Source organism: Nelumbo lutea, chromosome 5 (assembly GCF_056320005.1).
Source record: "Nelumbo lutea isolate HS-2025 chromosome 5, American lotus-T2T, whole genome shotgun sequence".
Classification (NCBI taxonomy): Eukaryota; Viridiplantae; Streptophyta; class Magnoliopsida; order Proteales; family Nelumbonaceae; genus Nelumbo; species Nelumbo lutea.
Window position 1 is genome coordinate 79,809,478 of NC_142688.1, and position 60,948 is coordinate 79,870,425.

At 39.4% G+C, this 60,948-nt stretch overlaps 2 protein-coding genes and 1 long non-coding RNA gene across 3 annotated transcripts; all 3 read right to left on the bottom strand.

Annotated features, from left to right (window-relative positions):
* Positions 1-11,987: 11,987 nt before the first annotated feature.
* On the bottom strand, positions 11,988-12,864 carry LOC148853048 (uncharacterized). Its single transcript, XR_016099279.1, has 2 exons — positions 12,777-12,864; positions 11,988-12,649 (listed from the first exon to the last, which is right to left on the bottom strand). It is a non-coding gene; the product is annotated as an uncharacterized LOC148853048 (long non-coding RNA).
* A 17,486-nt stretch (positions 12,865-30,350) lies between these two features.
* LOC148853049 (leucine-rich repeat receptor protein kinase HPCA1-like) lies at positions 30,351-40,444 on the bottom strand. The gene is made up of 19 exons (XM_088943332.1): positions 40,133-40,444; positions 36,828-36,951; positions 36,649-36,720; positions 36,470-36,544; positions 36,272-36,343; positions 36,006-36,167; positions 35,835-35,909; positions 35,686-35,757; positions 35,495-35,566; positions 35,339-35,407; positions 35,088-35,162; positions 34,931-35,002; positions 34,662-34,793; positions 34,089-34,555; positions 33,843-33,995; positions 33,573-33,712; positions 33,271-33,490; positions 32,950-33,185; positions 30,351-30,928 (listed from the first exon to the last, which is right to left on the bottom strand). The coding sequence occupies exons 1-19, from the start codon at positions 40,308-40,310 to the stop codon at positions 30,440-30,442; spliced, it is 2,955 nt and encodes a 984-aa protein (XP_088799458.1). The 5' UTR covers positions 40,311-40,444; the 3' UTR covers positions 30,351-30,439.
* An 8,649-nt stretch (positions 40,445-49,093) lies between these two features.
* On the bottom strand, positions 49,094-52,055 carry LOC148853050 (putative pectinesterase 63). The gene is made up of 4 exons (XM_088944698.1): positions 51,422-52,055; positions 51,042-51,248; positions 49,940-50,175; positions 49,094-49,314 (listed from the first exon to the last, which is right to left on the bottom strand). Exons 1-4 carry the CDS (start codon positions 51,929-51,931, stop codon positions 49,155-49,157), a joined length of 1,113 nt encoding a protein of 370 aa, XP_088800824.1. The 5' UTR covers positions 51,932-52,055; the 3' UTR covers positions 49,094-49,154.
* Between the last annotated feature and the right edge of the window lie 8,893 nt (positions 52,056-60,948).

The window sequence follows — 60,948 nt, forward strand, 5'->3', positions numbered from 1 at the left end:
ACAAAGTTATAAAGTCTACTTGCATGGCCGCCTTGATGGTCATTGATGTTGCGCAATCCGGTCGGTCCTAGCTGTCAACGACCTTGCCTCTGACTGGAGCAACAGGTGCCTGAAATGGGGAAAAAGGTGAGGAGTCTCCGGTGAGGAACCCGGTGAGAGTGCTCCGAAGCTCAAGTTAGTATTTCCTCAAAGGCAAGATCAAAACCAGATAGCGCAAAGTTATCACGTACCTCCATTCTCGGGGGGAAGAGGGCCTTTTGTAACCACTTCGCGCACTCACTCCCAAGCTCCTGTCAGGTCGGGTATCATTACCTCTGCACTTCTACCAGTTCGGGTGTTGTCACCTTTGCACTTTTGCCAGTTCGGGTGTCGTCACCTCTGTTGGGGCAGGCAACCACCACTGCTCTCTTTGTCGAAGTCATCTCTGTAACTATAGGTGGTGGTGGCAGGTGGTCGTTGAAGTGCGGCTGTCAAGCATCAGATCCCAAGTCAGTCTGGTGCGCCGCCTCAAGATACAGACTCTGGTGTCAGGTACGGTGGTTCTGTTCGGTGGCCAGGAGATGAAGTGTCGGAGTGTGGCCCGAACTTCCCTGGGGTGGGACAGTTCGGGTTGTGGCCCTTTGTGCTCCTCGCAAGGTTTGCGGCCAAGGGGAGAGTTCGGGCTTCTTTTGGGGAGCTCGGGTCATAGGTCCCTCTTGGGGGAGCTCGGGGTTCCTCTTCTTGGAGCTCGCACCTTGAGCACTGCCGTGCCGAGCTGTCGTTCCGCCATCCACCCTTGGCTGCTTCCACATGTCGGGTGGTCAAGAGGTCGGGTCAAATTTACCTCCATCAATTGCCCCCCACTCCTCGTGCTAAGGGCCTTTGTGCTAGTGCGGGGAGTTCGCGAGGTGACGGGTGGATTTGACCCATTCTTCAAACTGTCTGACTGACAGCGTGAAGTGTGCGGACGTCAGGAGTTTTCTAGATTCCTCGAGCGCCAAAAAGTCAGAAAAACGCGCCAATCCACCTTTCAATGGAGGCGCGACGGCAGGTGTTTCAAATTCAAAAAATCCCGCCATTGCAGCCTTCAATGCTGGGAGACGTGGGAGACGTGGCGGCGGGCGTTATTTTAAATTCAAAAAATGCATCACTGTCGCTTTTAATGTTGGGAGACATGCGTCGGCGCCGCTTCAGTTTCCAAAGACGTGCAGCCTAGTCATGTCTCGGTCTTAGGAAGCGTGCGGTCAGCCTGGTCGCGAGCCATTGGATTTGTCTTGATCAGAGTCGTTGGTTTTCAATCACTGTGGGTATAAATAGTGGGGGACCCCCAGTCATTTTCTTCCACCATTCTCCTGCGTTTGCTTCTTGAGATCGCGTCCAGATTTTTAGCTTGCGTCAACCTTCCATAGTCCGTTTAGATTTTTCCGGGTGAGTCAGTATTTTTCTTTTTGGTTTTCCTTTCCTCGACATGTCTAGCTCAGACACCTCAGACAGCTTCTCGAGGGGGTCATATGTAGGTTCCTCGAACCGAACTGCAGCCCCCGATAGCCTTAGTGAGTTCGAGGCGGAACCTGAAGTGGAACTCGAGGAAGAGCTCGAGGAAGAGTTCGAACCCATAGGCCGAGTTGCTTCGGGTAGCTTGGCGTCCTCCTCCCGTCGAGGTCAGACGTTAGACAAGTTCGGGCCTTCAACCATGACGCTCGAGGGGCTATACTCCCTTATCGCCCAATTCAACCTGCCCGGGGAGTATACTTATTATATACCCTCGAGTGATTTCCCTTGGGAACACGGTTCGGATGAGATCGTGGTATTTCGGGAGTAGCTCGTCGCTGAGCTGCGCCTACCTTTCCACCCCCTTATCGTCGAGGTCATGAACCACTTCGGTGTTATCGTCAGTCAGCTTCACCCGAACTCTATCCGTAACTTGGTTGGGACCATCTCCCTTTTTTCCGCACACATTCAGCCCTTAGACCTAGAGATCTTCTCCTCTATCCTTATGCTTAAGAAGCAAGTGGGTCCCCTTCCCAGCGTAGGCGGGCATACTACCTGTCTCCTCGCCTGGGGTTCAAGTTTTTACACGACCTTCCCAACAAGGTCCCGACGTGGAAACGGGACTACTTCGTGGTACGAAGTGTATCGGGGTGGCCGTTTCAAACCGGGTGGGGGTTGGCTGCCCCTGACCCCGGTGTTACGCTAGATAAGGAGACGGTGAAGGGCCTCTGGGAGTGGGCCCGGCTCGGGCTAAAATGCCACCACTATTTGAGGTAGGCCAAGCTCATCCAGGCCGGCCTGAGTTCAGGTAGGTTCCTCGTTCAGAGGCTTGCCTTTGTTTTTTCATTCTTTTGTTTTTTTTTTTATGTCGAGCTCTCTTTTGCTTTTTGCAGGTGTGATTGACTCAGAAAAGACTCGCGGAGCCTGAGGTGCCGAGCTCTCTGCCCAGGGAGCCCGAGGTGGCCCCTCCAATGCAAGAAGCGGCAGGGGCCCCTTACGCCGAGGCTGCTTATACGGGGGCACCTTACACCGAGGCCGCTTATACCCGGGTTAGGCCTTCAGGCTCGGGAGGCCGAGGTGAGTTCAAGAGCGTGCTGTCGGCAAACCACACTCTTCAAAAAAGTAGGGAGGCCTGTTACCCTGAGGAGGTCACGGCGTGGGCTGAGCTTCCTTTGAACCATGTGGCCGGGCATGATGCTTCTTACGCTATGGTGGTAAGTTAGTGACTTCTTGTCGGGCTCCTTGTCGTTACCCTTTTTGTTGCTACTCTTTTAATATTGTCGCTATTTTCCTTTTTGGCAGGTGAACTCCTCCATCCATGCTCTAACGGTCCAAGCGGAAAGGAGTTTGAGGCGGGCACGAGCTGCCGAAGAGGCTTCCCATGCTACTGAAGCGGCTTCTCGCGCTGCACAGGCCAGGCTGGCGAGGTCTCAAAGAGACACCGAGGCCATGGGAGTGGTGGTGAAGCAAATGGCGGACCTGAGGCTGGACTTGCAGCGTCAGGTTGAATACCTTCAGGAGGACATTCAGGAGATGACCGAGATCTTTTCTCAGGGCATCGAGGATGCCAAGAAGAAGGCCGTCGATGATTATATTGCCTCGCCGCACTTTGATGACCTGATGGTGAACTCGTACCGGAGGGGCTTTAAACTGAGCCGATGGATGATCTGGAATACATACCCCGAGCTCGATATTAGCTCCATAACCACTTCGCACATTACTCAGGAGATGGCCAACACGGCTGACGGTGAACCGGATTCTAAGGACGAGGCAGGACCTTCGGGTATCGTTGAAGTGCCTTCCGATGGTGAAGAGGTACCTCCGGACCTGTGAGCTCGCTTCTGTGTTTTTTTTTTTTTTTTTTGAATGTAAACAAAGTATTTTGCAATGAAATGTTCTTCTTTTGGTTAAGTTTTGTTCTGTCACTCTTTCTTCCGAACTGACCATATTGCCAAACTGACTATATGCCCAATCCGTTTTTTGCCCGGGTTACTGTACTCGTGCGGCCTGTTTTGGTGTTAACACTTGGCCTCTGATGATGAGATGCCGAGGTCCTTATCAGCTCACTGTTAGCACTTTGCCTGTCAGCTTTTGGTTAGCATTTTTTGCCTTTGCTTGCCCATGCCGAGGTCCTTGTTAGCTCGGCATTCTAGCCCTTAGGCTCTAGTAGCGACTCTTAGTCCACTTCGCTTGGTGATCTATAGGTAGTATCGTCTCAAGTTAGCGACATTCCACGCTCGGGGTACTTGTTTGCCCTCTAAAGTTTTGAGCTCGTATGCTCCCCCGAGCGCTCTCTTTACTCGGTAGGGCCCTTCCCAGTTCGGTCCAAGTTTGCCAACGCCGGGCTCGGGTGCCATGATCTTACGGAGAACCAGGTCGCCAACCCAGAAGTTCCGCTTTTTTACTCTGGCATTGTAGTACCAAGTTACTCTTTGCTGGTAAGCTGCAGTCTGGATGTACGCGAAATCTCTTACCTCATCGAGTAGATCGAGGTTGGTACGTAATTCTTCTCCATTCATCTGCTCATCGTATGCTTCTAGTCGCAGTGTGGGTACTTTGATCTCTGCTGCTATTACTTCTTCGGTGCCGTAGGTGAGGTTAAAGGGGGTCTCTCCCGTGGTGGTTTTTTCCGTAGTTCAATGAGCCCATAGAACACTTGGTAACTCATCCACCCACAACCCTTTAGCTCGATCTAGTCGCGCTTTCAGTCCGTGGAGGATAGCTCTGTTCATAACTTCTGCTTAACCGTTTTCCTGCGGGTGTGCAACCGGTGTGAAGTTCTGTCGAATCCCCATATCTTGGCACCATTCCTGAAATTTGATGTCTTCGAACTGCTTGCCATTATTGGAGATCAGTACACAACGTAACCCGAAGCGACATACTATGCTCTTCCAAAAGAAATTCTGGACATTTCGAGCTGTGATTGTTACGAGAGGTTCGTCTTCTACCCACTTCGTGAAGTAATCCACCACCACTACTAGGAATTTCCTCCCACCTATTGCTGGCGGGAATGGTCCTAGTAGGTCGATGCCCCATTGTGCAAAGGGCCACGGACTAGTGAGGTACTTGAGGTCGGCGGCAGGCTGATGGTGGATGTTGGTGTGCCTCTAGCACTTGTCGCATTTTCTAACGAGCTCAGTGGCCTCGGCCTTCATTGTTGGCCAGTAGTACCCTTGTCGAAGTGCCTTCTGGGCGAGAGCCCTGCCCCCCAAGTGTCCACCGCACAAACCCTCATGGATGTCACGTACTATGAGCTCGGCCTCGGTTGGTTGCAAGCAATGCAGATAGGGGAGCGTGTAGGATTGTTGGTACAGCCGTCCGTCTATTATGACATACTTGGCTGCCTGGCGCTGCACACTTCTAGCTGCGTTGCAATCTACAGGGAGGGTTCCATGTAGCAAGAAACTCGCGTGTGCGTCAATCCAGCTCGGCTCTGCCTCAAGGATGGGAGCGACCTCCTCTGCCCCCTTGAGAATACTAGGCCAAGGTAAGTCCTCTATATACACGGTTCTCATGGTTTTGTCACTAGTGCTAGCTAACCAGGACAGGGCATCAGCCTCAGTGTTCTCTGGCCTCGGGATCTGTCTGATGAAGTGTGATTGGAAGTTGAGGAGAGCCTCCTTTACCTTTGGTAAGTAGGCGATCATGGTTAACTCGCGAGCTTCATATTCGTCGGTGACCTGGTTGACCACGAGCTGGGAATCACTACAGACGACTATGTTGGCATCCACGTGAAGCCATCCATGTGAAGGATCCAGGGCTCCTCATCCCAGTTCGCACTTGGCCTAACCAAAAGAGATACCGATCTGGGTACGACCTCACGGTGCTCGGACTCGATTTTCCTGGAAGCATCGAGCTCACCCAAACTGGGAGCCTCATGCTCGGCCAGGCCAGGGGTCTCGGAGCGGAACGTGCATTCTGCAACAAAGTTTGCCAAGGCTTGGGCTTTGATGGCAGTTTGGGGCTTGTACTGAAGGTCGTATTCACTGAGTTCGATGGCCCACTTTGTCAATCATCCAGAGACCTCGGGTCTAAGTAATACTTGCCTTAGGGGTTTGTCGGTGAGGACGATGATGGTATGGGCTTGGAAATACAGGCAGAGTTTGCAGGCCGCGATGACCAGTGCATAGGCTAGCTTTTCTTTCTCTAGATATCTCGTTTCTGCTCCCTGCAATATCTTACTAACATAGTAGATGGGTCGTTGGACCCGATCTGCTTCCTTTATCAGTACCGAACTGACCACTTCGTCACTTGCCGAAAGGTACAGTTCTAAAACATCGCCCTCTTCGAGCAGGGTCAACACCGGGATACTGGCGAGGTATTTCTTGAGCTCATAAAATGCGAGCTGGCAGTTCGTGTTCCACTCGAACCCTTTGCCTTTTGTTGCCTTGAAGAAGGGCAGGCAGTGGTCTACTGATTTAGACATGAAACAACTCAGAGTGGCTATCCTGCCGTTTAGCCTCTGAACCTCTTTTACTTTTTGTGGTGGTATCATAAGATGGCCTTTATTTTGTCCGGGTTGGCCTCAATACGGCATTGGTTGAGGATGTACCCTAGGAACTTACCCAAGGTGACACCGAAGACACACTTATTTGGGTTTAGTTTCATGTTAAATTGTCGAAGAATTTGGAAGACAGAATGCAAATCTTGTACTAATTCATGCGAAAATTTTGTCTTGACGACCATGTCGTCTACATAACATTCTATCTTTGTGCCAATTAAGGGTTGAAACAGCTTATTCACAAGTCTTTGGAAGGTCGCCCCAGCATTTTTCAGTCCGAAGGGCATGGCCTTGTAACAGTACAGGCCAAACTCAGTTATGAAGGTTGTTTTTTCCTTGTCGGTTGGGTCCATCCTGATTTGGTTGTAGCCCGAGTAGGCGTTTAGGAAGCTTAGCAACTTGTGTCCCGAGGTCGCATCTACTAGGCAGTCAATCCTGGGGAGGGGGAAGCAATCTTTCGGGCAAGCTCGGTTCAGGTCGGTGTAGTCGACGCACATGCGCCATTTTCCGTTTGCCTTTTTTACCAGAACTGGGTTGGCGACCCAGCTCGGGTAATGAGCTTCCCTAATGAAGTCTGCTTCGAGGAACTTCTCGACCTCCTCATCGACCGCCCTCCAGCGTTCTGGGGCTAGGTTGCATTTCTTCTGTCTAATGGGTCTGACTGCAGGGTCAGTATTGAGCTTGTGAGTTATGAGCACAGGGTCTATGTCAAGCATTTCTGCCACAGACCAAGCAAAAATATCTTAATTTTGAAGTAAGAAACTTACTAGTTCGGATTGTAGAGGTTCTTGGATGGAAACACCAATCTGTAGCGTCCGAGCTAGGTCTGTCATCAAAGTCGGGACCGTGACCGTTTCTTCTATGGGCGCAGCTCTCTCTTCGCCTTGCTCCGTAGGGCGTTCCAGTTTGAGTTCGCCGGCCACCTTGGTTTTTCCCTTCAAGGCGGCCACATAGAATTTGCAGGACTCGAGTTGGTCGCCCCGCACTACTCCCATACCGAAGTCCATGGGGAACTTCATCGCCAAATAGTAGGTGGAGACCACCGCACGTAAGACATGGGTGATTGGCCACCCTACTATGGTGCATCTGGGACTGGAAGGCATCGACATGGTCGTTGGGGTCAAAGGACACGTCATACTTGTCAAGTGGGGGGAATTTGAAGTCTCTAGGCATGGGGACTGCAAGGAGTTCTGATGACAGGGGGGAAGGGACTGAGAGGACTGGGGTAGCTTTTACCTCGTTTGGACTCGCTTCTTCTTTGCCTCGGAGCTCAGGTAGGACGCGGGTTGCAGTTCGGTGACTTCACCGGCGGCGCCTCTGCTACTTGGGAGGCCCGACACTGGCATTGCTTGCCTCGGTGTTCCCAAGCTCGATGGGCCTGGACTGCTGGGGGTAGTCCGCGGCTAAGGCACTGAACCGGTTCTTGGTGTATAGGAGCCCATCCTGAGGGTGCTGAGGTGATGTTGTTTTGACATATCGGGTTCCTGATCCGTCGGTGCGTGGCGAGGCGGGGGCCGCAACTCGCTCTCTCCTACTAGAGGATGAGACCTGGCTCCTAGAGGGGCTTCGAGGCTGGGAGGCCCGAGCTTGGGGAGCCCGAGCTTGGGAAGCCTCCTGGTGGGGGTGCCCACCTTGAGGGGAGGGCTTGGCTCGCCTAACGGTGAGGTGCCGAGGTGGGAGCTGCAGCTGACTTTGAAGCAGTTGGGGGAATTGCTGCTGGTAGTGGTACTGGGAGACATGGTGCAGCATCTACTGCTGGTGGATTTGTTGTTGTTGAAGCTGCTGCATCTGGGCTTGGATGGCCCACATGCCATGCATCAGGTCATCGAATTGGTTCTGGCTAGTTGCCGGGAGAACAATGGTAGGTTCAGCAAAGGTGGTTCCAACAGAGGGAGGAAGGGGGACGTTCACGGAGGGAAGATTCATGGGCACCATTGTTCGCGGCGCACTCAGGCTGGGGATCCCATCCACCGAAAGGGGGATGGTGAACTGTCTGATGCATACCACTGGGACTTGAAGTTGTTCCCTGGTGGCATTCATCTCCGTGCTACATCCGGCATTGCTGGAAGAAGCCATAGGTGTTGGGGTTTCTTGGTCAGAAGGTGCTACGAAAGTTTTAGAGGGAGGCTTTTAGAAGCATTTCCCACAGACGACGCCAAATGATGTTGTGCAATCCGGTCGGTCCTAGCTATCAACGACCATGCCTCTGACTGGAGCAACAGGTGCATCAAATGGGGAAGAAGGTGAGGAGTCTCCAGGGAGGAACGTGGTGAGAGTGCTCCGAAGCTCAAGTTAGTATTTCCTCAAAGGCAAGATCAAAACCAGATAGCGCAAAGTTATCACGTACCTCCATTCTCGGGGGGAAGAGGGCCTTTTATAACCACTTCGCACACTCACTCCCAAGCTCCTATCAGGTCGGGTATCATTACCTCTGCACTTCTCCCAGTTCGGGTATCGTCACCTCTGTTGGGGCAGGCAACCGCCACTGCTCTCTTTGTCGGAGCCGTCTCTGTAACTGGAGGTGGCGGTGGCAGGTGGTTGTTGAAGTGCGGCCGTCAAGCATCAGATCCCAAGTTAGTCTGGTGCGTCGCCTCAGGATATGGACTCTGGTGTCAGGTACAGTGGTTCAGTTCGGTGGCCAGGAGACGAAGTGCCGGAGTGGTGCGCGAGGTAAAGTCTTGAGTTTGGATAGAAGTGTGGCTCGAACTGCCCTGGGGTGGGCCAGTTCAGGTTGTGGCCCTTTGTGCTCCTCGCAAGGTTTGGGGCCAAGGGGAGAGTTCGGGCTTCTTTTGGGGAGCTCGGGTCACAAGTCCCTCTTGGGGGAGTTCGGGGTTCCTCTTCTTGGAGCTCGCGCCTTGAGCACTATCAAATTTACCTCCATCAGTCATGCTCCTGACTGACCCACAAGGTTGGTCTCTCATCTCCTTGGAGCTTACGCCTTGAGCACTATCAAATTTACCTCCATCAGTCATGCTCCTGACTGACCCACAAGGTTGGTCTCTCATCTCCTTGACGATTTTGGGAAGATACCTTGAGCTATCTCTTTGGGAACTTCTTCCACCTTGAGCATGTCTATTGGCTGAACTTTCCAATCCGGGTGATAGACAGGTTCCTCACTACCCTCAAAACCTCATCCACCTTGCGTCGCCCTTGGTGGCCCTGACCTTAACCAAGGAGGCAAAGACCTCAGCCACCTCTCCACATAAAAATCTAGCAACCGACCTCACCTTCAAGCCCAATGCTGTCCTCTTCTTCCAGACCTGAGCTTCTTGGAGCCTTCATATATAATCCTCCTCGACATTCTTTAGTTGTTCCTCTGCAAACACCATCTCAGAGTCTACAAACAAAAAGTAAACATAATCACACTCTAGTAATCAAAAGACAAACATTGAGAGTCAACAACTTAGTGACTCCATTACCCAGTCGAATTGGGTACAACTCAGTGCAGATTAACAAGGCATTGGATGTACACTAATAGACATAAACCTTGAGCTTGTCCAACCACACTTTGCCTTCTTTCTCCTCATCAGAAAGGAGCTTTGGACCAAGCACCTTCACTTTGGTTTTTGGGACAACGAGTTTGGACTCAAAGGGCTACCCCATCTTGACACTTCACAAAAAAAGAACTTCCCTTTCCATTCATGAATCGAGGAGGGTCTCCGAACAACACCTTCGAGTTCGAACGAGCAGAAAAGTAATAGTATCCCCTTTGTGCTTCTTCAAAAAGAGGAGGGTGTGGAAAATGTTGAAGGTCATCGGCTGGCCATGGATGACACAAAAGCAAAGGAGTCTGACCACATATAAGAAGGAGTTGGGAACTAATTGGATGAGTAGCATACAATGGTCCCTTAACATGTCTAGTAACCCCTAGTATAAGGGGAACCTAAGTCCAACTTCGAGGCTACCCTCATAACACAAATTAAGCTCGCCTGGCCGAGGTGAATCGGCCCTCTCTTCCTTTCTAAGGCACTTGAGCTCGAGTTCCAGAGAAATTGAGTATAACTTTATAATCCCACCCATGTCCCTCTCATGCAAGGTATAAGAAATATTGTCAAGACTAGTGGGGGCCCAAGTTGGAACCTCCTCAACCTCTTTGGCCTCCTCAATAGGGTTTACCTCAACCTTGGTTAAAGGAGCAAAGTCCTCATCCACCTCCTCTCAAACATCTCCCTTAGATTTGACTCCAAGGATTTCCACCTCGACCTCAACCTCATCATCCTTGACTTCATCCTCATCCACCTCAACCTTGGCATCGTTGGTGTTAGTCTCGGAGACCACCACCTTAACTTTCTCGTCTTGAGGCAATCCACTCTCACTACTCCGCTCGCTACCCGAGTAGGAACAACTCGACTCCGAAGACCACAATGAAGAGGAAGACGAGGACATGGCAACTTACTACTGAATTCTACACCAAAGACAAGCACCCCATACGAGGATGAAGGCTCTAACCAAACTCCAACAGGCGTTCTCATTCAAATGAAAAAGGTATATTGTTATGGTCACACCATCCGGCAGCGCACTGCGGCGCAGTTATAGGCAGCAGGCCGCACAGCAGCAGGCACTGCCTGGCAGTGCCACACAGCAGCACGCACCGCCGATAGCGCGCAGCATGCACCGCACAGCAGTAGCACTAGGCAGCAGCTCGCACCGCACAGTAGCAGCATGCACCTCACGGCAGCAGCACTGCGAGAAGCGCGCACCGCCCGACAGCAACAATAGGGCGGGGCCCACATGACAGCTCATCAGGTTGGGCCCACACTTACCTTACCACATCAGCTCTGCCTGCCAACTTGCCGCCAGCTTACCTTATCCCTATCTTATCCCTTATCCCTTATCCCTATCTTATCTTATCCTTATCTTATCTTAAGAGTGTGTTACCATTAGGAGTAGGTAATTAGGAGTTTGAGTTCAAGTTGGAGTTTGGGTTTAATTAGGAATTTCCTTCTGTAATCTCCTATTTAAGGAGCTACGAATTGAAATAAAGGCATTCAGTTTTCCAGTCAAGAAAAGAGTGAGGAGAGATCGGGTGGTCTCTTGGACAGATCACCCCAAGGGAGAGTTCGGGTGGTCTTCTGGACAAATCACCCATTCAGTTTCCGCAATAGGGTCTGCACGCAAGGGAAGGCGTAAGGAAAAGCAGGACTTTTTCACCATGGACCGACCGTGACAAGATCCTACGCGCAGGACCATAACATATATCGATAGTTTAGAATTTTAATTTTTCAAGTTTCTCCCAGGTAGATTCCAATCATTAGAATTTAATGTTTGAACCAAGCCCGATTTGAGTCTAAAATGTTCAACTTGATCCATGAAGAGAAGTGAATAGCTCCACAACCAAAAAATTAAGTAGATCATCTGCCTAATGGCTGCCAAACACATTGCTCCCTGACTTCGGAACTAGGGGTAGGTGATGGGGGCATAAACCACCCTTGTTGAACCTCTAAGTGGACCCTAATGTTAACGACACTTGACTGAGTTGCTCAGCATGGACGACGTAGGGAATGGCTATGCGTGCACTATCATTTGCCACGGAGGGTGACAGTGATGCACAACACAAATCTTGAGCAAAGGGGGACACATGACGAACACTGGGCTCTATCCAACTAAGTACGAAAATAACCTCTGGGAACCTTGGTTAAAGACGATCTTGGAACACACCACGTGAGGAGCACAACGACACTCCCCTGTACGTATTTATGGGTACACCATCCAAGGTACTTCTCTCTCCACTTTCTGGCATTTTAACTTTCTCTCTTTAGTCCTTTAAACTTTCTAGCTCAATTCAGCTATGACCAGCTCGGCTTAACCGACGTCTTTATCCTCGTATTGAATTGAGCATCAGAGTGTTACTTCACGGGAAACCATCTGAAGACCTCTGGCCTTCTCTTCTTTCAAATCAATATTAGATCAGCTTCAACTTGTCCAGCTTATCAAGACGTTTATCTGTTGTTCATCCACCTCAACCTAGACAATATCACTTTATATATAGTTTATAGATAGATAAGAAACTTGAGTATAAATAAATTAAGCATAACCTTTCATAACAGTCTATTTAATTTCCATGCATTAAAGCATATAATTAAGACATATTTCAGACTTGGGCCTTCATTAATTCCACAAAAATACCACACATATACTTGTTCTTGAACCATGTCTATCTTGCATATATGGTTCAAAAGAAAGCATATATGACCTTTAAAATTGCTCCATTAGGTTCTTGAACCATGTCTATCTTGCATTATTATTTTACACTACACAAGACAGATAGATAGAGAGATAGAAAATATTGATCAACAAGCTTGTGCGACACACATGCAGCCTTCTCCGCATTTGAAGAAAGCATTGGCACTATCAGCTGGTCCCTCAGTCCTGGTGACGACAATAGTCCATCCTTCTCCACACTTGCACAATACCTCACCTACGCCGGGACACGTGGCTAACTTGACTGGACAACTAGCACCCGCCGTGCAGGTGCAGCCTTCACCGCATTTGAAAAAGGCCTTGCCACTATCAGGGCCTTCAGTTCTGGTGATGACACAACTCCATCCTTGTCCACACTTGCAGAACGCCTCGCCAGCGCTGGGGCACTCCATTTCATCAGCTGTAGACTTGTTTGGGTTGTCAATACTGCAAAGCGTATACTCAACTTTCATGGTTTTGCTTCCCGATACAGACCTACTAGCAAAACAGAAGGCTATACTTTATTAGATTTCTTATGATAATCACTGTGGTCTCATGTGTATATGTACATCTTCCAACCGATAATTAGAGTTTATGTACTGGGGCAATTAATTCATCAACTTACCTGCAGCAATCGCCTTTGCCGGAATCAGTAACCTTCCCAGTCTCGGCCATTCTTTCTGATCGATCTGCTCAGCAAGACAGCTGGTCTTGTAGTACCCTTGGTTTATAATCAAGCTAGCTTGATATGATCTAATTAAATAATGGAGAAATACTCACCGACCTTAGTTTGGATTTTTAGAGCATAACGTGTCATCAGTTTTCACCTTCAACATTGAATCTTATCGCTACATATATAATGCTAAGTGCTGCCAAAAAAGCACCTCGATAACATGTGGTGGTGGTGGTGGTGGTGTCTCATCAGTTTATGGCACCTTTTGTAAATACATCATCTATTGCGTAAGCATCTATATAATGATTGATCCCATTATCTAACTTTAACTATTATGGTGGCTTGTTTGTTTTGGTGGTGTCTCATCACATTTATTTATTGTCAACTTGGTGATCGAAATTCAAAGATCAAAATATCGATTGGGGTATCATACCATATTTTGGCTTACTTTTATTTTTTTTAAACTGGTTCAGAGGGCTTATTAAGGCTTGTCTATCCTTTCGATTAGGTCAGACCCTGAAATACCGCTATGGAGGCATATCAAGATGTCATCCATATGATAAATCAACCGATACAGTCAGATATATATCAAAATTTTGAACCTTACACCAATCACTGATGAGCACTGGGCAAATATTTAGAGGATTTAAGAGGAAAAAGTGCTTTATTTGAATACAATTTGGACGGGCATAGATGGTTAAATGAATATTAAGGTATGCATGAGTAAATAAAAATCAAGTACTTTAATTAATTATATGAATGGAACGTTTATATTGATAATAAGAAACTTTAACTCGCATAAAAATGATCAACATAATGAAAGCACAAAGTATATTCTAAAATGAAAATGCAATGAAAATAATTTAAAAAAAAATCAAACAAAAACAAAAGAAATAAGCACCAACAACAACAAGGATTTATGAGGTTTGATTTATTTTAGGATAAAATATAAAAACCTCCCCTAAATTTTCATTTTAACAAAAACCTCCCCTAAACTTTTGAAAAGCCCAAACACAGACCTCCCTTCCCTCATTGACCCATATAAAAACGTTTGACTTATACATTTATTTTTTCAAAATACTCATTTTACCCTTTTTATATATGATATTCATATAAACTTTTACCAAAATAACCCTAAAAGAAACTTCAATATGAATCACCCACTTGACGCCCTGTCTTATATTTCAATCTCCCATGCATGGAGTTTAGAAGAGAGAGGAAACATTCAGCCACCATAGACTTTTCCTCCTTCAAAACTTCCTTTACACAATCCAACTCATGTAAACCCACCCTCAATACTTCCTTTACACGAACCAACTCATATGAAGAAATAAAAGGTTACACTGTAAGGCCTGAGGCCTGGATCAATCGCATGGTTGAAAGATATGATAATTGAGTTTTTCATAGAGGGACCCGAGATGGGTATCAAACTTGTTTCTGAGGTCACGGCCATGGCCAATTGAACTATGCAACATCTCCTCTAAAATCATAGCTAAGTCAGAGGTCCTTTCAAAACCTTGTCGTGAGATCTACAACCGTCGTATCACCCAAGTACACTTTCATCAAAGCAAGGAAGATTTATGTAGGTTTTGATTTGTTGATTGGAGTTATTGAGCAGCTTTGGCTTTATTTTCTATTCCTCTCGTATCATCAAATCCCCAGATTTTGTCGTCATCCGTTTTCCTAAGAATCGTAGAATTTTGGGAAACATGCCTATGGAGTTGGAGAATGCATCCACCATTATTGTTTCTACAACTTCAGAAAAAGCTAGCGCATCTTCGTCTGGTAACCAAGCACCTACATTGTCGACAACAACAACAAAAAAGCGCAATCTTCCTAGAACCGCGAGTAGGATTAAAGATAAACATCTAATTAATATAAAAATTGCATCATTTTTCCATGTTTCTTTCCTTCATTCTATTTTTTATTTGGGTTGTAGATCCATAAGCGATTGCGGAACTTTGTTTTCTAGGTTTCTTTTCTAGGCTTTGATTGTGGTGTTGACGTTGTTCTTATTGTTTGTTTATTCGTTCATTCTTGAAGGCAAGATAGATTTATGACTTATAGGGCTTTCTGCCATGTGTTTCGAAAGAGTTCCAATACATGGAACATGTATAATTGGGTGGTTTTGTATTTTTCGGTCTGTATCAGCCCGCTTCAGGTACGTAATACAACCCAAAGCGGACTGATACGCATTATGTATCAACTGGATTTAATTTCCCTCTCCTTTTTAAATTTAAATTTAGTTCATCTCTTCTCTCTCATTAATATCAATTTTAATTAAACCTTTAAGTTTGGGACGTCACTAAATGCTAATATTATTTAATTAAATGCTCATTTGAGTTACCTTTAATTATGACATTTAATATGTCATTAAATATTATTTAAGTTAAATAACATGTTAATTAAAAATCACAAACTAAAGATAACAAGTTTCGAACCCAAGCCATTTGCATATAGCAATGATTAATTAACCATTATACCAACCTTAATTCCTTATTAAAACAACATGTTTTTTCTTATACTTAAAATAATCTTTCTTGCCTTGGTGGATGTTTCCCAACAAATGCTAAAATTTGATTATTAATATTTATATAATAATAAGATGAATACAAATTATATTTATTTATTAAAAAATAAGGTATATATTAACTTGTATAGATAATAAATACTATCTAAATCTATATATAATAAATATTAGTATATATATACATTTTAGTTCTTCTATTATTTTTCGACGGTTACTAATGACATCCCGATACTTTATACAAATCATTAAAGAATGGTTTTTATGTTTAAATAAATTATATATAATCACATAAAACTCATTTTTATTGTTGTTCATATTTTTAAGGTTTTTTTTTGGATTTTCTAGTGTATCAATGCATATCTTGATTTTTTGTCCGTATCTATGTGTTTTCAAAGCGTATCTCGATACGTCTCTTAAAATTACCTTTTCGATACACCTTGTGTTTCCGATACTTTGAACATTGATTATTAGGGTTCAAGTCTCTTAATTTACATTTTCTTTAAATACATGCATAATAAAGTAGTGTACAAACAAGAGTCATTATTTAACACAAGTTAAGAGGGGGACTAATGGTAATTAAGCAATTATATGAAAATAAAAGATCATAGGTTTGAATCTTGTTGAGCACATTCTAAACTTTCTATTAGTTAAGGACTTGGGTGGTTTCATGAAACCGGGACCGGTTCACTAGTTTTCCAGTTAAATCAGTTGGTAACCCAGTTTTCACTAATTTTTTAACCAAAGTGGTTACTAGGGAATGACTGAACCAGCCAAAGTCCCGGGTCAGGTTCAATTGGTCCGACCGACCAGTCCGATCTAATTTTTCTAAACACTGCTTAATCCTTTTATTTTTCTTTCACAGAAAACCCACAAAAAGTAAAATCTAACTAACAGCAAGTAAAAGCTAAGGGCAAGTCTATGAGACTAGGAGAGAAGACTAGAGACAACATATTTAATATGGACTAACACTCGATTGGCTGATTGCAATTGGAGTAGAGATAGAGTCTGGGCCTACTTATTTAAGATTGACATTTTAAAGCTGCAGCATTGATTTGGGTTTAGTTTAATTAAAAATAATTAAATTGATGTGAAGTAAAACAAAAAAAATGAGGTGGGTTTACCCTCCTTGTTGGTTGACTTCAAAATCAACCCAACTACGTTAGTTAGGCTTACAAAATTAAATGTAACTAAACTGAACCCACCCATAAACAATCCAATCAGTCAATCTTGGACTTTTGTGTACAAAATAATTCTTTTTAATATTTTTGGGATTAAAGTGATGTGAAGCAAAAAAAAAAAAAAAAAAAAGATGAGGTGAGGTTTACCCTTCTTGTTGGTTTGTATTGGTTGACCTCAAAATCAACCCAATTACTTCAGTCAGGTTTACAAAATTAAATGCAACCGTGAATCAATCAATTTAGGATTTTTGTGTACAAAAGAATTCTTTTTGCTACTATTGGGATTAAAAAATTAAAAAAAAATATGATGTGGGATTTGCCCTCCTTGGTTGGTGTTGGTTAACCTCAAAGTCAACTCAAGTCAACCCGACTACTTCAATTAAGTTTACAAAATTAATTGCGACTAAATCGAACCGACCAATGAGCAATCCAATCAATCAGTTTAGGACTTTCATGTATAAAGGAACCCTATTTGCTATTGTTGGGATTAAATTCACATGAAGCGAAACAAAAAACAAAGAGATGGGTTTACCCTCTTTATTGGTTGACCTTGAAATCAACCAAACTACTTCAATTAAGTCTACGAAATTAAATGTAATCGAACCAACCTAGCTTGTTAACAATCCAATCAAACATCTTGGGATTAAAATGGGGAAGTAGATCCCAATATTGAAATTTTGAACAAGATTTATGTTCACTCGGGAAATTCATATGAGTGTTGATAGTAACCTGAGGTACCAGACTTTGAAATGGGTGTTTTATTAGGGAAAATTATAGTTAGAGTCAACTGTACATTTAAAATTAGGTTGTAAGTTGGTTTAGAAAACTTCAAAATTCTAACAATTGGTTCTACATTTCAAACTGTAAAATACCCCTCGTTGTCATCAAAGGCTTATGTAGTTGTTGCCAACATGGGACTTTTAATTCATGCTGGGCACAACAAAATGTCTAAACCAAAACTACTATTAGAGCTAGGTGATTTGAAAATAAACAAAAGGGTTTATTTTTTTTTGTTTCTCTCCTAGCCCCTCCTCTCTTGATCTTCTTTCCACTCTATCATTATCACGGTTATCTCTCTTTGCTCATTGACTATGTGCTTTGAAAATAAAAAAAGGGTTTTCAGTTTCTATATTTCCCTTATCTCTCATCTCAATCATTCTCTTGTAGTCAATCTCTCTATCAATTTCTCTTCTTTTGTCTCTCCGTCAATATCTTGTTCTCCTTCAATCTTTATCATTCTCTCTCTTGGTCGTTCTCTCCTTCTCCCTCAATCTTTATTGTTCTCTCTCAATCTCTCCCCCACTCCCTCTTTCATTCATTTTCTATTTTTCTTACACACTTATACGGTATTAATCAAACCATATAAAAGAAAATACGACCAACTTGGTATGGCTCTAAAATCATTACACCAAGTTGGTTAAGAGTTTCTTGTAATTTTTTGTCAAATTTGTATAATGATTTGTGAATTTTATCAAGTTGGTATTTATGTTTATTTATACAATCTAATTAATACCATCTAAGTTATTAAGTTAGTTAAGGGACCAGACACTTGTACAATTAAATTATAAATTTTTATCAAGTTGGTGTAAATTTCATAGTCAAGAGCTTCTTGTGAATTTTTATCAAATTGCCATGATGATTTTAGAACCATATTAAGTTGGTCTTATGTTTTTCATATGGTATAAGTGTGTAAGAAAATAAAAAAAAAAAGGAATGAGAGAGGGAGTGGGAGAGAGACTAAGAGAGAACAATAGAGATAGAGGAAGGAGAGATCAATTGAAAAAGAGAATGCAAGATTGAAAGATCGGTCAAGAAAGAGAATGGGAGACATTGAGGCAAAATGATAGGTTAACAGAGAGAGAGAAATGAACAGAGAGAACGTAAATATAGAAATCAAAAACCATTTTTTGTTTATTTTCAAATCGCACAACCATTGAATAGAGAGAGACAACGACTATGAGAATGAAAGAGTGGAAGGGTGATTGAGTGACACAAGGAGAGGGAGACAAATTGAAAACCCTTTTTGTTTATTTTCAAATCACCCAACATTAATGGAAATTTCAGTATAGTCTTTTTGTTGTGTCCAATATGGATCAAGAGTCCCATGTTGGCAACAACAGCATAAGCCTCCGATGACATGGTGGGAGTTTTTATAATTTGAAATGTAGAGTCGGTTGTTAGAGTTTTATTGGTTTTTAAACCAACCTACAGTCTAATTTTAAATGTACAATCACTCTGACTATAATTTTCTCTTTTTTTTTTTTGACAAACTAGTGGAATGGCCCGTGTGATGCACGGGGTATTTGATATTGATGGTGATATTCGACTATGCTTTTATATATTGGATATAGATTTGTAATTTATGTTATTTTCTTCAATTTTTATGATTTTTTATTTTTTATAAATTTTTTATGTATTTCTTTGTTTTTTATAATTTATTTTATTTTCTTCATTTTATGTGTTTTTTCATAATTATTTTGCAATAACATATATATAATGGGAAAAATAGAAAGTTGAGGGTAAAGTTGGAAAGTAAAATTAGAGCGCTTTGACCGAACCAATTGCACCATTCTCATTTTTCAATATGATATATAAGTTTCTATGATTTTCTACATTTTTTGTAAATTTTCAATGTATTTTTTGTTTTTTGTAATTTATATTGTTTTCTTCATTTTATGTTTTTCACAGTTATTTTGTAGTGACAATATATAATGGAAAAAATAGAAAGTTGAGGTTAAAGTTGGAAAGTAAAATCAGGGTTTTTTACCAAACCAATTGCAACATTCTTATTTTTTGGTATATAAGATATACATGGTATAGAAATTTTTATGATTTTCCATATTTTTTTGTAAATTTTTTGTGTATTTTACATTCTCATTTTTTAGCATGGTAAATTTTTATGATTTTCTATTTGTTTTGTAAATGCTTGTGTATTTCTTTGTTTTCTTTTTTGTAATTTATATTGTTTTCTTTATTTTGAGGAGAAAGGTGCATAGGATAAAGAGACACCATTTCTATTTCGTACTTCCTATTGTGAAGTAGGGGGAATGGATAAGATATACATTATACAAATAGGGGTTTAAAGGAGAGAACTGGGGTTTTAGAATTTATTTCTTCGCTTCATATGTGAATAATAATATTTGGCATTTTGCCTCATGTCGTTCTGCTCGTCAATGGTGGGGCTGTTATTTGCATATCTAACGGCTAATGTTTGGATATAGGTTGATCTTGATTTGTTTATATTCGGATTTGAATTGAACATCTGTCCGATTTTTGTAAAAGAGTCTAGATATCCTGCCAACAAAACACATTCCAAACCCCTATGACCTTACCAAGTACCAAACCCCTATGGTATTACGTTGGTATATAATGAACCTGAAAGCATTTCTCGATCCAATACAACTTATTATGTTAACAGAGACAACCGAAATAGAGGGGAAATGGGAAAAAATACTTGAAAAAATAGGGAGAAAACCAAAAAAGGCTTCATTTAACCATCTAATTGATTGTTCGATGATGAAAATAGAGAGGTCGAAAAAAATCATTCCTCCCTTCAAGTTGAATTCATGGGTTTTGGGCAAACCATCTGATACTTGACAAATGTTGGCTCTAACTAATGAAGAGGTTTGATAGGTAGGCCTAACAGGAGTAGGCCTGTCAATGGTACCTGAAAATCTGAGGCCCAACTCGACATCCAATCTGATTATCTTGGATTCAGATTACATATTTATATAATCAGATAAATTCGGATGTTACAATCAACATCCAATTAATAATCAAATCGGATTTGGATTTGACCCAATATGATTTGATTAAAATTTGAATATGATTATATTATAATATTTATTAATTTTAATATATAATTTGTATATAATTATATTAAAATTTATAAAAATATTTTTTAAATATTATATTATATATGAATTCATATAGAATAAATTTAGTATGTTATATTTTATATTAATTAATTATATATAAAAGTTGAAAAATAAATATTTTTTTAAATTTTACTTGTATTTTAGAGAATTTAAAGTGGAGTCGGATTAAATCCGAATCCGATATAAGTTTGTTGAGATTCAAATTCGAATCCGAGTCTTTAATATTTGGATCGGATGTGGATTTTGCTACATCCAATCAGAATCCGATCCGATTGCAACCCTATTGGGGAGAAGATCAAATAAGGCCTAAGGGAAGAGAGAGGAGTAGGTTCCATAGTGGTTTAATTATTATTTTATTTGTTACAAGCATGATCTGTTAACTAAATAAAATTGGAAAAATAAAAAACTATTATTATTTTATTTGTTTTATCCATTTATAAGTGTTAACCGTTAATTAAATAAAATTAGAAAACTAAAAAGGTAAAAATGGAAAGTGAAAATCAGGTTTTTTCACGAAACATTGTCACCATCCTCATTTTTATAAATGGTATATAGACAACATTCTCATTTTTTAGTATGGTATAGAAATTTTTTTGATTTTCTATACTTTTGTAATTTTTTTGTGTATTTCTTTGTTTTTTCTATAATTTATATCGTTTTCTTCATTTTGATGAAAACGATGCATTGGATAAGAGTGATGCCCTCCTTTCTACTGTAAAATAAGGGGAGTGGATAAGATATACACTATGCAGAGAAGGTTTTAAAGGAGAGAATTGGGGTTTTAGGATTTATGTCTTCGCTTCATGTGTGAATGATGACATTTGGCCTTTTGCCTCTTGTCGTTCTACTCATCAATGGTGGGGTCGTTATTTGCATATCTAATGATTAGCACTAGAATATAGGTTAATCCTAATCCGTTTATATTGAGATTCAAATCAAACATCCATTCGATTTATATAGAAGAATCTAGACCTCCTGCCAACAAAATGCATTCCAAACCCCTATGGCCCTACCAAGTACAATCCCTATGATATTACATTGGTAGGGTGTCAAATTACCAGATTGGTCCGATGATAATTGAAAAAAAAACACCTAAAATGAATTAATATAGTATATTTTTGGCACGATATTGTAGTTACAGTACTAATGTGTGGCTTGGAGCACCAGAAAAGGATGCCTTTTTTTTGTTTGGAATCGTTGCTACCGGGTAGGATGTTTCCTGGAGCAACATCAACTTTTTCCATTTGGTACCAATGCTCTAGGAAACGTTTTCTGCACTTCTACCCATTATCCACTGCCACATCACTGCCCTGTTGGCAGCAACAAGCTGCAACTCCAGGAAACGCCATATTTGGTGTTGCTCCAAGCCATGCCTTCCTGATTTCCAAGGGGTGGCTTGGATCACTGTTTTCTATGGAAAAATTAGGCTTTTTGACAAAACATTGTCACCATCCTCATTTTGATAAATGATGAGATACAGAGATTATCCAATTATAAGTGTTAACTATTAATTAAATAAAATTAAAAAATAAAAAACATAATAAAGTGTAAAATGGAAAGCAAAAATCAATATTTAAAATAAAAAACATGATAAAGGGTATATATATATAATTCAGGCATTTTAAGAGGGGGTAAGATTGGAAATATGAAATCAGGGAAGGGGTAGAATTGGAAATATAAAATCAGCATTTTAAGAGGGAATAGGATTGGAAATATGAAATTAGGGAGGGGTAGAATTGGAAATGTAAAATCAGTGTGTTGGACGATGGACGCTCATCCATTTCAGTTTTTATTAGAGGTGTAAATTGGGTCGTGCCACCCACGGCCCGACACGACCATGCAGGCCGTGCTGGGCTTGGGATTTTAGGTCCACGGGTTGGCACGACACGGCCCAGCCTAGACTGGCCCGTAGCACGACCCATATATATTTTATATATATAATAATATATAGTATATAATATATTAATAAAATAAATATTTTATTATTTTATTATACTAATTTATTTAATTATTGCATATATAAGCAATTTTATACACAAAATTCATATAAAATTAAAATTTTAAGTTTTATGTCATTTTTTTTTAAATAAACAGCTTTGACCCGATACACGGCCCGACCTGGCCCAAGGCTTTGCCCATGGGCTAGCCTAGCCTATGGCATGGCATGGCATGACACAAACCCACATAGGCCCGAGTCGTGAGCCGTGCCAGGCCAACCCCCAAATTTTTCACTAGGGAGGGCACCACGGCCCGTGATGGCTCATGGGCCCGCATAGAGTACGGGCCTCCCACAGGCTGTGCCGTGCCGACCCGACATGACCCAACATGACCCATAATAGGATTAATATTATCTAACTAAAATTAAGAAGTGTCTTTTGTGTTCTTTTCAAATTTTGGTGTTTAGATGATTTTACATGAACTATGTTAATCTTGAGTGATGTTCATGAATTTTTAATTTTTATTCTAAATATCAAGCTGAATTTATATAATAATTGATTGATATATGATTTCAGCAAAAACATAAATAATGATAAATTATTGGTTATGCGATCTCCAACCACCATTTACCAGTCCTTATGTGTCTTGTTTGTAATTTATGAGAATTTATGGACAGTTGCAATGAGTTAAATGAAAATAGTAGATAGCAACAAGGTCACCACCGGAGAGTGTATGTGGCCATTTATGATAAGATCAAATACTTGAGCGATCAAAAAAGAATATTAGAAAAGAAAAATTGTTAAGGGTAAAAATGGAAATTAAAATCAAGATACAACCATTTTAACAGTTTGCATTCTCATTTTTTATCATTGGAAAAAGTTTGATGAACAACCTCATAAATCATGATAGTTAAATTAAATACTGGAAAAACAAAAATTATAGAGAATAAAAAGAGAAAATAAAATCAATCTTTTTGACTAAAAATTGTTACCATCTCATTTTTTATAAATGGCACAGATATACTCATAACACTTTCGGTTGTGCACTGAAAAGATTTCACATCAGCCCCCCACAACAGAGCTCCCCACAACGTCCCACAACAGAGCTCATTCATGTATTGAGAACATCTCTCATATGTCCCATCATCTATTGTACTATCATCAAGAGATGTTCCATACAAAGCTGGGATGCGCGGGGAGGCTTCCTTGTGGGGGGTTGATGTGAACGCGCATTGGAAATATCTCTTATGAATAAAAACATAAGGTACCAATATATTCCCAATACACGGTTGCAATGGGCTTTGAGCACCATTTGTTAGCACTGAATCTGAGTTCTGATCATGGGTGGGTTTTGTGCATGTGTCGGGTGAATTGGGAAGTAGGCTCGACTAAAGAGAAGAAAAGCTGGAGAGAAACGATGATTTGCAGCCCAGTCAATCTTCTTGGGGTTTAAGGCTTCAGTCATGGTCTTGAGGTATTCGAATAATGTTTTGACAGGGGGTTTTCTTTCTTGCGTGTTTCTAGAGAGGTTAACAAGATGGAGGTAGGTTCGACTAAAGAGAAGGCAAAGTTGATGGAGGGGAAGGAGGATTTTAATTTCTTTCTTCTACATTAATTCAGTAGGAAAGGAGCAATAGTGTAGAGTGGGTTTTCATGGACGCATGGAGACTTCCATAAACTTCACAAAGACCTTTGAAACTTGCTGCACATTTAATGTTTCAATTCATTATCTCTTTTAATCCATAATGCTTTTTGTCATTCTTATTGATTTTCATCGCCCCAAGTCGTGAGAAAGGGGGGGGGCTTGTGCGCAGCAGTGGAAGCTGGAGAAGAAACCGGTGTTGCAATGGGTTTCCCGGCGATGTATGGAGGAGCATAGCCAACTACGACACTCCTCAGAAAGGCCAAATCCAAGATTCACAAGGGAAAGAACTGAAGAGAGGGAAGAGAATGAAGAAGGTTGGGCGCAGTGCAATGAAGGAGATGAAGAAGCGGAGGACCATTCTGCTGATGGTACTAGCGTGGGTAGTGTAAACGACGAAGGTAGTTGTGCTGGTGGTGACTTGGATGGGTGGAGTATTGCTAGCTTATTTCAGGGTGTAGATTGCATTTGGGTCAACTCATTTCCAAGATTACAGAGTGTGCAAGGATTATCAGAAGGGGTAAACTGTGTGAACAGGAAGCTGAGCAGGAACACACCATCTAGGGGTGAACCAGGGGTAGAGGGGAAAGATCACCAGGTTAACCAAAGGACAGAAGTACTTCCCAACCAACTAAGGGAGACAGATGTTTACCAACCTCTGGAACAAGAGAGGGAGGCCGGGAGCAATCCTTTTCTAGATTGTCCACCAATCCCAGGTAACCAAGTGAATTTGGTTTGTGCTACTAATGTGTCTCCTATGTCTTTGGTTCCAGATTCCGTTTTTGTTCCATGTCCTATAGCCCATGAATATGTAGCCGCGGTAGAAGGTGGGCTCTCTGAGGAGGGGGAGAGGGGGATGAAGGAAAGTGGGAATGTGAGGGAAGGAATGTGTAGGAGCGAAAAAGTGTGGAAAATCATTGAAAAAGTGTTTAAGGAAGTGGAAAGAAATTTGATTTGGAGGAGGGAAGGGGAGGAAGGAAGAAGGGAGGGGCTAGTGGAGAGGAGGGAAAGGAACAGGGAAGGAGGGAGGTAATAGGAGAGGGAGGTTGGATGGAGAGGAAAGAACAGAGGTGGGACTAGGGGAGAGGAAGAACGGGCAGATGGGCAGAGTCAGAGGGGTTTCTATAGGAAGGGTATGGGTGGAGGACTCGGTGAGAGAAGATATGTTAGCTGAATTTGTAGAGAAGTTGGGCTATAAGTTGGAAGATTTGAATGTGTTGAAAGAAATATTACAGAAGAGGAAGAAGGAGATCAAAATAAAGAAGAGGAGATTGAGTGAAGTAGAGAGATTGAAGAGAGATGTAGGAAACAAGAATCTCGGGGTAAAAGGAGATAGGAGGAAAGGGGGAAAGTAGTGGAAGGTGGCAAGGGGTTTAAAGAAGAAGTGGAATGAAGATCCTTAGTTGGAATGTAAGGGGAATTGGGAGTGCAAGGAAGAGAGCGACAATAAAAGAGGTAATAAAACGATTTGACCCAGACATTGTGTTGTTGCAATAGTCTAAGAGAATGGAGTTTAATAACAATTGGGCACGAAGTGTTTGGAAAGCCAGGGGGATTAGTTGGATGGCTGCCCCCTCTTGGGGTGCATCTGGGGGGATTGTAACAATGTGGAAGAGGGATGTGGTTGAAAGCTTGGAGGAGTTGATCAAAAAGTAATCGGTTTCTGTGAAGTTTAAGCAGCATGAGGGTAATTTTACGTGGGTTCTCACAAATGTTTATGGAAAGAATGACTACAGAAAGAGAAAGGAGTTGTGGGAGGAATTGACGGATGTTAGAGGGTTGTGGGATGGGCCCTGGTGCATGGGTGGGGACTTCAATGTGATTAGATTCTCGGAGGAATCCAATAAGGTTAACCAGAGGGTGACAAAAAGCATGAGGAAGTTTAACAGCATTATGGATAACTTTGAGCTTAAAGAGATCCCCCTAGCCCATAAGACATTTACTTGGTCAAATCTCCAATCTAGATCCATTTGCTCTAAACTAGATAGATTCTTGTTCTCTCTGGATTGGGAAGTTCATTGGGGAACCTTGGCTTCTAGAGCTCTTCCAAGGGTGACCTCCGATCATTGGCCCATAGTGTTATGTAATGAGGAAAGAAGGCGTGGAGGTCCTACCCCATTTAGATTTGAAAATATGTGGTTACTCCACCTAGGGTTTACTAACAAAGTGAGGGAGTGGTTGTATGAGTGTAACCCATTGGTGGAATGGGAGATGATGAAATTCCATAAGAAACCTTCAATTTTTGAAAGCAAAAATCAATGAGTGGAATTTGGTGGAGTTTGGGAGGATAGAAAAAAGAAAAGGAGATCTGCTGGATAAGATTGAAAGCCTTAACTCTAAAGAAGAAATGGGAGAACTTGGAGAGGAAGACATTGAACTCAGGAGACATTTAAGAAGACAGTTAGAAGACTGTCTGCACGAGGAAATTAGTTGGGGGAAAAAATCTCAGTGCAAGAGGGGGACAAAAACACTAGGTTTTTCCACTCTCTAGCAGAAGACAAGAGAATGAAGAACCTGATCTCCAAATTGGTAGTAGATGGAGTTGAGCTAGTGCATCAAGAGGAGATTGTTGGGGCTTGTGTGGAGCACTTCAAATCTATTCTAAGAAGGCCTGTGTGTAGAAGGGTGTGGGTAGAAGGATTGGATTGGCCAAATGTAGGGGTGGAGAATAGGAGAAGGTTGGAGAAAAGCTTTAGTTTAGAAGAGATCAAGGAGGCTGTATTTTCTATGGATAGAACAAAAGCCCCAAGACCGGATGGGTTTACAATGGATTTTTATCAGGACTGTTGGGATATTTTGAAAGATGATCTTTTGCAGGTGTTTGAGGAGTTTTTCAGGAGAGGAATTGTCAATCCGAGTGTGAGCTCTACATTTATAGCCTAAATGCCAAAAAAGAAATATGCTTCCCACCCGAAGGATTTTAGGCCAATTAGCTTGGTTAATAGCTTGTATAAGATCATTGCAAAAGTATTGTCTTTGAGGCTGAAGAATGTTTTGCCAGATATCATTGCACACTACCAAGGACCTTTTGTGAATGGAAGACAAATTACTGATCTGATTTTAATTGCTAATGAGAGTGTGGAGAACTTTAAAAGGGATAAGAAGAAGGGAGTAGTTTGTAAGTTGGACTTGGAAAAGGCTTATGACTTGGTGGACTAGGAATTTTTTAGGAACGTTTTGACTAAATTTGGGTTCGGTGCTAGATGGTGTAAGTGGATCATGGGTTGTGTCCGGAATTGTCATTACTCAGTGCTAGTGAATGGGACAGTGGTAGATTTCTTTCCAGCTAGTAGGGGTATAAGACAAAGAGACCCCCTTTCTCCTTTCTTGTTCATTCTAATTGCGGAGGTTTTGGGGAAATTGATTAACAGAGCAGATTCTAGGGGGCTCATTAGAGGCTAGAGAGTTTGGAGGGTGGAAACCCCCCTTACTCACTTGCAGTTTGCTGACGACACGATTCTGTTTTGTGAAGGCGGTAATGTGAGCTTTATTAGGAATTTGAAGTCGGTGATACAACTGTTTGAGCAAATATCCAATTTGAAGGTTAATCTTGGGAAAAGTTGTGTTGTGGGGGTGAATTTGGAGGAGGGAGAGATCAGGGAGAGTGCTGAAGTGTTGGGGTGTGAAGTCTCGGGATGGCCTTTGAACTACTTAGGGTTGCCTTTAGGTGATAATCGCATGAGAGAGAGATTTTGGAACCTGGTGGAAAGGTTTGAAAAAAGACTGGTGTCATGGAAAAAGAACTACCTCTCTCTTGGTGAGAGAATTACTCTTATTAAGGCCACGCTTGCTAATTTACCTATATTTTTTCTGTCGGTATTTAAAATTCCAGTGAATGTTGCTAATAGATTGGAGAAGTTAATGAGAGATTTCCTGTGGGAACCGGTAGAGGAAAAGAGGGATCATAGAGTGAGCTGGGAGATAGTTTGTAGGAGTAAGACGTGTGGTAGTTTGGGGCTTGGGAATATTAGGAGAAGGAATATGACTCTGTTGGGAAAGTGGTTGTGGAGATTCCCCTTGGAGAAGGAGAAGTTATGGGCTAGAATAGTGGTAAATATTCATGGGTTGGAGCATAATGGATGGGATGCTGGAATCAGAGCTATGACCACCAGCAGTTCTCCTTGGAAAGCCATTCATGACCTGCTACCAGTTTTCTCCCCTAATATCAGGTATGATTTGAATTTTGGTAACTCCATAAAATTTTGGGAACAAACCTGGGTGGGGAGTGCCTCTCGAAAGGATCAGTTTCCTTCTTTATTTGCTCTTTCTGATCTGAAAAATGAGCCAATCTCATCTTTTACCACCCCGTCCTCTTCCATTTCTATGATTGGGTGGAACTTGGCTCTAAGAAGGGATTTGAGGGACTAAGATTTTGACAATATTTTGAGTCTTATTGCAATTCTTGATAACGTTGTCTTAGACCCTACTAGGGCGGATTCTAGAATTTGGACACCTTCTCCCAATGGCATTTTATCTTGTGCTTCTTTCTTCAAAGTCTTAAGCTAGTCCACCAGTCCTACCTTCCCTCCTTTTCCTATTGATGAGGTTTGGTGTAGATCAATACCTCCTAAGGTTGGTAGTTTTTGTTGAGAAGCCTATCTGGAAAGAATCAACACTGGTGATTTACTCCAAAAGAAGAGACTCAATACTTGTTTGTCACCTTAGTGGTGTGTTCTTTGTAAAGTGGATGGAGAGATTGGTTTTCACCTACTAGTGTCTTTCCATTTTGCGATGTCAATTTGGGAATGGGCTTTGTCCCTATTTGGATGTAGTTGGAATCCCCCATCAGACTTGCAAGGCCTTTTTTCCCCTTCTCTTTTCAGGTGGCGGATAAAAAGGGGAAGGACAATGTGGAGAGGACTAAGGGCTGCAGTATGTTAGACACTTTGGGTAGAAAGAAACTCCATGATATTCTTAGAAGCTCAAAGAGGAGCAGCAGATCTTAGGGCTATCATTCATATTAGGGTGGTACAGTGGCTGAAATCTTTGGAGCTTTTCACAGATTACACTGTGGATGACATGTTGAGGAAGTGGGGTGAAATTGTAAGTTGCACACAAACTAAGTCAGTAATGAGTGTGGCTTGGACCCCTCCACCTAGTGGATTCGTGAAACTAAACTTTGATGGGTGTAGCAGGGGAAATCTGGGACAATCGGGGATTGGGGGTGTTTTTAGGGATGAAAATGGGGTCATTTCTGCCATGTTCTCAGGCCCAATTGGAGTGGGTGACTCCCTTAGAGCTGAAATCTTTGCAGTTATGGAAAGAGTCCAAAAAGCTAAGGAGTTGAACATCAGGAAACTCTTAATTGAAGGGGATTCAAAGGTGTTGATAGGGTGGCTGATTAAATATCACAATGGTTTATGGAAGTACAATAATGAGAAGAGGAAATTCAAGTGGTTGGTGCGGGAGATGGAAGTTAAGATACGTTGGGTTAAAAGATCGGCTAATTCCCTAGCTGATGGTTTAGCTAAATAAGGGGCAGAAAGAGATTCACTTTTTTGGGCCAAGGAGTAACTATAGTGTGTTTTCTTTCTTTTTTTCCTTTTCTTGAGATTCTTTGTTGCTCTTGGAAGTTAAGTGTGTTTGTCTTCCTATTATAAATCTTCTATTGATGAGTTAATGAAAGTGTTATTGATCAAAAAATAAATCTTATTGATTTTCATTTGCAGACGTGAAAAATGTGTTTTCCCCTCTTTATTGGTTGCCTTCCTTTTACCAATTCAAGCTTTACTGTTTCAGAGCTGCAAACATTGCTCTTCTCTATCAGTTGTTGACTCGTGTAATATGGGGGGTCTAGCTATCCCATCAACATAATGGTATATCCAAGTTACAACTCATATCAAGTCTCTCATTACCTTATTTATGCTTGGTAATTCATGTTGAACTCATGATGAAAAATAAAAAATGATAGTTCATGTGTTACTATTCTAGATTGGTAAAGAACCTAATTATTAACAATGGTTAAACTAAAACTGCCAGGTGGCTCATATTCAAATAAACAAAACAGCCAAAAAAAGGTTGTTGATATGTTTATTTCTACCTGGGCCTTCTCTATTAATGCCAATTGATGTTATTTATGCTCGATGCAATCAGTTTATTAGGATTTCCTTTTAAAGCCTCAAACCATATTGACCTTGAATTATGTATGTACAATTTGCATTGTATTGAACTAAACTACTAGTGTTGGTTGAGATTTTCTTGTTTTAAGTTGGTTATGTTGATTATTAGATATTTTTATCATTTGATTTTTGGAAAGTATATCTCACTTGGAAGAAGTGTTTACTTGCACCTTAATGATAAGAAGCCATTATCACTTCAGTTTTTTCTTAAACAACTTGTTCTGTGGAGATTTCTCTCAATAAATAAATAAATAGATAAATAATAAATAATAAATAATGAATTTAAATGATTTTTCATGCTCCACTCGCAATTGTAGAAAATTACCACAAACTACATGGGTTCAATTTTAGCGGGAAACATGAACCCACCACTATATTCAAAGGCATCACTTTTATTGAAATCATCTTCTGATAGAACATCTATATGATGTCGAGGAATGTGTGTCACAGATGAGGATGCATAGGTTGAATTTGTATTCTGCCCTTCATTTTGTAGTATGCTTTCTATCTCCTTGACCAAATAACTCATTGTTGGACGGTTTGTAGCTGATTCTTCCACACATCTCATGGCCAACTCTACAAATCTTACAAGGCCAAAAAGTTTTGCATCATTTTTAATGTTCAGATCAATAATCTCCTTCAATCCATTATTCTCTTTGTCATTCTCATCAATAATCATTCGCACTTCACGAACAATATACTTTCCTTTCTCTATGGGCTTCTTAGCTGTTACTAGTTCAAGCATTACTATGCCAAAGCTGTAAACATCACTCTTCTCAGTCAATTGTTGAGTCATGTAATACTCAGGGTCTAGGTATCCCTGCAACAAGAAGTCATAACCAGCTTAGCAGGTCAAGATGTGATCAGTATCCTAATAGCATAGTTATTCAGGTGCTAGGGCAAAGCCAAGTGACAGAGGAGCACCTAGTTGCATTGGTGATGATATTTTATGAAACTATTGTTTAATTTTATCTTGTTAAATACAAGAGGGAGAGATACATAGATAATGCATGTACAAATAAGAAAATGAAAAAGGAAAGTGTGTGTGTGTGTGTGTGTGTGTGTGTGTGTTGGTTTCAGATAAATATTGAAAAAGAAAACGAAGGGGTAGAGGAGTAATTAATTACAAAGAGAAAAACAATAAACGTGATGAAAGGAAATTAGAGGATATTCTTATGAAGAATTCCAAGATGGATGCTACTAGCTACTTGAAGTCCACATTATAGTGAGTATTTTACTAAGCTCATTATTTGGGGCTTTGATCAAATCCACACTTGCTAATCTGCCGGTCTACTTTTTGTCTGTCTTTAAGATTCCTACTAGGGAAGCTAAGAGGTTAGAGAAAATGATGAGGGACTTCTTGTGGGAGCCGGGGCAAGAGAAAAAGGATCATCTGGTTATATGGGAAATAGTTAATCAAAGTAAGGAGGAAGGAGGATTAGGAATAGGGAATATCACTTTCAAGAATGTAGCCCTTATAGGTAAGTGGTTATGGAGGTGGCCTTTAGAGAGGGAGAGGTTATGGCATGAAGTGGTGGCAAGTATCCATGGCTATTCCGGAAATGATTAGGATGCAGGGGTATCCAGATGGGCAACTCTTGCAATACCTTGGAAGGCAATTCATGGCATCCTCCCATAGTTCCTACCTTTGTAAGGTATGATGCTTGCTTTGGGACTCGTATTATTTTCTAGGAAGACACTTGGGTGGGAAATTTGCCCCTTAAGGATCTGTTCCCTTCTCTCTTCTCTATTTCCCTTTATAAAAAAAAAAAAAAAAAAAAAAAAAAAAAAAAAACCCTTTGTCGACAAATTAGGACCTTGGATTCCGCAAAGGGTTGAGGGATGAGGAATCCTTCTCAGTTTCTGAGCTCCTATTGTTACTTGATTCTGCTTGCCTGGACCGACTAAATCTTGATAGGAGGATTTGTCCTTTGACTCCGAAAGGGCTATTTACTTGTGCTTCTTTCTTTAATTCCCTCTGCTCCAGTTCTTCTCCTCGGGCTTTCCCTGTTAAGCAAGTGGGCTACTAGGGGCATGCTTGTAATTTCTGTTTCTTTTATTTTACATCATGTTAATACAAATAGAAAGCTGGGAGCCGCCAACTTCAGTTTTTTGGCTCTCAAATACTTTTTCTCTTCTCTTCTCTTCGTATCTCTCTTCTCTCTTCTCTCCTCTCTCTCTTCTCTCTCTTTTGGAAAGAAAAGACCCTTCATTCCCTCACCTATTTCTTCTTTTAAGCTAGCTATCTCTTTGTTGTTTGTTCTAACAGAAAGAGTTCTCTTTCTTTCCGATTTCTTACTCATTTCTTGTTGGAAAACAAACTGTCTGCTTGTTTCTTCATCTTACATCACCCAAAGTCATCCACCATAGAAAAGCCCATTGCCAGATCTTACGTAGGACCCCCTACTCTTTCTTACATCAGCCAAACTAGGCAATGTACTTTCTTGGAATTAAGTTCTTGAGTAAGCCTACTTAAACTAAAATATCATTCAGATTGAAAGGATCAATAATTTTACAGGATGTTTCTATAACTCAAGAATCTGGTGATGGCAATAGATATCCTAATCTAAAACTAAAGCCAGTTTAAATTTTCCTTTTCCTCCAAATGTTAATGGGTTTATTGAACCATAATCAAATAACATTTTTAATTTGATGCATCTTTTCCTTCTAAATATGTATCCTCGACAAATTGAAGTACTTATGAAGTCATACATTTGGCATTTGTTGATATTAGATATAATTGTGATTCTCTCAAGTAGAAATGTAGAATAATATAATGGCAATGCATTCTTGAAGAGAACTTCAAGATGGAAAAAGGCTGGTCTATGCAATAATACTTACCACTGTTCCTTTAACTTGGGTGGAAACATGCCCCTTAGAAATGTCTGATATCAGCTTGGATAGTCCAAAATCTGCAACCTTTGCAACTAAATTTTCATCCAATAGAATATTACTCGACTTAACATCTCTATGAATTATGGGGGGATTAGCATGTTCATGAAGATATGATAATCCTCTGGCTGAGTCTAGAGCAATTTGGAGTCTCCTCTTCCAATCTAGTTGAATTCCTGATCTCCCTGCAGTTGATGATTGCAGAATAATTTCTTACTATGTATTAAGATATACAAAATAGGAGAACATTTATGGAACTGCAAAACATACCAGACAAACTCTCCCAAAGCGTCCCATTAGGAATGAATTCATAGACCAGCATCTGCTCTCTTTGCTCTAAACAAAAGCCTACCAGGTTCACCAGATTTTTGTGATGAACCCGTGAAAGCAACTCAATTTCATTTCTAAATTCATGCCCACCCTGCATTGAACCTTGTGTTGCTCTTTTAATTGCTACCACTTGCCCACTAGAGATAATTCCTTTATAAACCTGGAAAGGGAACAAAGTTCACTATGTTGCCATGCATTGCTAGATATTAAGTGCTTTATGAGTTATAACAAATGGATAGTACCTTGCCATAGCCCCCAGATCCAATTTCATTGCTTTCTGAGAAATTGTTGGTGCACGCTCTGAGTTCATCATAAGAAAACAATCTAGCTCCTTTTAATTTTGGTGCACCACCATTATCACTACTCATTTGAAACAATGATGCTGCAAATGGTGGATAATAGTTCAGATAAGCAATTTATATTGGAAATTGCAACTTTTCAACATATTATCATATGCACTTGTAAATTTGGTATAGAAAACATAATATTCATAATTGCATGGAGCACATTACCAAATGGTTTAGTCAATTCAGTAGCTTTGTCTGCACGTTTCTTTTGTCGAATGGCATAGATTCCCACACCCATGAGTAAGAAGACCAAAGCAACACAAGAAATTGCTATTCCAGCAATGGCACCTGAGCTTAGTGAAGTTCCTTGACTTTCATCTGAAACAATTGTTTTGTTCATTTTTTATCAGATCCATCATTTCAAGGGGTATGACTCAAATTTTGTTTTTAAGCAAGAACAGAATAAGTTACCTGGGAAAAGGTAAACAAATGCATTAAATAAGTATGGCCCAAATATATCTGAAGGTTTATAAACTTGGTTGCTCAAATAAAACCCAATCCTTTGAACCTCTGTCCTGTTAAAGTACTTTCCATTTGACGGGAAGAGTTCCAATTGCATCTGTAGATAGTCATCCTTGTTGAAGAAGATGTTTTGGAGGGAAACTGAACCAGGCGCAAGGCTAAGGTTTACCCAAAGGCTCATTTCGAGTGAATGAAACATAGCGGTGTTGGACAATTCTCGGAAGGTAGGTGCTCTGAAAATTAAAATCCCTGTGTATGGATAGGCACAATCACAACTCTGAGGGTTCACACTTTGTTGTGGGGGACATGACTTGGAGCTACAGTTAGTCAGGTCAGTGGAATAAGCCTGTCCTGTTCCTTGAAGCTGGCAGTAGTGATCATTCGTGGTAATTGTACATACTGGATTTCCAACAAGTCTGCAACCCATGGTAATTGAAAATGAAAATTAGTAGTCAAAATAGATGAGAGTTCATATAGAGGACATTGTAAGGGAAAAGACTAGCAGTGCATGCATGATCTCACATTAGAGTGTTTGAGTATCCAGAGCGATTTACTGATTGAATATTGTTGTTTTGCAGATCAACGAACTGCAGTTGTTGGCCAATGTTGTTACCCATGTCTAGTGTGTTATTGAATGCATTATTTCTCAGTTTCCTGTCACAGAACTTGCAAAAGTTATAAACTGATGTTTGATAGGGTAATAAATTCTTTGTTTCTCTTGCAAGTTGCAACTATGTTTTAGTCATTTCATCTTGACAAGTTCTGACATTTCTCTAACCAAATATACTCACACTTGTTGTATTTGAGGGAGGCTAAAGAGATTTGATGGCACTGACCCCTCAAGTTGTCCATACTCCATAACTCTGCACCCACCATTAGCTTGAATCGTTAATTCAATGATGTTTCTCATATTCTGGAAAAGTTGAATTGGGTACATAAGAAACTTACAAAGTGGTTAAGGATCCAATGGTTGAGAACCACCTTGGAGCTTCTGCTTTGTCGAATGTGTTATTGCTCAAGTCCCTAGAGGAGAAAGCATGAATACAATTGTCAGTCTATGGTAGTAAGAGAATGAAAATACATTGACCCATGATGAATCTGCTCTCTTTCCTTTTTTTTTCTTTTCTTTTTCTTTTCCCTTTTGGTTTTATGTCTGGGTGTTTGCATTAGGAGTTTATAATCTCATTATGTTTTCTTACACATAATTGAGGGAACCCATTCCACTTAGGTCAGGTACTGATCCAGTCAGTTTATTGTATGCTAAATTCCTGCAAGAAATTAAAAGAGCATGAGTATAAAGTATACAAACCCTGAACAACCAGAAATGCTGACTGTGATCAGAAAAGATTTCTTACAATTCATTGAGGCTGGTAAGGTTGTTGAGGTTAGATGGAACTGGCCCGGTGAGAGAATTTCTATCAAGCCGGCTGTTGCAGAATGTGATTGTTTTACACATAAACCAACAAACCATGAAAATCAGGGATATGAGAAAATATAATCCATCACATTAACAAGCAAGCAATAGATATCATAGGCAATTACTCACAGAGCCTCAAGGGTCTTAACAAGACCCAATGTGGAAGGTATACTCCCATTTAATTGATTTCCATCAAATAGCCTATCAAGAAGCAAAATCTGTCATCATCGTGATCATCTTTGAAAGAGCAAGAAGATATGGCAGGGTGTTATGCTTACACATGTATTAGTACCATCTCAGAACTGAATAGCTTAGATGGAATGGCACCTGATAGTTTGTTTTTGTTGAAATGGCTGTAAGAGCATAAAAAAATTCAATAGCTGTCTGTGTGTTAAATAATTTGTTTTTTATCTATTTTTATTTTACCATTTCTATTGATTGGGACTCACAAATGTTTTGCTTTGAGAAGAAGATCCAAGCCTGGAAAATTGTTGTCAGAGACAGGCAAAGACCCTGTTAATTGATTATCTGCAAGGTCCAGCCAATAAAGTTGGGAAAGGCTACCCAAGGAAGGAGGTATACCACCAATGAAGTTGTTTGAATTAAGAGCCCTGAGGAGAGGGATGTTGAAGGAAGGAAATTAGATTTGTGTTATCATCAGTTTTTCATGGTTCCATCATGAAAAAATATATATTGAAAATTTTCTGAGCATTACAAGAAGGTGAGTTCTGCTAGGTTGCCTATTTCTGTTGGGATAGTACCAGTGAAGCCACAACCAGCTAGGATCCTGAAAGATTAAACAACAAAAAGAAAAAAATAAAGAAAAAGTAAGTAATAATTATAGAGTTAAATAAATTTTGTAATCCAGAGAGACTAAAAAAACGAATGGATGGTTGACTTGTAGGATCCTTACAAAATGTTAAGCTTTTGAAGATCTCCAATCCGTGGTGACAGGGGACCAGTGAGTTCCTTGTTGTATGAGAGATCCCTGTGACAACAGAGTTTATTCAAATCAAGTAAGTTATTCTACTTCTATCTTAAGCTTTAGTGAAGCCACTGTTGTTAGTACAGGGAAGGAGAGAAAGAACTCACAGGGTTGTCAATTCAGTGAATTGACCAATGTCACCGCTTAGTGTACCTTTTAAGCCCATGGTAGACAAACTCCTGAAAAGCACCATGAGAATTTGTTTAGTTTTTCCAATGGTAAAGAATAGAGTTTCTAGGAATGACAAAGAATGCTGGTTAATTTGAAGGAATGGAAGGAGACGCACAACGCAGTGATCCTGGAATTTCTGCAACTGACTCCTTCCCATGGTGTTCCACAAGGATCATCTGTCTTGCCCCAACTTGGTGGAATGTTCTGCCAGTGAGACATAAGAGATCGCAGTGCTACAACTGCTCCATCACCATTTTATCAGTTTGTCATTTCCTTTTCTTTGATGATGATGATGATGATGATGATGTACAGGTTCTTACGGGCTGTATTTGGCTTGACAGAGTTGAGGGAAAGTTATCAAGGAATTTTGTGAAATTCCTTGTGAGCTTTCAAGTGTCACTCAACTTTCTGTTTCTCTCGGTTGCTTGGTTCTTTGGAAAATAATTGAGAAAGGGAAAATTTTGGAGAAGTTATCAAGGAATTTCATAAATGCCTCAGGGAATTGGCCAATGTGAATGGCCAGGAATTTCAACAGATTTCTCTTAGGGGTGTTGGCCAATGTGAATGGTGTTATTTTCTAAAACCAAAACTACCACATCAGCCTATAGTCCAAGAGAAATTGAGCTTTGAAGTATTTGTTCTAATGGCTGTGTTTGGTTGCAGTGCAAATTTATTTGCACTATTACAAATGTATGGGAGTGTAAATGAAAAAAACGCAAATCATTTGTATTTCAATCAAACAAATTAAACTAAAATTTGAAGCAAAAAATAGGTCAAAATTTATATCCAAATCATTTGCACCGTCAGTAGCAGTGCAAATTTATTTGCATTGCAACCAAACACAGCCAAAACAATTTAGGGGATATTTGGCATCGATGCCAATTTCCTGAAAATCACTACCACGTTGGAACCACATCAGCGCTAAATTTCTGTTTCGTTGGTTGATTTTGGTGATTTTAGGTAAGGAAGCACCAGCATTGATGCCAAACAGCACCTTAAGTTTTATATTTTTATCAATATTACAATCCTAATATTACCCGATTTGGAGAGATTTCAAATTGCTGCTTTTGATTACTTTTAAGCCACTTACACGGTTCTCCGTTGACGCTTCTTATTCAAAACAACTTATCTAAAGCAAGCTTAAGCCCTCCTAAACTGGTTTATCCGAAACATAAGATGCTAATATCAGGATACAAAATCAATAGAGTTTTCAATAATTGGATTCAGGCTGGGACACGATGGGTTGGGCCCTAGATTGAATACCTGGATATGGAGTTCTAGCTTGGGTCTTAGTACTGTTTAGGGCTAATCGCTAATCTTGGCCAGTCAAGTAGGGGTGTTCATGAGTCAGGTTGAGTTGGTTTAATGGATTTTTTTTAATCGACCTGACCTATTTGGGTTACTTAAAGAGCAAACCAAAACCGACCTAACCTATTCAGGTTACTTAAAGAGCAAATCAAAACCAATCTGCCATTAAGTAAAATCGATTCAAACATCAAGGGTCGGTTGGGTCGGTTTGGCATTGTTTATGAACAACCCTATTTTGGTGTAAAATTTATTGTTCAAAAAAAGAAAACAATCCTAAAGAAAAAAGTATTTTGCATTTAACTAATGTTTTATTATTCTTTAATATTAAAAATAAGTAATTAATTAGAAAGAATAAATTAGGATAGGGATTGCCTAGTTAGGAAAAGACTAGAAAATTAGAAATTAACTCGATTTGTTTGGGTTTTCACACATAAAAACCAAAATCGAACCGAATTATCAATTTATCCCTCTTCATAACCCGAAACCGAATGATGGTGAAGAAAAACCAACCAAATCAAGTTAAATTAGGCCAATTTGGTCAATTTAATCACTTTGGCATTGAGAATACCAGGCCAATCATCCTGACATGTGCCACCCACATGAAGAGAGGTTACATGGTGTGTCATGGGTAGAACCGTAGATTATCTGAACTACATCTGGAAATGCTCCTAGTAATATTTTACCCCACAAGTAGAAGGGAATATGATAAAAATGGATTAGCTGAATTTGATAGCTCTGTTTTGGGCCGTGTGATTAATCAAAGCCCCAATGCCCCATCTCAGTTATAATTGTAGGCCATATAGACTTTATGGGTGGCAATTGACATGGGGGCATTATGAATTTATGTTTGATCCCACAGCCTGAAACACAGCTATCAAGTTTAGCTAACCCATTTCTTACTATCCATTTCCCGAGTAAGATATGACCCCATTTGTTCTGTAACTCATCTATGGTAGATATATCCAGTTGTGTTACCGTATGAATAGACCTGTTTATGGGCCAGGTCAGGCTGGGTTTGGGCCGAGTTTTGTATATGTATTAAGAGAATATATTCAGGTCCAAGCAAGAGTCCAATCAGAAATTTGAAAACAGAATTTCTTTTTCTTTTTTATTCAATAAAAAAGTATTTTATTTATATTAAAAACCTTCAAAACTCAAAAATAATAAACATCTCACTATTACTTGGAAAAAATAGAGAAAAACAAAGAAAAAATATTATATATATTTTTTTTATTAAATAAAATATATTTTTATTATTTAATATATAATATCAAGTCGGGCTTAAACTTGGGCCAGGCTCTTTTTTGAAAAAACCTAAGTCCAACCTGAAAAAAGCCGGACCTGACGCTTTAGGCCCGAACCTGAGCCCGCAAGCCTAAAATTATGACCAAGCTAGACTTATAATGGGCCAGGCCGGGCCAGCCTGTCGAACTACCCCGCCCATGAACAGATCTGCATATGAAAAAGGCCAGTGTGAAGAAATCCATTCCCTATAGTTCTGACAGTCCATTTTTATGGGATCTATATATCCCTACACTGAGGAATCAGGGTTTGCTCTTCACAGAGCGCACCTCACATCGATCACACAGCACATCCTCCTATGTATTGGAAACCTCCCCGATGAATAACACAACACAAGTATGAGAAACGCTCCTGATGTGCAGGTGGGACGTGTTGTGAAGTTGGTGTGAGGAGCAGAACCAAACTCTAGAGTCTAGACCAAGGATCTAAGGCGTGAAAATGAATTTATGCTCGAGTCGCGCTGACTCACTGCTCTTGCCTAATCTGATACAGATCCTTTAAAACGTTAAGGAAACTGTTTTAATTTGGATGCTTCAAGCAAATTGAAATTTTATAGAAACCAACAAGAAGAAAGAAATTAGAAGAAGAAAAGGAGGACATGAGCTTTTCTAGTTCTAGCCTCAAAGATGATGAAGAAACTAGGAGAGCAGATATAGCTATGTATCATTAATCCTCCTAGAATGAAGTTCTTTAAAGCTATTTCAGGTGGACAAAGTTGATTTGATCAGTATTACAGAGATGGGATAATATTGAGTCTACTACTAAGAAAGAACATGAGAAATAAATTCCAATTGGGGTCTACTACTTTACCATCTCCGGTATCTGTGGAAGCAGAGGCGACATGAAGACCTGCAACCAGAAACAGAATCCACTGAATCCATCTCATGATGATGGTATTGCTTTGCAAGAAGTAACCCAAACCCTCCATCTTTCTTTCTCTGATGCTAACATAAAAGATTTCTGATTTGGGTGGAGCAGCTGGTTTCATATTATCTAATGAAAAAGAAGCTAGTCCAGCCTTTCTATGTTCCTTCGTCGTCCTCTTTTTGAATTCAGAAGCCAATCTGCAGGAATGCAATGTCTTTCTCCGATTTGGGTGTTGTTTTCTTTCAAAGGACCATCCAATATTAATCTCTAAAAGTGGTTTAGTTTATAATAATTTATGTAAAGGTTCCAGTACTCCAGAACCCATAATTGAACCAGTCTCAACCATCAATTCTTTCATAACAACATCCTTGTTTACCACTCAAATGACGAATTAATTCAGGACAATAATACAAAATTAAGCCTGAGATAATTTATCTGAATAGTTTCTTTTTTTTTTTTTTGGCCTAAAGCCGTAAGTGATTTGATAGCTAGGTTAATTTAATATAATTTTGAAGTTTGAATTTTCAAGTGTGAATATGACTTGTTGCCAGAAAAAGGGAAAAGAGAAAAGAGGTAAAGAAATGGTCAACTAGGCATGGTCCATTATATTAAAACAAGCATTTGGCCTGGTTAGGTTTGAAAGAAATCGTTTCATTTGTTTGCTGATTTCATGATATTAACTATATTATATAATTAACTCAAAGAATTGCAGTCCAATGACTTGTTAATTGATTCATTAATTATTATTATTGTTATATTTAAATGTGCTTGCCTCTATACATTTTTTTTATAATAAAGCTCGAATGGTTTGTGGGAGAAGATCTATAATCCTGGATTGGAACTTATTTTCTTTTCTGTTGTGACAATCAGAACTTGTCCTGCTGCAACAGTATTCTTGGATATATATCAGGAATGCTTGAAAACAATGTTTCAACCACCATAATATATACATATCACAAAAAATGTTTATTTAATCAGCTGATAGTTTTGAAATAAACATTAAAAAAAACCCTTGCATGTATGAACGCTACTTTCATCACACTCCAAGGTAGGGGTGTCAATTTGACTGGATTTGGTCCAATTTGATCCAGTCCAATATGAGTCTATTATAAATGGACTAGGTCCAATTTAGTTCAATGAATATTTTGGATCAGTCCAATTCAATGTCTGGACTATCCAATCTATTCAAATTCATTTTGATTTAGATTGGTTTTCAATCCAGACGTAGTCCATTGACACCTATATTCTTTTCTTATATCAATGAACCAGATATTGGCTTAATCCAACCCAATCTAATATAAATTTATTACGGACGAATCAGGTTCAATCTAATCTAATAAATATTTTGGATTGAATTGGTCCAATCCAATATATCTTATTGGTCTGTCCAATCCATCCAAATTGATTTTGGATTGGACTGGTCCATTAACACCCTTACTCCAAGGGAGGGTGGTTTACCACTGTGTTGATTGATCGACTAATAGAAATAATGAAAAAAAAAGTAGAAGAAGAAGAAGAAGAAGATTTTGATTTTTTAATAATTGTTATACGTGATGAGCGCGATAAGATTGAAGAGGTTGTTGCTTGGAGTCAAATTTTCGTTTTACTTAGTCTATTTTTCTGTTTCAATAAATCCTAGTTTTTAGGGATATTATTAGTTGACCTATTCCATTGCTTTGATAATCACGTAGCTAAGATAAGGCTAACGAGTACTGATTTTACGCTTTCCGATAGACTTGTAAATGGTTATAAAAACCAAGTATAGTTTCAATAAAACGGCAAGTCATTCGGTCCATTCTGTTGAGCTCTTGTTATTGCATTCGATGGTTGCATTCAATTGTCTCTAACACAGTGGTATCAGAGCCACATTGGGCCTAAGAGGGAGGAAAGCCACAGTCTTTTGATTGACTTGTAAACACAAGAAAGTTTGAGAGAGATGTTGAGTACAAGAGAATGTTCTTTCATCCAACCAGCCATTCCACGTTTTGATGGTCATTATGACCATTGGAGCATGCTCATGGAAAACCTCTTAAGATCCAAGGAATAATGGAGCTTGGTCGAGACAGGATATGAAGAACTGCAAGCAGGTGAAGCTGTGACAGAAGCGCAACAGAAGAGGCTCGAAGAGATGAAGTTAAAGGAAGTACGAAGGGAATGCTAGAGTTAAGCGGTCAATCCTTCAAACTTTGAAGAGGGAATTTGAGACTCTCGAAATGAAGTCAGGTGAATATGTTACTGAATATTTTGGTAGAGTTATGTCAGTAAGTAACAAAATGAGATTTCATGGGGAGCAAATGCATGATGTCACCATTGTTGAGAAGAATCTTAGGTCCTTGATAGACAAATTTAACTATATTGTTTGTTCTATCGAGGAATCTAAGGACACTGACACACTCACCATCGATGAATTACAAAGTTCATTAATCGTACATGAACAAAAGTTTCACAAGAACAATGGGGAGGAGCAAACTCTAAAGGTGACCACAGATGAGGGAGTTGGAGCAAGAGGACAGAGGGCGTCAAGCCTTCAATAAAGCCACAGTGGAATGCTACCGATGTCGTCAACTCGGTCATTTTAAGTATGAGTGTCCTACATGGGATAAGGAGGCCAATTATGCCGAATCGGATAAGCATGAGGAAATGTTTTTGATGGCTTACATAGAAAGGCATGAAGGAAAACATGATGATGTATGGTTTTTAGGTTCGAGCTGCTCAAATCATATGTGTGGAGATGCTATGATGTTCAGTGAATTAGATGAAAGTTTCAGGCAGCAAGTAAAACTCGGGAATAATTCCAAGATGACAATAAAAGGAAGAGGAAATGTCAGACTACAGTTGAATGGTCTCAACCATGTCATCACAGAAGTCTTCTATGTGCCAGAGTTGAAAAATAACCTTCTGAGTATCGGACAGTTGCAGGAGAAGGGGCTAGCCATTCTCATTCATGGCGGAATGTGTAAAATCTATCATCCAAATAGAGGTCTAATTATTCAAATTGCTATGTCAGCAAATAGAATGTTCATCTTGCTAGCCAATACACAAGAGAAGAAGGAGGCATGCTTTCACACAAGTGCACAAGATCTCTCTGACTTATGGCATCACAGATATGGCCATTTAAGCCATAAAGGTCTCAATACCTTGCAAACCAAGAATATGGTATGTGGATTGCCTCATCTTCCTTTTACTACTGTGGTGTGCACTGATTGTTTGAACAGAAAGCAACACCGAAACTCCATTCCTAAGAAGAGTGCATGGAGGGCAACCCAAAAACTGCAGCTCATACATGCAGACATATGCAGTCCAGTGACTCCCACATCAAATAGCAAGAAGAGGTATGTCTTATGCTTTATTGATGACTTTAGTAGAAAAGCATGGGTTTACTTCTTAGTTGAAAAATCAGAAGCTTTGAATTCATTTAAATGCTTTAAGAAACTTGTTGAGAAGGAGACAGGAATGTATATCATTTACGCACTGATAGAGGGGGTGAGCTCAACTCAGAGGAGTTCAATGAGTTTTGTAGACAGTGTGGTATCAAAAGGCAGCTTACCAATGCATACACTCCACAACAGAATGGAGTGGCCGAGTGAAAGAACTGAACAGTGATGAATATGGTTCGTTCAATGCTCTCAGAAAAGAAGATCCCCAACACCTTCTGGCCTGAGGTAGTAAATCGGGCCATATACGTGCTAAACAGAAGTCTTATAGTGGCGGTCAAGAACATCACTCCTTAAGAAGCATGGTCCAGTGTAAAACCCACAGTGGAACAATTTAGAGTCTTCGGGTGTGTGGTACATGTTCACGTGCCAGACGCCAGGAGAACTAAACTAGAGAACAAGAGTTCAAGATGCGTGCTTTTGGGAGTTAGTGAGGAGTCGAAGGGCTATAGACTGTATGATCCAGTGGCAAAAAGGGTGGTGACTAGCAGAGACGTTGTATTTGAGGAAAATAGATAGTGGGAGTGGGACACTAGCTATGAGGAACAAGTGTTGGTAGATCTTGAGTGGGGTGATGACAAGAATGACACAGATGATGAGCATGAAGCAGAAGGTGATGAGAATCTTGAAGCTTTTAGTGAAAAAGAAGCTGTGGGAGATGAAAATCATACAGCCGAGAAAGTTGTATCTAATCAAGTGAACACAGGAAGGTCTGATGTTAGAGAAAGAAGGGTCAGACAAGCTCCTATTTGGATGGAAGATTACGTCAACGGTGAAGGACTATCCGAGGAAGAAATTGAGCTCAATATGGCTCTTGTTGTTTCTACAGATCCCATCAACTATGAAGAGGCAATGAAGAATTCAAAATGGAGATTGGCAATGGATTCGAAGATTAACTCAATTGAAAAGAATCAGACCTAGATACTTATTGACTTGCCAACTGGTGCCAAAACCATTGGAGTAAAATGGATTTATAAAACAAGGTTGAACGAACTTGGAGAAGTAGACAAGTACAAGGCTCGGTTGGTAGCTAAGGGTTACTCTCAACAAGGGGTAGACTTCACTGAAGTATTTGTTCCAGTAGCTCGTATGGATACAGTGAGGATGACAGTGGCACATGCAGCGCAAAAAGGTTGGAAGATTTACCAGTTGGATGTAAAATCAGCATTTCTCCATGGTGAACTCAATGAAGACGTGTATGTGGGGTGAGAAAAAAGGGAGGGAGCATAAAGTGTATAAGCTGCATAAAGCTTTGTACAGTCTAAAACAAGCTTCACGAACTTGGTTTAGCCGTATTGAAGCTCATTTCATTAGTGAAGGCTTCCAAAAATGTCCAAATGAGCAGACTTTATTCACCAAGAGGAGTAGTGAAGGTAAAATACTGATAGTAAGTATTTATGTGGATGATCTAATTTACACTAGTGATGATGAGGATATGATGTCTAATTTTAAGAATTCTATGATGAAAGATTTTGACATGAATGATTTGGGGAGGATGAGATTCTTTCTTGGCATTGAAGTGTTACAGAGACCGGATGGCATTTTCATCTGTCAAAGGAGGTATGCCACTGAAGTGTTGAAACGTTTTGGGATGTTTGAGAGCAAGTCAGTAAGTAGCCCGATTGTGCCAAGTTTCAAAATGGGTAGAGATGTTCATGGAGTCACAGTGGATGAGACGTATTTCAAACAAATGGTGGAAAGTTTGATGTACCTCATGGCAACTCATCCAGATATAATGTTCAGTGTTAGTTTGATCAGCAGGTACATGGCTAAACCCACTGAACTTCACTTACAAGCTGCCAAAAGGATTTTGCGATACTTGAAAGGCACTGCAAACTATGGGATTTTGTATAAGAAGGGAGGGGAAGAAGAACTACTTTCTTTCACGGATAGTGACTATGCAGGTGATATAGAAGATCGTAAAAGCACGTCTGGCTATGTGTTTATTTTAAGCTCAGGCGCAGTATCATGGCCGTCCAAAAAACAATCCATAGTTACGTTGTCAACCACTGAGGCGGAATTCGTGGCTGCTACTGCATGTGCCTGCCAGGTAGTATGGATGAGAAGAGTGTTAAAAAGGTTGAGTCATAAATAGAAGGGTTGCACCACTATCATGTGTGACAATAGTTCAACGATCAAGCTTTCAAGAAATTTAGTTATGCACGGAAGGAGCAAGCACATTGATGTGTGGTTTCATTTCTTGAGAGATCTTACAAAATATGGTAAAATTGAACTAATCCACTGTGGAACTCAGGAGCAGGTGGCTGATCTGATGACGAAGCCATTGAAGTTAGAAGCATTTCAGAAACTCAGAAAGATGATGGGAGTGTGTGAAGCTATTGATGTAAACTAATTGCAATCTGCAGTTAGTTTAAGGGAGGGCATGAAGAGGTCGTTGATTGGAGTCAGATTTTTGTTTTACTTAGTCTGTTTTTCTGTTTCAATAAATCCTAGTTTTTAGGGATATTATTAGTTGACCTATTCCATTGCTTTGATAATCACGTAGCTAAGATAAAGCTAACGAGTATTGATTTTACGCTTTCTGTTAAACTTGTAAATGGTTATAAAAACCAAGTACAGTTTCAATAAAATGGCAAGTCATTTAGTCCATTCGGTTGAGCTCTTGTTATTGCATTCGATAGTTGCATTCAATTGTCTCTAACAAAGATGATGAACCGCCTTGTTTCTTGAGTGACGAATATAAGTGTTTTTTTATATAAGTAAAATGTTCATTAACTAAACAAAAAATATGGGTCCATACTCTGGTCACTGAGGTGGAATGAACCACTATTAAACTCGCATCCTCTGAATCCTTCCACCTTTTACATGAATCTTCCAAAATCTAGCAATTAGCGTGCTCTCTCTCATTCTTTTTTCATCTCCTATCAATGGTTTGGTTTTTCACACAACCCAATAATGCACAACTGCATCAATGTGAGATCTATAAACCATTGAATCATCATCTGTGCCCCCCAGCACATCCTAACCGTGTCCATGTCACCATGTCTCTCTTTGCTCCAAACCTTCTTTCAAAATTTTTTGTATTTTTTGAATTTTTTTTTTTTTAGTTTCACGTAATTACCCATTAAACCAATAAAAAAATAGCATATGCTAAGTTATCTCTAACAACCAATAGATAAAAAAAGAGTGATTTGCTTTTCTAATGTCTAGCCAAGTGGCATCACCATCCTCACTTTCTCCTAAATTATTGCTAATCCTATTTCTCTCCTAAATTATCTCTAATTTTTATTTATCCTCTCCCCCACTTTTTATCTATATCTATCTAAAGAAATATTAAGTAAAAAAATCTAGAATTATTTAAATATTATAACAAAATTGTACAATAACTTTAAGATATTTATTAAAAACACAAAAAAATTACTATAGATTTAATAATGTTGGTGTTTTTAATAATTTTATATTTTTACAAAATTATATACTAACAATATAAACTAAAATTTTACAGATTATTCAATTTAAATTTTATTCAAATAATAAAAATTTAGAATTAAAAAATAAAATATCATTTAAATATTTCAATAACTAAATATCTTAAATAGCTTAATATTTATATAACAAAAGATTTAATATTACGTAATAAATTTAATAAAAATAAAATTCAAATAACAAAAAAACTTAAATATTTTACATATTACTTAAATATTTAAATAAAATAAATAATTTAAATAATTAAATATTTAACATAACTAAATTTTAAATAGTCAAATTAACGAAATTATGTAATAAATTTAAAAAAAAATCTTAAAAGTAAAAAAATAATTATAATAGATTTCATTATATTCAAATTAATAATATTTTACAAAATTAATAACGAAATTATGCAATATTAGTATAAATTATACTTTTATGGATTATTAAATTCAATAAATAATTAATACTTTATAAATTGAAACAATGATATAATTTAAATAACTAAATAATAATGTAAATAACTAATTTAACTTATATCAGTTAATAATTCTAGAAAATAATTTTATATGTACTAAAATTAAAATTTGTTGTGTTTTCAGTAATTATTTATTGTTTTTGTGATAAATATATTTTTAATAATTATGTACAAATCTAATTTTGTTTTTCTATTTAACAGAAAATTTTCAATAATTATTGGAGAATAAAATACAATTATTTAAAGTTTAAATTTTAATTTATTATACTTATTGTATTTATTGTAATTTTGTTATAAATTTATTTTTAGTAATTATGTATGTATGTTATAATTTATTGATTAATATTTATTAGAGATTAAACTATCAATTGACTAATTTATTATATTTTTAGTATTTATTGTATTTTTGTAATTATTGTATCTATTATATTTTTATTTGTTATTTATTTTCTTTTATTATAAATTTATTTTAAATAATTGTGTATTCTCGCTATAAATTTTCATTATTTATTGGAGATTAAACTATTGTTATTTATTAGAGACTAGACTATTAATTTAACTGAAATTAAAAATGTTTACGGGTTGGTTTGGTTCAATTGAATGTTGTTTGGCCAACCAAATCGACTTGGTCAGGTTGGAGAGATGGTTGTCCAAAAACGACTAACCATTAGAGTCTGTTTGATTGTTGAGAAAAGGATGGGAAAATGGTTTATTCTCTAATGATTCTCCCTTCCCGGTGTTTGTTTGTAGGAACACAATGTTTTGGGATGAGAAAATTGTGGGATGTAGGATCTCAAAAATGGGCAAGCCAATCAGCCAACTCGAGTTGTATCGGTTTAGGTTGAATTTTCATTTTGGTTAATCGATTCAAAAGATTTAAACTTTAAGAATTAAATTTAAATTAAAAAATTATAGTGGTATTATTAAAAAAATAAATTAACAAACTTAAATTACGATATTTTAGACTAGGGAATATGAAAAAATTCCCACTTTGCTGTATTAAAAAAATTAGATTTATATTATAAAATATTAATAGATTTAAATTATGATATTTTGTCCGTTTACAAATGACCAAAGCAAAACTGACTTTACCTATTCAAGTTGGGAAGTTGCTGAACCAAAACCAATTGAAAATACTAAAGGGCTGACCAACTTGAATTGAATTGGGTCGGGTTGGTCTGTTGTATTTTTCGGTTTGCTTTTCTTGATTCAATCAGTTTTTGGCTTTTCGATTTTTATGAACACTCCCTTTGGCAGAGGCAAAAGCTTTGTTGTGAGGTAGGAGAGTATTTGCTTAAGTAAGTACGATCCTGTGGGCAAGAGCATTCCCAAATTTCATCGTCTCTCAATTTATATAAACCTCATTCTATTTTTCTTTTCTCTTTTTTGTTTGTGGCATTTTAATTTCTTTCTTATCACGTGAGCTGCATCAATAATATGAGATCGGCTTCTATCAGGGCAAACCTTTTTAACATCCTTTTGCAAATACATTATTAGATCAAACGGATTTTGCCCTGACTGAAACGGAACTCAACAATATAAAAGAAGAAGAAGACACGACTCTGAAACTTCAACGTTTGAATATATATTAGATAATGAAAATACATTATTAGACCAGACTTCTTTACAGTACGGGAGGAGGGAGAAGCCAAGTAATGCCGTGAATGTAGGTCAAACTCAAGAAGGGCTCAGCTTCTTGTTTGGTTAGTAATTTCACAAAAGGCACACGTCTCTTCGTGGCTGCCCCTGGACCCTTGCACTCGTACTCTCCATAGAAAACAGTCCTGTGCAATGATAAACCATACAGTATCAGCTATCAACTATTTAAACCTGAAATAGTTTATTAATATATTTAATTGACAATTGTGCTCCATGGTTATTTCTTATTTAGTGCATAGCCATAAAAGGGATAATCATCAATATATGTTCCTCTAGCTATCTTAATAATGAAATTAAGATGTAGTCTCTTAATACAATGTTTTTAAAATCAGACCAAACTGGATGATCGGACTAAAAAAATTGGGAACCAGTTATCTGATCAGTTCTGTTTTATTCTAAAACTTCTTTTGGTCAAAAATTATTGATTTGGTTAATGAATCATTAATACTGGTGGTTGAATTTGACAATCATTCGACTCAAAAATAGTTTTTGGCCATTTTTGGATTTTTATTTTATTTTTATCAAAATAAACTGTCAATTCAGACCGGACAATCAAACCATTCAACCCGAAAACCAGTCAGAATGGTTCCCTGTATTATCCGATTTTAAAAACCTTGTTTTAATATTTAGATAGAGTGAATTTTATGACAATTAGAGTCATATCTTTCAGTTTCATCAGTTAATTAATATTATCCATCTTATTAATTAATAAGATTAGTTTAGTGAGTGCAGTTGCTATATAATACGTACTTATCACGGCTTGCCACTCCGAAGTTGGACCAGCCTTCAGCTTTGACGTGAGTGCCCATGTACGTGTAAGCATACACAACCCTACCTCTATCTTTCCACGCCCGACCTAGATAAGTTTCTCCATTACCTGTAATTTTGCAATGTATAAAACTGTACCCGCTGTCGTCATCTACCCTCTCCCTTGCTTGTGCCGTGATAAAGGCGGTACGATTAGAAACCGAATGAAGCTCCGTGTTCTGCAAATTAAAACCACTTTAACACTTGATAACAAACAAAAAACCAATATAGCAACTTATTTATCAATGTTCTTTAATTTCTTAGGTAAAAAAGATAATGACCCTTTTAGTTATGAAAATTCATTATTAAAATAGGTAATTTTGTCCCGTTTGACAATTTTTCAGGATAAGTGATACCATAGGGAAAATGAATTTTTTGTATACCCCATGTAAATCTGAAAAAAGAGCATAAATATTTGAGCCAATGGAATCAAAATGCACTTTTTTCTCTCAAAATCCAAAAAAAAGAACACGCCCCTAATGTTATGCTTCACTCAAAATCCAAAAAATGAGCACACCCTTAGGTTTTGTTCTTTTACAAAGAGGCTATTTATCCGAGTAAGTGCCCTTACCCATATTCTTTATTGATAAATTTACCTACATAAATGAAGCCTCTCAACTTTCTCATATTCTTTTTTGTCTCACCCAAGTCCATGCTTTTTATTGATAAATTTTTTGTCATATTTACCCTTGGACCCAAATCCATGCTTTTTAGATTATATTGTGTTAATGGGTATTTTTGACATTATATTTTTAGCATTTATTCTCAACTTGGAACTTTAGTAAGAAGAGGCTGACATTTCCTTGGGTAAGTGATAAAAATCCTCAAAAATAAGTATATACTTTTTAGATTATAGTGTCAATGGGTATTTTTGATATATTATATTTTTAACATTCATTCTCAAGTGGAACCTTGTAACATTTTCTTGCCTAAGTGATACCTAGGTAAAATATATTTACCATCAACCCACCTAAATCCTGAAAAATAAGGCAGGGGATTTGGTCGATGAGAGACGCACATATCACATATAGAGAGAGATGCATACCAAATAAATAGACTTGCCATTGCCGAAGATGTAATCAACGGTGCCTTCAATGTAACAGTCCTTGAAGAAATGCCTGCCTTTATCATCGCACAAGGTGTCTTGGAATCCAATGAAGCTGCATCCATAAAACGCAGCCATGTCGCCGGAGATCCTCATGGCCACTGCCTGAGCTCCTTCTCTCTTTCCATCAGGCTCCGGTGCAGAATTCTGAAAACCATTCAAAAATAAACAGAATCCTATGATCATCAAATTAATGGGTTCTAACTTCCATCTTAATTAATCGTAGACTATAAGAATAAGGCTTCTGGCCAATCTCAGACTCAGACCATGCATGCATGAGACATAAACGTTGATTATATATATATCAAAAATAAACCGACCTTGAATAAGATATTAACGGCCATGAAGTAATCAGACTCTACGATAACGCTAGCACTATCCACAGTCCCGTAGTCCTTGGCTGTCCCATGGTACACCAACGTCGGCTTGTCCTTGGGCAATGCAAAGAACGTAACGAAGGGCTGCGATCTATTCACCTTGATCTTTTCCTCAAACACACCGGGTCCTATCCAAACGATGGTCCTCTTGGTGTTCCCTGCCGGAATACTACTGATGGCCTCCGTCACCGTCTTGAAGTCGCCAGCGCCATTTTTCCTCACCTTGATCACTCTTCGACTTGCCTCGGCAGCCTTCAGAGCCGGCTCGAGAGCAGTGTCCACACCTTCTCTGAGCTCTTCTTTCCGTGCAACATAGGCCTGAATATGCTTTTGGATCCAACGATCTATTTCAGTTTCTCCTTGGGAGAGGGCGGTACTTGGGACCTCGATGACAATCAAAAGAATGAGCAGTAAAGCTTTAACAGCGGTACTGGATGTCACCTTTCCGGCCATATTTTCTGACCGGAGGTGAGCTCCGTCATGGGAAGGGAAGGGATGGTAACTTTATAGGCTAAAAGTTCTAACTAGATTGTGAAATAAAGCGCACATTACGGCCACATTGCGTTGCGTGGTTGGCATTTGGCAACTTGGGAAGTTAGTGAGGATCTTCTGTTTATCTGTTATGGATATGAAAGAAATGTTGGTTGAGCAGATTATTCGCATAACCTATTCCACCCTTCGTCCCATACCAATAAACAAGGAAAGAAAATGGGCATCAGGTTTGATCGGTTACTGGTTCCTAAACGATTTGGATCTGGACAGGGTGCATAGTTGAATCAATAGTATACATTTATTTCCCAGTGCGGATGGTAAGAACCGGATCCAACCCAAATTGTAATTTTGTCCAAGTTGATGGAAAGTTAGAAACAACACTTGATCCTTTAATTTGAAAAAGATGTAATTATAGCAAATAAAATATATATGGGTTTGGAGCGGAACCACACCCGATTCATTTAATGATTAGTTATGAGTTCAAAGCATATTCCGGCTCCGGTGATAGTATCAGAATTGATGATATCATTATCAAAAGATATTCCCAATATTCCATGATGTGATTGTGGGGCGGAGATGTGAATTCATTATTTGTGGTGATATAGGGACTTGAGAAGGAATTTAGATCTGTCTCAACAAACGGCATCCTAGTCATACATCGGGAATATATCTCCCTATCCTTCATGGTGAAATGTACTCTGTAATGATTTGTTGGGTTATTGTTGGAATATATCCAAACTCCTTACAAAGGTGGTTTTGGGCAACTTGTGTCAAAGACTTGGGATCTGATCCCACCAATTCACAAAGTTTGGGGGGTTACGGGTTTCTTTGCAGGATGCCCGTATAGTCTGTGGATACAAAACTTTGGATTTTTTTAGGTGAATTACAAAGACCCCTCTGTACTATGTACTATAGGGTCTCTGACAAAAGACTTTCCTATACTTTATTTTACAATAAAAACCCCATGACTGTTAAGTCAATGATAGAATGCATTAAATTATTAAAATACTTTATTAAACTTTTTCTATTTTCCTATTTTTGCCATTTTTCTCTTAAAACCTATTTAACCTATTGTTTCCTATATCATCGAGAAAATGTGTTCAGCTAGAGAAATCTGTGTCTTAGTTAGATGGATCTGGGTTCTCGGTTCCCACAGAACGTAGCCCAGATGGACACATTGTGTTTCAGTGTACTAAAAATCAAACAATGTGGACATGGATAACCATAAATGCTTAGCAACCCAAGGCCGAAGGTCAATCTATTTTGCATGGAATGGAAGCATGTTCGACGGCATAACTTTTGTCGAAAAGGCCATAACAAATGAAAACAAGCCAGGTCTTGTCCATGCCGATCCAGCCTCTCAAAGTCCTGAGGCCTTGCACCTTTCACTTGGGGTTCTACAAGTCCTCGTTTGACAGAAAAACCCCCTGTACAATGATTTCACGGAGAGCGAGCGCTGATTGCAGCGGCGGCGGATTCAAACCCGTCACCGATGCCTCCGCTTCCACCGGCGGAGGATTGCAGCGGCGTCCCTCTTCTGAAGACTCCTCTGTCACCGCCGAGGAGTGAACAACCCAGAAAAAGCATACATGCTTCCTCCAATGGCACCGGCATTCATGGTTAACTGGTCAATGAACCCAGCCGATTTGGGCTCCACGCTTGATGCCTTGACGTACTTCACCCCTAAACCCTCCCCGGATGGTACATTAACAGGGTATAGAAATTAAAAACAGCAGAATCGCAACTCAAAAAAGTAAGAAATCAAGAAAAAAATGAGGGATCTCACTTATATGAATCGTGAAATCCTCCCCGGCTGCTCGTGCCTCCACTTAGATTCACCGCAGCCACCTCTGATTTTGAGGAATGGAAAAGATAACAGGGTATAGAGAGGGGAATTGGTGTCAATGCCCCTGATTTGAAGAAATGGGCCGTGTACTTTGTTTTGTGGTTTTCGTCATTGTGATGTTTCACTCTCCTCCTGCACCACTTGCGGAGCCGGAGCTGGCGTCACATCCCACGGCCATAATACAGGGGTAGCATAGGAAGGGTAGTATCTGAAGGTTGGGGAAGATGAACAGTTTTTAGTTGTCTGGTTATTATAAGGGTAGTATGGAAATTAAAAAATATTGTAACAGTTTTTTTTGGACGAAAGGTTAATAGAAAGGGTATTTGTCTGACCGTCATAGTACAGAGGGTCTTTGTAGTGAAATAAAGTAAGTATAAGGGGCCTTTGTCATTTACCTTTTTTTTATCGCCACAAAATTTTGGATTGGGCCCCGTAATTGGCTACCTGTTGCATATATGTGTTAAAAGGCTCGACTATATAAGGGAAAAGACGTATAATTGGCTACAAAACTTTGGATTGGGCCACGTAATTGGCTACCTGTTGCATATTTGTACTCCTTCCAAATGAAGCACAACAAAAAAAAGCCGCTGTAACTGCCATCATAAACTACATGACCACCGGTATTGACCTATACTAGCGGTCTACCAACTGTGTTTCTGAAAATTACGACCGCCGAGACAACCTTACAAAACCTTGGCCCATGTGTCATCAAATTGGCCCATTAAATTAAGCATTGTCGACAGCTTATCAAAAATTATTGGCTCATGCTTTAAGTATAACAGCCATCATAAACCGCTAGCAAAAGTAGGAAAAAACAATTTTTTTTTGAACTGTATTATAAATACCAATATAAGTACAAATAAAAGCACACCGCCGGCATATACCATCGACACTAACGGCTTAGGTCAAGACTACCGGCTTAAACACCAAAGACCGCCGGGTTAGGTGGATTGGGCAATGGCCCGTTAATGGCTTCAGTCACATACTAAGGGAAAGACATCGACATAGCATTATAGAGAAAGAGTAGAAACAACCCAAGCAAATGCAACCAATCAACCCCCAGCTACTGAAAGGAGGGAGAAATCCATCGTATGGACGCCAAGATAGCAGCAAAATAGGATGGACAATTTTCAAAAATTTCTCTCATCCCTTCCAACTGGGAATCATATTCCCTGATTTAGAATACAATATTCAAGGATCTAATCGAACCAAAAACCGAACCGGATCTAAACCAAAGAGAAAGGGAAGGGATATACCTGATTTGGAGAAGCAGCATCTCCCAACGTTGGTGTTCACGCACAAAGAATACTCCCAAGATCTGCTCCCACTGAAGCAGAACCAATAGTGTTCGTCCTACGAACCAAATTCTTCACAAGAATTTGATGGAAGCGAAGAGCACCGTACACAATCAGCCTTTCAGCAAAGACTGATATCAAGAACACATTCTTGATCTTTCCCTCTCAGAGAGATCGAACTAGGCAATGAATGGCGGCGGCGGTTGGAGGAGAACTCTAGAGATGAAGTTGGCGTATTTGCTTTTTTTCTCTCTAGAGCTTCTAAGATCCTATCTCAATTTTCAGGAGAAGAGTCTACTAAAACCCTTGGTTCGAATTCTAGTGATTCAAGAGTAGGTTTCTCCTCTTTCTTAGTGATTAAGAAACCTCCTAATCCCATTAGGAGTTATCCCAATCCAAATCTGTATTTGGATAGGGAATTATCTTAATCCTATCTGTAGATTAGGTTAGCATACTCCTGATCCTATCAGGAGATTACCATATTCAAATCTTTATTTGAATTTAGTCTCCAAGAGTGGATAGGGTCAAGACCCAATCCTTTGGCATGCCCTTACCTCAGATCCACCCCTTTAAGTGGGTAATTAAAACACCCAGTCCGAAATGGGCTTTAGGCCCAATAAGTATTAAGTGCTCAACAGGCTTCCAAACTGTTGCCCAGTTGGGCTTCTTTGTAAAGCGTGGGACCCAAACATTGATCTACACATAGGCCACATGGGATCGGCCTAGCCTTTGTTACAAGGCCTAGCCGAATTCACTAGAAAGCCCAGTGAACCCCTTGAGCCCATCACATGGATTCTATAGGACCAACACTTACACTAAGTGGTCCTTGGGCCAAGTCATCTTATAAAAACCCAGGGACTGTGGGCAGATGCAAGATTAGCCCATCAGGTATAACCTTAAATGGCCTTACACTTAACCTCTCATCCCATAATCATCAAACACTGCCCGACAAGAGAGGACCTCTCCCTCGGCTGCAAGGAATAGTGTTGCATTCTCTACTCGCATGCATCCCGGGAATTAAAACCATTTGCAAACATTTTGAAACCATATATATCTATATATCTTATATATAAATTTTGCAAAACAAAATTCCAATGATTGAAATCAACTGTCGGCAGTTTGGTTTCCATCAGAGAGAATGCATCCCCGATCATTACCTTTGTCCAACAAAGGGGCTAATCCTGTCGCTACGATCACCCACTCAGATGAATTCTCAGACTGTCCCAACATACCCAGGTTTTGACCCCCGCTAAGGATCTCACTAATCGGCATATCAAAGACAACCCAATCTGATACCCAGTGCAATATCATAATCGAGTCTAGGGGTCAGGTGTAACTTTCCAAACTTGCCCATCAATCTCTAAGGTCTAGGGCAATACTGAAAATCTGGTCCGATTCAAAGATTCAATTAATCCTACACTGCATGTGCCTTGAGTCTCACCCTGGCGGCTGAGACAGGCCACCCCAACACTTGGCAGGACACCAATGTCAACCTTGGCATGATAAATCTCCCCAGACTTATCCAACAGCTGTGAACATTCTAAACTAACACAAGTCTCATTAAGTGCCTAGTTTAAGGGTCTTACACAGAAACATACCACACAACATGAATCAAACATGCACTTTATTCATTTACACTAAATGTCAAAAGTACATCAAAACTTATTGGAGCTAAGGGCATAGAAAACTGCCTAACAGCAACTATCAATGCAATACCATTTCTTCTTTTTCTTCTCTACCTTGCTCTTTGAAACCTTATCCTTATCCTTCTTCTAATCTTCGATGCCTATATATTTTGTATGAGTATCCTCGTTAGAAATTTTTTCTATTTCAAAGTCTTTTCTACACCCAGTATCGACATATTTGTCTATTTCTTCCTTGTTTCTACTTGTAAGTTTTTGATACTCTACTATCAATGTTAAACCAGAAGAAAGCTTCGAGCCTTTGACGATTTATGGTAATAGGTGGGATAAATGGTTTATATAACCTGAACTTTCCTCCGGAACAAAACTTCGCTTAGTTTGCATGATGCTCTCAAACCCTAACCCTAGATTTAACTAGTAGTTTTGGTTCTTCAAAGACCAAACATTGTTTGTTGTTGCAACAACAACAAAACTACTAGTTAAATCTACGATTGAGCCGTTGGAGCCCACGAAACAAATGAAAGGATAGGCCTAGGCATGTTTTTATGCGGCAAGTGTTTTGCAATCTATGTGGTCATCATGGGCCCCACTGTAAGAAGCTAGACAATGAAGTATCAGGGTTCTTCTCCTTTTCAGACGATGGAGTTTTCAAACAGAGTTCTCCTTGAATTGATGGAGTTTGGGTTGAGAGGTTGAAAGACGATAAAGAGATCGAAGGGAGGCTTTTATTGAGTTTCAAATAAGGTTATTTTTGTAAAATTGTATGTAAAATAATTTATAAAAGGGTATAATGGGCATTTGAAAAAAAAATGATGCATTTATTTAATGTTTTCCATTTGGGTCAATGACGGAAGGGAGGTTTTTGTCAATTTTTCTAAAAGTTCAGGGGAGATTTTTAGTTATATTTTACACTTAATAATTTGATATTTATACCACAAATAAATAAATTATATAATGTATGTCAAACCCTCTTCCTGCAATTTGACGCAAGTGGATTGGGCAATGGCCCGTTAATGGCTTCAGTCACATATTGAGGGAAAGACACTGACGTAGCATTATAGAGAAAGAGTGTAGGTATGTATAATTCACCCAGATCCTCAAAGAACACTCATACACCAAGAGTAACACCACAGAAGCACTTGAGAGTATCTTACAATCAACCCCCACGCTGCAATTAACTTGCAGCACACCGCCACCATTTCGATGAACTCGCAACGCATTAAGCAAAACTGCGATAAACCCGTAGTCTACCGAGTCTGGACACCACTCGAACCCAAATAAACCCCAGAAAGACCCGTCCAAGAGACCCAAGCACACTTGGGTGTGCGATGAAGCCACACTTGCTATGATGTGCGATGAACTCACAACCCATGAGCCTGCTCTTGATGACGTGTTAGAAAGGACAGCAGGCCGAGCCCACAGCGAGGCTCACGTGTGCCTGGACACGCGAACCCACAACAGCAAAGGACTTTGTGAGCCGCCATGTGGAATTGACGAAGTACCAACTGCCAAGCGGTAACCTCATCGTTGCCACATAAGATTAATCATGACGCATAAAAAGGTAGTAGCACACGTGAGTAATGAGGGATCTCAATGATAAGGAAAGCCAATCTCTAAGAAAATCCTCATGAGACACGTGGCGATACCCCAGTTGTGCATCCAATAATTGATAGCAAATCAAATATTTCCTTCCCCGATATGGAGCGAATACCTTCATCTCCTGCCTTTTAGGATATCGGGATCCCCTTCATAAATAGAGATATTCCTCACATTAGAACGGATCCGATCCCAAGCTATCTGTCACCTAGCATTCCCAGAGTACACCCCAAGTTTTCCCCTACCTTTCCTACTTCCTCAACCTAAGAAGATCCTACCTTCCCTGTTCACGAGACCCTTCTCTGTCTTTCAAAGAGACCGCTCTTTACCCCAACCAATCAACCTGCAGGAACTATCGATGCAAGACCATTTCTTCTTTTTCTACTCTACCTTGCTCTTCGAAATCTAATCTTTATCCTTCTTCTCATTTTTGATGCCTTTATATTTTGTATGAGCATCCTTGTTAGAAATTTTTTCCATTCCAGAGTCTTTTCTTCACCCAATGTCAACATATTTGTCCATTTCTTCCTTGTTTCTACTTGTAAGTTTCTAATACCCTACTATCAATGCTAAACCAGAAGAAAACATCGAGCCTTTGACGATTTATGGTAACAGGTGGGATAAATGGTTTATATAACCTAAAATGTCCTCCAAAACATAACTTCGCCTGGTTTGCATGATGCTCTCAATCCCTAACCCTAGATTTAGCTAGTAGTTTTGGTTCTTCGAAGACCAAAACACTATTTTTTGTTGCAATAGCAACTAAACTATAGGTTAATTCTAGGATTGAGCCATCAGAGCCCATGAAACAGATGAAAGGCTAGGCCTAGGCAGGTTTTTTTGCAGCAAGCGTTTTGCAACCTGTATGGTCATCGTGGATCCCACTATAGGGGTAATCATTTCAGCCTGGCTTGGAAATTCCAGTCTTGGGCCTGGGTTTCGTGTTCAGGCCTGGCCTGGGCCCAAATCAGGCCCACAAATTTTACGGTCATACTTGGGCTTAATACTTCAAGCCCAGGCTAGCCCGCATATATTTAAACTTACACATTTTGTTTATAATGTATACATGTTATGTTACATTTTATTATATATTATATATAAATATTATAACATGACATGTATAATTTATATTATACATAATATTTTATATTATATAATGTATAAAATAAGTTTATATGCATGTTGCATCATTTAACATAAAATATTATAGATATGTAATGTTTTATATATGAAAGACATTGGCCCAGAATCAGGCCCGACCTGGCCCGAGCCCATGTAGACCTAGGCTAGGGCTTATGTTTTAGGCTCAAGCCTAAGCTATAGCCCTTATCATAACTGCAAAGCCCGGCCAGGCCCGATCCATGATCACCCCTATCCCACTGTGAGAAGCTAGATGATGGAGTATCAGGATTCCTCTCCTTTTCAGACGATGGAGTTTCAAACAGAGTTCTCCTTGAATCGGTGGAGTTTGGGATGAGATATTGAAAGACGGTAAAGAGATCGATGGGAGGCTTTTGTTGAGTTTCAAATAAGGTTATTTTTGTAAAATTGTATGTAAAATAATTTTTAAAAGGGTGTAATGGGCACTTGAAAAAGTGATGCATTAATTTAACATTTGCCATTGGGTCACTGATGGAAGGGAGGTTTTATCAATTTTTTTAAAAGTTCAAGAGAGGTTTTTCATTATATATTACACTTAATAATTTGATATTTATTCCACAAATAAATAAATTATATAATGTATGTACTTTAAGCATCTATCATCATGTACAAATTAGCTCAACTTCTACTTGGTATAGATATATTGTTGGTGTATTTTATGCCCTCATATCTTTTCACCCATATGGGAGAAGCCAATAAGCTAGAAGCAAGGACAAGTAATTATAAGCTACCAATCAAAAAATAAATAAATACTTACAAGCTTGATTGGAAGATTAGGATCTGCGACAAAAAGGGTTAAATCTTCATTCCACTCAGGATTGATGTTCTTTTTCATTACACGAGTCTTCAATTTCTGCATTGAACTCATAACTTCAGCATTGATAAATGTCACCGAGTAAACAATTTAGTTTCAAGCAAGAACATGAATCTTAATATCATCAGATTATCAGTACAAGCGAACTGCATGGCAACCATGTCAAGATTAAATATAACCACCACTGATTAAAGTTTGACCTTCCAGTGAAGGATAAAAAGATTCAAATCAAACTGATGCATTTAAAAATATTAGAAAAGCAAATGAATATAAAAATCATCAAGTATTGAATGTGGAAAGGAAAAAAAAATTAAAACATCCTTGATATGGATTGTCCAGAGAGAAAGAGAAAGAGAGACAGAGAGTAAGAACTAATTTTCCTTCCACTTTATAAAAAAATGGCAATACAAAATACTCTTGGTTATTACTTAGAGTTGTCCCAAAATGAAGCATCATATGCTAAAATCTTATTTCAGTAATTCATCTCACTCAAGTATACTGAGTATAATATAATACAATAACTGAGACTCTGATAGGACTAGAGAAAAGCCTTTTTCCATTCATGACGAATATATAATATAGCCTCATGACTCAATCCTTTAAATCTACCTATATGAAGAAAA

Excerpts from the sequence above, each read along its gene's own strand:
- LOC148853049 (XM_088943332.1), bottom strand. The coding sequence starts at position 40,310 with ATGAAACCAGCTGCTCCACCCAAATCAGAAATCTTTTATGTTAGCATC. Across the intron at positions 35,910-36,005 it reads CTTCTCAAAGCAAAACATTT|CCATTTCAACAAAAACAAAC; the intron begins GTGAGTCCCAAT and ends ATGCTCTTACAG. Across the intron at positions 30,929-32,949 it reads CCCAAGTTAAAGGAACAGTG|GGATACCTAGACCCTGAGTA; the intron begins GTAAGTATTATT and ends TTCTTGTTGCAG.
- LOC148853050 (XM_088944698.1), bottom strand. The coding sequence starts at position 51,931 with ATGGCCGGAAAGGTGACATCCAGTACCGCTGTTAAAGCTTTACTGCTC. Across the intron at positions 51,249-51,421 it reads CCGTTAATATCTTATTCAAG|AATTCTGCACCGGAGCCTGA; the intron begins GTCGGTTTATTT and ends AATGGTTTTCAG. Across the intron at positions 50,176-51,041 it reads ATGGCAAGTCTATTTATTTG|AACACGGAGCTTCATTCGGT; the intron begins GTATGCATCTCT and ends TTTAATTTGCAG.